The following is a 72,089-nucleotide window of genomic DNA, read 5'->3' as shown; positions in this document are numbered from 1 at the left end:
TTTCCCATCACTGTTCCCCACCCAACTTTCCACCTTTCCCCCTCTGAATCCTGCCATCAGACATTCTGCTTTTCTTTTTTCCCCCCCAAAGGGACCTTCACTGAAATTTGTGGGAGTGCCATTCAGTTCTCTGAGATGATCTAGATTCTGAGGTAAATTTGTCTCAGTGTTTCTCTGCCTTACTGATATTATTTCTTTTTTTTTTTTTTCCCTTTTCTTTGCAACATTTTTTATGGGCCCTTTGTTGTTGATGATGATGATATTTTTCATTTGACTCAATTCATTTACTGTGAATTGTTCCAGGACAAGATCAGTTTATTGTAATTTTTTAGAGCAGGAGAGAGAGATTTGCTCTGTGCACTGCCCTGGTGATCTAATTCCCTTCTCCAATCTGCAATTTATATTCGCGGGTCCCAGTCTGCTCTCACTTAAATAGTCAGCTGTCACCTGGGACACCATGCACTGAATAGGGTTGCCCTTCCCCAGCCCTCAGCCCAGGTTCTGGTTCTCAGAGACAGCACACAATGGGAATAGCCCAGCCCCTCCCTGACAGAGCTTCATGCTTCTCAGGGACAGGTCTCAGCAACCTTCTTCAGATCTTTGCTACAGTTGTTTACCTCCCGGCGGTCACTTCAGTTAAGCAATTTGCTGTGATTCCCAAAATCTGCCTAGATTGGGGAAGTGGGACAAGAGGAAGCCCGAGAAAGGAAAACCTATGTTATTCAAGAGAACAACTCCTGAAGATGGGAAAGAAGTGACTGTTGCATTTCCAGTTTACATCAGGCTTAGGGTTCAGTCTGATCATAGAGGGTGGGAGTAAGGAAACTTCCTACCCAGTTAAGGGAATTTCTTCATGAATGAGAGCAAGAGTATGTCACATTCTGGAACCAGGGGAGGCAATCCTCAATCCAGATCCATGCACACCATAAGCACTGCGAATTGTTCCAGATTGTCATTAGATTGCACTGCCAGTCTTAGCATTCTGTCTCACCTACCATTTTTTTTAATTTATTTTTTATTTATTTCCAGCATAACAGTATTCATTATTTTTGCACCACACCCCGTGCTCCATGCAATCCGTGCCCTCTATAATACCCACCGCCTGGTACCCCAACCTCCCACCCCCCGCCCCTTCAAAACCCTCAGATTGTTTTTCAGAGTCCATAGTCTCTCATGGTTCACCTCCCCTTCCAATTTCCCCAAACTCCCTTCTCCTCTCTAACTCCCCATGTCCTCCATGCTACTGAGAAGAGCTGAATGGTTCAGCTTTGGGAACCACCAGCCAGCTGCCATTTTGAACCAGAAGTCAGTGGGTAGCTTACCTTTAACTCTTTCAATTTCCAAGCAGCTGTTACCTCAAAAGGCCAAAAAAAAAAAAAAAAAAAAGTTCAATAACTAAAGCTCATGGTACTCTGTTTTTGTCCTCTACATAGTCTGAGTGAAAACTTGCCACAGAATAAAATTTAAAAAAAAAAAAAAAAAAAAGGCATCAACATATTATCTTATTTAATTTTACTCTTTAAGGTTATTTTAGTAAATCCTTTTCACAGAATCTTTCAAAGCTCAAGTCTAGTTTTCATTCAACATTTCAGCTTCTGTAGGTTGTCCTCAGCAGCGGCTCTCCATTACTCTGCTGAGTGCCCAAGGCTGGTCTGTGAGGCCCCATTTCAATAGTCCGCCCTTGAACCCACGGACAGCAGACTTTATCTTTCTCACTTGGAGGCCCAGGTGGTTTGATCTAGGCATTCAGGGCTGGGGAGGAAAGTTACCTCACCCACCCTCTCCCTTTCAGCTGTAAACTTTTGGCACCTCATGACTTTCCTCCCTTCCACCCTTCATTCCGTTTCCTAACTCCAAACCCTTCACGCATTCCAGGGGCTGACTCCTATGCTCAAGAAAATGTAAAATGCATCCCAAGAGAAGAACAAATTTAAAAAGAAACTAACAGTCTTAGGGTATATTGATATGAAGACTAACATGATGATTACGTTCAAAGGCTCTGGACTGCCAAGGTTTAAATCCCAGCTCTGCTGCTTGATATCTGTACAAACTTGGGCAAGAAAACTAACTTCTTTGTGTTTTATTTCTTCATCTATAAAATGAGATAGTAAGAGTACTTGTCTCTTTGAGTTCTTGTGAGGATTAAATGAGTTAATGTATTCAAAGTGTTTTAAGAGATAAACGTTCTGTGCCTGTTAGTTTAATATTAATTAATTAATATTAAGCAAGTGCTTTGGGACATGTTATTGTTAGGCACTCCATCCTACTATTTAGTTCTTCTCCTTTCCAGGAATCCTTGCTCAGGTTGCAACACACAAAAGGCATAGCAGGAAGCAAAGTCAGAGCCTTATTACTAGAAGGACAAGCACACCATTATCAAACGAGAGCAGGATTTCTCAGCCCAATTCAGTAGTGGGTGTGGCTCAGGCTCAGGCCTGACATGAAGCCATTCATATTCCAGAATGGCTAGTTCTCCATGGCAGTCTCTGAGCCCACTCACCCATCCCTTTACCAAGACAGAGATGCCCAACCTACCTCTCCCATCTGACACCAACTGGAAAGTAGACCTGACATGAGCAGCCTCGTGGAGAGTGGCCTGTTCTGCCTGCATGGAGGCTGCATGTGGAGGCTGCATATGGAAAATAGAGTCCATCCTGAATGGCCACACTCTGATGAATAATGTCTGCCTTCCTTCCTCATATCCTCTCCTCTGTGGAGAGGAACAAACATGATTTCACCGTACCAACAATCTTCCACAGAAGCTTCAGCATAGCTCTGCCAACGAGGCATGCTTACCCATGCAGCCCACTTGAGGAAACGGAGATGAGAACAATCTTGTCTTCAGTCAACGTCCACGCTGCCTCCACCATGTCCCACATGTGCGAGCAAAAGTGAGAACACATTAGGTCTCTGCAGTAGGTCACTAAGCCAGGTGTAGAAAATACACCTGGGAGAGCCTGGGAATCTTATTTCAGCTGCAAGGGGGAGCCTGTGTGGTGTGTCCATTAGAGCAGCTCCTTCAGATTCTTTTCACACAAGTGTACTTCTCTCTGACTTCACACTCGTGGTAAATAAAATTTGCTCACACACCTGCCAGCAAAATTCCCACAGGGCTTCTCAGATTTCACTGAGCCTTGAGTTTCCCAACTGTAAAATGGAAGTAGTAGTACTGATCTTGCAGAGTGTTGAGAGGATTAGAACTCATCTACCGAGTCTTGGGTGTTAATTAGATATTCACTTGAGAGATGATAGTCTTATATAGAAATGTGGTCTTTCCAGTACTCCTGATACTTCTGGTCTTTCCCTGACCTTCCTCCATTCTGGCGGTTAGACATAGTGGCATCGGCTGATTCAGGGGAGATGAATGGCAACAAAAGAAGAAAAAGGTTTTAATCTCCCAAAGTTTAGATATTGGGTCCAGACACGGACACAGAAGTAGGCTTCTCCCTGTCTCCTGAAATTAAGTAAAGACTTTGGGGGGAGGTGGATGGAGAAGAGAGAAGTGCTTGAAAAGCAGCCTCCTGCCTGGCTGAGGGCAGGGGGTGAGGAGGGGGAGGCGAGCTTGGCACTGACAGTCCCCCAGAGAGTTAGGGTTCCCACAAGCAAAGGAGACAGTACCTTCTTTTCCAGATAGGAGCTGAGAAAGTGCAAGTCCCCAGACACTTAGTACAGAATGGGAGCAGAGGAAATATTTACCATGTCGCCAGGAGCAGCCAAGAGCCAATGGATCTGAAGGGCCTGGTGAGAACAAGGGGCACTTGTGGGGACTTGCAATAGGAGAGCAGAGAAAAACAGAACGGCTCCGTTGATGGCACCAAAAAGAGTAATGACCCAGAACAGATGCCTTCTCTTCCATCTCTCAAAATTTCAACACCCTGTGATGCCTCATTTGAAAAACAAAGAGAAACCACTTAGTTGCATCATCTGGGTAAAGGGAAGAGATACTAAATATTAAGCTGAGATTAAGGTGCTGCTACCAGAAAGGCAGCTTACAATAGATACCAAGTTTTAGTAGAGAGAGAAAAGTCGTTGTAGGAGTTGTGTCCATGTCGTAGATCAAGTTTTATACCAATTGCACTATTGCTGTGACTACCATGGAATATAGTACAAGAAGGCACATAATTCCATGCAAATTTATATACTTGTATGTTTCTGGATCAAACTGAGAGAAAGAAAAAAGATCACAGAATCTCCTTCCCCAGTACCTACCAAAATAAACACAAATTAGAAAATAACAAAAAGCTAACAATTCACCAGGAACTACTTAATAAGAGAAAAGAGCTACAACCTTATAAAATAAACTTGGAAAGTAGCTACTAAGGAAAGGAATAGAAGATTCTGATCCACAGAAACGTAGCTAGGCACCTAATCCTCAGTTTCTCGAAGATGTCTTCCGATTTGGAGAACAGTGGGAAGAGTGAGCATGCACACATAGAAAGGACCATGGGAAAGGTCAGAAACAAATACTTGAGGTGAGAAGTCCCTACACAATATTCATCCATCCATCCATCCATCCATCCATGCAACAAATAATTGAGTGTCTACTCTGTGCCAAGCATCCTTCTTGGAATTGAAAACAGCAGGGAACAACCAGACAAATGTACCTGCCCTGCATTAGTGTTATGGAAAAATAATAATAATAGTATTAGAGAAGGGGGTAGATTGTGCCTTGTCACCTGCTGTATAAAATAGCACAATTAAGGAAGACTTCATTAAAATCCTGACCTATAAGCCAAGACTTGGATCTGAGACCGAAGCTGTGTGCCTACTTGGAGAATGTTCTAGGCAGGGGAGCCACTCCTGGAACATCTTGAGGAAGTTGTGGACTTGGCCCAGTTGAAGCTCAGGTAGGAAACCAGTGTGACTCAAGCCAACGGAGCTAAAGGATAGAGCAGTTCCAGGGGCCATCACACTAAGAGCCAAGGTTGCACTGGAGCAGTGGGTGGGATGGGAGCTTTTGGAGTGACATGCTTTGACAAAGAATGTTAAAGGAGCGTTGTGGAAGTTGCAGTGAAAAATGGGACCATGGTGAAGGACAGACGATTTGTGCAGAAAGAGCAGGGGCCGCTGGGACCAGCTTTGGGCTAAGATGGTAGAATGCATGGGAAACATATTTAAATGACAAATGGTGGCCCTGATACAGGATATTTGATGGGACCCTAGAAGACAAACCATGTTGGGCCAGCCAGCAGCTATAGCCCTATATATCCAGAGACCAGAGGAGTATTCAGGAAAGAAACATCGACTCCAATTACTTCAACTAAAATAGCAAGACAAGACCACTTGATCAAAGACTGTCTTTTCCACATTGGCTTGGAGCGAAGAGAAGGCCTGGACTGAGCTTTCCATGCAAAGCATGAGGAAAAATCAGGGAAATGGCATTTTAACTATGCAAGCATTCTAGAACACAAAAGGGAAAGGAAACACAGTCTGAAAAGAACAATAAAAAACTCAGTAGGGTGTCATTTATACAAGACTCAAAAACAAGACAACGAAGCAATATGCTGGGATGAAAAGGGAGATTGCCGGGTTAAGAAAACAATCGGGGGACCAAAGCAACATCCTTATAGATCAAATAAATAAATGCGAACCAGCAAAGAACAGACTAGGCACAAGTAAGAAAATCAAACAGTGACCAAAAAAGAAGGCTTCAGAACATCACAGTGAATGCAAAGGGAGAGGAGAACCTGAATAAATCAACGAGTGATGATGACAAGTAAGGACTTCAAAGATGACCCAGTTAAAGGTCACTTACCTTCATAAGAGCGGTCCCCCAAAAATGAAAAAGTGTTTCACAGATGTAATTTCACAAGGTTTTTTTTTTTTCTATTAGAAAAATACTAAATCTGCACACCATAAGAAATTAATACACTAGAAAAAGAAACAATTTACATGGAAACGCTGAACATGCCCTGATCAACATTAACTGTAGAGAGTGAGATCGTCCAGGCACAAAGAAGGCAGGGAGAGGTGGGATCCAACCGGCCTCAGATTTCTCCACACTGATATTTTTCCAGAAGAAACTAGAGTAATGACCAAACATCCCAAGTAAAGGAAAGTGTAACTCAAGAATATTAAAACTGAAGCCATTCTCAAACATGAAAGAATTTGGGAACTGTATGAGCCCTTTTGGGAAATACGCTGGAAGATTAACTCAGTTACAAGATGAATTTATCGAACACACACACATCTCTAGGGTGAAGTTACAGGTAAAAGAACTGGCAATGAGAACTAAATCCATTTTCACAGGGGTAAACAACAGCACAACAGCAACATTTTCTGTGGTTGAACAGAATGTGTTATCAATCATTTCAAGTTTAAAATTATAAAAGTAACAAAAGTCAGGAGGCAAAAGAAACGAGACAAAGTATCAGAGTATGAATCGCTTCATCTCTCATCATAGGAGGTTAATTAGTACTGCCTGAAAAGTGAAAAGATGTAAATTAAAGGGGGGGTGGGGTGGGGAATGACACCAACTTAATTGATGGCAGCAGGTTTTTACTGAGCCTTACTGGAAAGAGGCTGGAGGAAATCCCGTCGCTGGCAGAGGAGAAAAAACATATCTAAGTTTGAGCAATTCCTCCAGTTTCAGTTTGGTTTATCATTCTTTGGTTGCATTCAAGTGAAATTAAGTAAATGCTTTATTGGAATCAGCATGTCAAGTAGGATCTCTAGTTAGCTAGCTGTTTATCTACCTAAATAGTCTCCCATCCTTCCAACCTCTCTGTCTTTGCACAGGGATATCTGGAATGATGTACACCAAGTGCTAATGTTGGTTATTTCTTCTTGGTGGAATTTCATGGTGATTCATTCTTTCTTCTTTGTGTCTTAAAAGGTAATTCTAAATTTAATTTAATTTTTTTTTCAGTGTTCCAAAATTCATTGTTTATGCACCATACCCAGTGCAATATGTGCCCTCCATAGTACCCACACCAGGCTCACCCAAACCCCCAACACCCTCCCCTCCAAAATCCTCAGATTGTTTCTCAGAGTCCAGAGTCTCCCACAGATCGTCTCCCCCATGATTTCCCCCATCTCACTTCTCCTCTCCATCTCCCAATGTCCTCCATGTTACTCCTTATCCTCCACAGGTAAGTGACACCATATGATAATTGATTCTCTCTGCTTGACTTATTTCACTCAACATAATCTCTTCCAGTCCCCTCCATGTTGATACAAAAGTTGGGTATTCATCCTTTCTGATGGAGGCATAATACTCCACAGTATATATGGACCACATCTACTTTATCCATTCATTTGTTGAAAGGCATCTTGGTTTTTTCCACAGTTTGGCAACTGTGGCCATTGCTGCTATGAACATTGGGGTACAGATGGCCCTTCCTTTCACTACATTTGTATCTTTGGGGTAAATACCCAGTAGGGCAATTGCAGGGTCATAGGGAAGCTCTAATTTCAATTTCTTAAAGAATCTCTACACTGTTTTCCAAGGTGGCTGCACCAACTTGTATTCCCACCAACAGTGTAAGAGGATTCCCCTTTCTCCAACTCCTCTCTAACACTTGTTTCCTGTCTTGCTGATTTTGGCCATTCTAACTAGTGTAAGGTGGTATCTCAATGTGGTTTTGATTCGAATCTCCTTGATAGTTAATGGTGATGAACATTTTTTCATGTGTCTGTTAGCCATTTGTATGTCTTCTTTGGAGAATTGTCTGTCCATGTCTTCTGCCCATTTTTTGACATGATTACCTGGCTTGTGTATGTTGAGTTTGAGAAGTTCTTTATAGAACTTGGATATCAGCCCTTTGTCTGTAGTGTCATTTGCAAATATCTTCTCCCATTCCATGGTTTACCTCTAAAAGGTATTTTTAAAAAGTCGTTTTATTATGGGCATAGATCATTCAATAAGAAATGAAGTTATTAGGTTCTGAAGCTCTATGTTTACTTAAGGTTTATATTGTAGTAAATCACTTTTTGATGGTGTCCTGAAATCAAAATTAATACTCGATTGTAACTGGTTATTGTGAGCTTGCTGTGTGCCAAGTGCTCTGCAAAAGGCCTTTATAAACAAGGCATTTTCTTTAAAATGCATCCCTTCATGAGCATCTTCCCATTTTCCTTTTTTAATTTTTTATTTTTTTAATAAACATATAATGTATTTTTGTCCCCAGGGGTACAGATCTGTGAATCGCCAGGTTTACACACTTCACAGAACTCACCATAGCACACACCCTCCCCAGTGTCCATGACAGACCTCCCTCGCCCGACCCCCGACCCCCAGCAAACCTCAACTTGTTTTGTGAGATTAAGAGTCACTTATGGCTTGTCTCCCTCCCAATCCAATCTTTTTTATTTTTTTTTAAGATTTTATTTATTTATTTGACAGAAAGAAATCACAAGTAGACGGAGAGGCAGGCAGAGAGAGAGAGAGGCGAGCAGGCTCCCTGCTGAGCAGAGAGCCCGATGCGGGACTCGATCCCAGGACCCTAAGATCATGACCTGAGCCGAAGGCAGCGGCTTAACCCACTGAGCCACCCAGGTGACCCTCTCCCAATCCAATCTTGTTTCATTTATTCTTCTCCTATCCCCTTAACACCTCCCCCCCATTTTCCTTTTTTAAGAGAGAGAAAAGAGAGAAAGCAAGAGCAGGACAGAGGGAGATAGAGAGAGAAAATCTTAAGCAGTCTCAACCAACTGAGCCACCCAGGTGCCCTGAGCATGCTCCCATTTTAAAGATGAGGAAATCAAAGTGCATCCATGATGAGTGATGACATCATACACTTCTAAGCAACTGAGAGCTCCAACCCAATGCTCATTCAGCAGTTTGGACCAAAACCCCACTCTGTGCCACATGGTATTTATTCTCCATTACATCACAATTCTTAGACTTCCTCCTGAAGACAATTTTGATGAAAAATTTCCTCTTTAGATGGTTAAAGAAAAGTATATGGCAACATTTCAAACTGATTCAGAGACTCTAACTCATAAACAATCCTAAAATAGTGCTTCTCTCTGGCTTTCCTTTCTTTTCTTTGAAGATGAAATAGTTACTGATTTTGCATATACCCTGCAGATTTATTTTATTTAAAAAATAAAATATACTGAAATTGGAACAAGGGTGTTTGTTTATGATTCTTTCAGCTGCGTATTTCTCCCTTGTGTATTTTCTGGATGTGGCTGTATTGCACAATCTCTAAAAAAGTTTTTTTTGTTTTGTTTTGTTTTGTTTTTGTTTTTTGTTTTTTGTTTTGTTTTTAAAGAAAGCTTCTAAACACAAGCATGACCTTGCAGTTTGTTTCAATCAATAAATTAAATTCTGATCTGTGGTAAATTGTAAAACAAAGATGCTTAACCATATTTATATTAATGTGTATAGAATTGTGCATTATGTACCTATTGCTATGTATCAAATCAGCCCCAAAGTTAGCACCTTCAAAGAACAAAAGCATGCGGGGTCAGGAATCCGGGCATAACTTAGCTGAGTGTTTCTGGCTCCCTCTCTCTCACAAAATCAGAATCAGTGTGTTGACTGAGAGAGCCATCACCGTGCTCAAATGGGGCAGGACTGCCTGTACATTCATCCATGTGGCAGCTGACCAGTCTCAGATCTTTGCTGGCTGTGGATCAGAATCATGGATTACTTCATCACATGGACTTTCCAATAGGTCTGTTCACAACAAGGTAGATTCCCTCTCCCAGAAAGAGGGATTTCAGAGAGAGGAAGAGAGATCCGAGATGGAAACCACTGTCTTTTTTAATAACCTAATTTTGGAGGCTACATTCAAATACTTCTGCTTTATTACAGTCATTAGAAGTCAGTCACTAACTCCAGCCCTCACTCAATGTGGGGAGGGGACTCCTCAAGGGTGTGAGCAGCTGGATGTGGGGTCACTCGGGGCTGCTTAGAACAGACTGGAAAGCCGTATATCAATATGTTAGCTAGCACTGGCTGCCTCACGTAGCAGGTCGGAATTATGGGGTTTTTAAAATATTATTTTCATTGCTTCTCTGCTTCTCTAAAGTGTCCAAGGCCAAGAAGTAAAAACAGTTGGACACACAGGCTCTGTATTTCAATTCTGCTTTTGTTATTTACCACCTGGGTAAGACATAGCCTTGCTAAGCCTCAGTTTCCCCAATGCCTATTTATTATGGTTTTTATGAAGATCAAGATGATCTATATGTAGGGCGCCTGGGTGGCTCAGTGGGTTAAGCCTCTGCCTTCAGCTCAGGTCATGATCTCAGGGTCCTGGGATTGAGGCCCACATCCGGCTCTCTGCTCAGCAGGGAGACTGCTTCCTCCTCTCTCTCTGCCTGCCTCTCTGCCTACTTAGGACCTCTCTCTCTGTGTTAACTAAATACATAAAATCTTAAAAAAAAAAGATGATCTATCTATATATAAAGCACATACACAGTAGCACATTTTATGAGCTTATTCAATATGGGTGTTTATCGTTAATGAATGCCTTATTTTTGAAATACAAAAAAGAAGACGGGTCGAAGTTTTGCTAATACAAAAAAGAGTTATCCCATTTAAGTTTACACTTATATTTTCACTGGCAGGAGAGGACTAGGAACACATAACACACAGGAAAAATGAGACCGTGATATATGCAAATGCTAAATTATGTAGATCAGACCATAAATGAAGACGTTAGAAATAAAGAGAAAATGGGAGACGGAGCAATCATTGAGAAAGATGCATTTCAGGGGAGGGAGGGCAAGCTGAGGACAGGCTGAAGAGCAGTATTAGAGGATCTGAAATTCTGGTCATTCCTCCTTGCCTGAGTGCCTCCTGCAAGTCGGCCACTGAGGATGCGATATTGAGCAGGGCCAAATGTCTGCCTTCAGAAAACTCACAGTCTTGAAGGCAGGGATGTCAGTGAAGAGATCCCTTCAAGATTCTTGGTGTTTTCAGAGACAGATATAAGCATTTAATCAACAGCCATTTATTAAGCACCTACTCTGTGCCAGACATTATAGGAGATGCCAGAAACCACTGCCCTCAAAAGAGGTCAGTGCACACTACAGGAGAGGAATAATGAAACGAGTCATTTTAAGATAGTGTAACAAATGCTAAGATGAGCAAAGAGTCTTTTTTTAAAGAGATTGGTGGTTCAGTCCATTAAGTATCTGCCTTGGGCTCAGGTCATGAGATCAAGGGTCCTGAGATCAAGCCTCACATTGGGCTTCCTGCTCAGCAGGGAGTCTGCTTCTCTCTCTCTCTCTCTCCCTCTGACACTCCCCATGCTCCTTCTCTCTCTCTCAAATAAATAAAGAAAATTTAGGGTGCTATGAGAGCCCAGAGAAAAATGGTCTAAGTGAGAGACAGCAGTCTGGAAAGTTTAGACATGTTAATCAAGGCCAGGTGAGGGAAAGTTCAAAACCACAGACAGCAGGAAACAGGGTGCATGTCTAAAAATTTGCAGAGAGCAATGACTTAGCGGATGCTCTGTTTAAGGATAAGCCTTGTGTTTCCTCCAGAGGAAGCGGGGAAAAAAGGGTGAGCTCAGCACCCAGGCAGGAGGTGACCTTGACATCAGAGGTGCCATCCTCCCAATGGTGACTTCCATAAGTACCAAGGACATCTGGGCTAGAAGTCCACTGGAGTTCATTCTAAGCTCTACAGAACCAGGTGATGCTTCTGTAGACAATGAAACAACTAGTCTCGTGCATCATAGAGCAAGAGTTGGAGAGAATGAGACAGAAGAGAGAACTGTTAAAGCAATTAAAAACATACCAGGACTCAACTGGGGTCCTCAAAGAAGGTGTGCAAGAAGGAGGGGCCAATAAAAGCAGAAGAGAGCCAAAAACAGCATGGGAGAAGTCCCCACTACAGTGGGATGACCATCCAATTTCACTATTCCAGAGTAGGGTCACTTTGGTGTAATCCCTTCAACTTTTTGACCCAAATAGTATACCTGTAAAGTAAGGGTAATCACCGACCTCTATTTCACAGGACCGCTACAGAGATCAAGTGAAACTATCTTTATGAAAGAACAAGGCACTATCTAACTGTAAGTTTCCTGGACTATAATTATTAGAACAGACTGTAATTATTAGTGCCTGGATTCCAGAGTCCGAGCTTCGGTTCAAATATCAGTCTTAGAATTACTAGCTCTGTGATTTTTGGCCAGTTACTTAACTTCTCTGGGTCCCCAGTGTCTTGCCTGTAAAATGAGAAAATAATAGTAGCTACTTCATAAGGGATTTATGAGGTATAAATGATTAATTCATTTAAAATGCTGAAACAGGGGCGCCTGGGTGGCTCAGTGGGTTAAGCCGCTGACTTCAGCTCAGGTCATGATCCCAGGGTCCTGGGATCGAGCCCCGCTTCGGGCTCTCTGCTCAGCAGGGAGCCTGCTTCCTCCTCTCTCTCTGCCTGCCTCTCTGCCTGCTTGTCATCTCTCTCTGACAAATAAATAAATAAATAATCTAAAAAATAAAATAAATAAATAAATAATAAGATTTTTAAATAAATAAAATGCTGAAACAATGCAGGCATGGAATCAATTCCCAATAATTATCTGGTATTACTATTATTGGTACTAGTAGTTGTTTTGTTGTTATTGTTGAAATAGTAGCAGCAGTAACATTTCTGCACTATGACCTTGATTTTTAGAAAATGCTAGTGGGGGTAGAAGAGTATCATATGCATGTAAATTACATTTAGTTAGCACCTCAAGGTTGCTTCATGTATTTGATGTTTTTCAAATGTAATAGCAAGTTTGCGGCATTATTCTCATATTAAATATGATAAAACAGAAACTTGGAGAAGTTACATGAATTTCTCAGGATTACACACCCAGGAAAGTCTGCAAAAGGAGTTGGCCTCAAATGTCCTGATGCTAAATTCAGTATTCGTCCTGATAAGCTGAGCTGTCTGTCTGTGCTGGGGATGCTGTGCTTTAAAAAGAATAATTCTGAGACATCTAACCAGGAATTATCTTTAGGTTCAGCTAAAATCAAACTGTATGATATTAGCAAGTCTTGTTGTTCCTTTAAAATGCTTTTGTTTTCTCTGGTGTTGCCTTTTGGATTTCTCCTCCAAGAAGAAATTTTCAATTAACCATTAGCTTATGTTGCAAACATTTGTTCTTAAATGCACTCATTCATTCTTGTAGGTGATTAAGGATGATGGGTATATAAATATACAAGTACATAAATGACAAGCCAAACCATGTACATATGGTAATTTAATTTTGAGATGAGTACCATGTTTATGCACTCTATCAGGCCTCCTACTTTTGATGAATGTGCAATTTCTTACCCACCATTTTATCACTGCCAATATTTAAGTAAATATCCTAAGTGCAGTGCTAGAGAAAACCTCTATGCCATACAAATAATTTGCAGCTGGGAAAAATAAGCAGCAGGTCCTTTCTAGATTCTAAATCTGGTAAATCGTTGCTCTCGCTACATTGATGCTGCATGTTTAGCAGGTATCCAGGGACTTGAACCATACCACTGTGGGAATTAACATTGATCGTAGACAGGAGTATAGATTTAAGAGAATGGTCAACCATTTGCCTGAAAATTGGCAAGAACATTTCAGAAACTATCACAGATTATAGAATTTTAGAGTTATTTAAATAGAGAGAAGGGGACCAAACCCAGATAAGTAGGATTAGCCATAAATTTAAAAAGAGGAAATGCATTCCAGAAAGTAGGAACAAGATGAAAAATAGGATGACTCAGTGCCAGGACCTATGGGAAGTTCTGTTGCTGAAGACAAAATAACAGAGAGGAGAAAGAGGTGGGCAAAAGCCAGGTTGTAGAGGGTCTTATGTGCCACACAGCGGGGTAGGACTCTACCCTGAGGTCATGGGAGGGTTTAGGCAAAGAATGGCCTGACCAGCTGTGCACTTTAGTTAGATCCCACCAATGAAAATGTGGAGGAGCTTGAGGGATGGTGTCTTTTTCCCACAGCAGCCTGGAACTCCCAGCATTCTTTGCTCCTCATTCACTGTTAAGTGTAGTGGGGCTTCCCTCTATAGCTGGGAGGCTTAAGAGAGTGATTCCAGGAAGTCAGGAACATTCTGGTGCTGCCAAAATCAACACCTCAAATCATCTCTGACCATGAGTAAAGTTGAAATGTTAATAAGTTTCATAGGGCTCACTGCTAAGGGGTGGGAACCCTTCAGATATGATGTGAAACCAGAATTGAGAACCTGGGTGGCCATATACTCTCCTAGGGCTTTTTTGCACCTCTCAGGGTGTTGGCTTGAGCTGAGCTATTGTACAACTGTGGGTTCTGCAAACCTGAGCTCATGAGATCTTTTCCACACCTCACCCTGCAATTTCACCCCTCTGGGGTCTCTGAGTCTGAAGTTAAACCGAAAGTGCCAAAGGAACCACAAGAGACCCCTGCTGTCATCTCCTCCCCAAACTTCTCTTGCCAAAATCTACCCTCTTCTTGTATTACACATCTACTTGACAGATATTGGGTTGACTCAGGTTCCGGATGCTGTACTGAAAGAACATTGGGCTTGGAGTCCAGGCACTTGGTTTCAGTTCTGGGTTCTGCAGCTTTCTGACCATCTGACCTGTCCTTCTATTTAACATTTGAGCCTTGGCTTTCCCATCTGCAAAATAGGAAACTAGTGAGATGTTGCCTGAGGGAGCTTTAAACTCTCTAATATTCTGTGATGGTGAGAACATCCCTTTACTCCTCACTGCCCTGGATGCTGAAGAGTGATAAAATAAAACAAGCCACAACCCCCATCAACATAGTATAGCCATGGTAATCATAAGGGGCCGGTAATCAAATGATGTTGTAGGCAGGGAGTGAGTGACATGGAAAATTCTTCAGTTCTACTGTCAAGTGAGAAAAGGGTCTACAGAGAAGTACAGCATGATCTCTATTTTTGTAAAATAAATCTATAGAAAAAATATCCAAAGGACAGTCTCATGGTCATCTCTGATCATGAAATTTTCTTTGTTTTTTGTTTGTTTGTTTGTTTGTTTTGATTTTTTTTTAACAAGGAAGGTGCAGTATTTCTGGAATAATAAAATAAATCATAAAATAGTAAGAGTTATTTTCTGGTGCATGATTACAGATCATTGGCCATTCTTATGGGGAGCTAAAGAAGACTTTGCAGATGGTATGACATTTAATCTGAAATGTGTTGGTCAAATAGGAATAGCTTATTTCTTAGCAACACTTCCATCCACCAATTGTCCTATTTTTTTCTCTTGAATGCATCATATGATTTCTCATGAGTAAATATGACTTCCCCCACTAAGGCATCCACTACTTGAAGGCAAAAGGTAATTCTTCTATTTCTACTGTATCCTCTCTAAAAATAACAAGGATTTGTCCCCCAGAATATAGAGTAAATAAACTTGCACTTATGATGGGGGTTTTGCTGAAGGTAGGGGTGTGATTAACACCTAACTCTGTGGGAACGAGTGCAAAAATCTGCTGTCTCTGGTTTCTCCGTCTTCCAAATCTAAGGTCATGAGTTCACTTCCTGCATCACTTAGCTTCATTGTCGCCTTCTGAGGCTCAAACCAAACTCCCAACAAATTATGGCAGTCACAGTACCGGAGAAGCTGAACAGAGGTGGAAAGATAAACTATCAAAGCACGAGGGACAAAAGATGTGGATGGATGTTCCTATTCTGTGCAGAAGCAAGGAGTCATGAGGGGAGGGCAGAGGGATGGAAAGAACAGAGGGAGGAGAGAGGAAGGAAGAAACTTCACTTCTTGGACCTAGGCTAAAACAAAGTGAAATCAGTCTTGGGGAAATAACAGTTGTCAGCTTCACCGCTGCTCTTTAATTACCTTCTATCCATATGCCAACAATGTTCAAATGTATATCTCCAGGCTGGCCCCATCTCTCAAATTCCAGATTAGTGTATTCAACGTTGTACTTGATATGTCCACTTGGATACCTAACCAGCCTGTCCAGCTCAACATGTCCTAAACCGAGTTCCTGACCCTTCCTCCCCAAGCCTAGGCTATCTGCAGCTTCCCCATCTCAGTGGATGGCATTCTCATCCTTCTGGCTGCTAAGGCTAGAATCTAAAAATAGGAGTCATCTGTGCTGTCGCTCTTTCTCGGTCCAGAAATACTCCTGGTTCTAGCTTCAAAAAATACCAGAATCCAATAATTCCTCACCAACCCCACCACTGCAACTCTAGTCCAAACCATCATCTTTTGCCTGCATTACTGCAATAATCTCCTAGGCTTCACCCCTTCTTTTTTAACCCCTTTAGTTGATTCTAAGCACAGAAGCCAAGTATCCACTTAAAACATACATTATTTTATGCCACCCTCCTACTAAAAATATTGCCCTGGCTCCCAATTTCAATCAAATAAAAACTCAAAGTTTTTTGTACACAGTGATCTACTAGACCCAATGTGATTTGGTCTCCATTATTTCTCCTGCCTCCTCTCATTCAATTTTTGCCACATGACTTTCCTTACTACTGTTTTGACACAATTATCCACTGCTTATTATTCATCGTTGTGTGTATACATTTTATCTCACTGTTGAGAAACACAAGTAGCTAATATTTGAAATCCCATATTTGCATAACAACTAATAAATTATGTCTACATATAACATTTCACTTATTCTTATAATAATGTTGTAAACTATGTATTCCTTTCCCCATTTTATGCACAATAAATCTGACTTTAGAGAAGTTAAGCAACTTGTTGAGGGTCATGTAGCTAGTAATCAAGTGCTTGTATTCAAATATAGATCTATTTTACTTAAATGGGAAAAAGGAGGACTTAATGTTGATTGATTTCTACCAGATTAAGGTCCTTACATTAATAATCTCATTTAAATCTGCTTAATCTATCATTTTCCCTCCTTTTATTATGTTCTCCTCCATTAAATAAGGTGTCTTGTACATAGCAGATGATCATAAAATGTTGATAAGCATCATCATCACCATCATGTCCTTACAAATTTTATTTTGAGTCTTTGCTTCAGTTAGCATGGGTCATGTTCTATTTATTTCTTCATTCATGCACTGAAGAAATAGACTTATGGGCAGCAAGACTGGGTAGTTCAATTCAGTGGGCAGTAATTGCATTTCTTTTTCTTCTTTCTAAAAATTATTACCTATTTGTTCTCAATATCTGCTCTGTGCCTATTGCCAATGGAGTTCTTGGTTCCTTGAGTTCCTATTTAATTCCCTTCCCACCAGCAATACAGTTATTCAGCTTCCCAACTATGTGTTTCCAAGTGGCCTCTCAGTTCTCCTTCATAGAAGTCAGTATGATCTAACCATTCCCTAAATAGTTCACCTATATCCTTGGGTATAATCCTTTATCTTACTTTGCAGATACTGCTCAGAGCTTGGTCAGTTATCCAATCAACAAGTGTTCATTTAGTCCCTAATATAGGCCAATCCCTGATAAGATGTGAGGTTGTTTTAGTCTGTCCCTGGGTTATAAATCTTAGCTAGAAGTTACCGAAGAGATTGATTAATTTCCACTTTACAGATATATAAACTAGGTCCCAGATTTTTAAAGTCAGTTTCCAGTTTCTATACCAATTATTTTTATCCCAACAGGTTTTAAGTTTCTTAAAGATTGTGTATCTATTTTTTAAAAATACAACATTAAGCAATTTTAATGTTTCACAGTTTTGTTAATTGAAGATGCCAATTAGAGCTTCTAATTAGCATGAGGTTGTGTTACTACACTAAATTGATTTCGTTTCAGCAGAATTAGAAAACCTTGACATTTTGTTGAACCTATGATTAATAAGAAGACTAAACATAGTTTTTAATTTTCCCATTGTAGCCCCCACAATATGTGTTTCTGTGTGTGTGTGTGTGTGTGTGTGTGTGTGTGTGTGTGTGTTCCTGGGGATTCAAGAAGTATGGTTTGGGAAAACTTGATAAGATGGGAGAATAAGAATGCCAATGTCAAGACCAGAGCTCTTGGTCTTGTAGTCTACTCATATCTCTTCATACATTATTCATTCAACAACCATTCTTTGAGACAAGCTCTGTTATGGCTACTCTTATATATACTTTGAGACAAGCTCTGCTATGGCCACTCTTATCCTGTGAGCTGCAGAAGCTCCCAGAGAAGAAGAGAGCTGGGACATGTGGGCTTGTGAGAAGCAAACCATTCAAAGCTGTTGGACCAAGCATAATGAACAGAGGTTTGGAGGAGGTAAGTGAGGTATCTTGTTTTAAAAGAATATACATAGCATCTTAAGGGGTTTGAACTTTATATGTAAGAAGTAAGAGGCCAAGGAGGGCTCCAAATGAGGAAAATGACATGGTCACTTCATGGTTTTTAGAAGCAGCAATCTGGAATTTGTATTAGCATGGAGGAAAAGATCAGAGCAAGGAGACCAAATCAGAGTCTGTCACAGTAATCTAAGCAAGAATGTATGTGGGCAAAAACAGCAGGAAGAGAGAAACAAAAGAGAATCAATATGAGAAATAGTCTAGAGAAGCAGGAAGGAGGAGTTAGAAATTGCTGTCAATGTCCCATCAATCAATTTAGCAGTTATTCCCAACCTCCTTTTTAAGCTTACCATGTGCCTTCTCCCCTGAGACCCTCTCTAAGTTGATGTCAACTTATTGGACACAGTAGATACCCAACTCCAAATGAGCCAAATTTTCTTTCTTAGAAACTTTATAGTAAGTTAATGAAGCTTGATTATCTATTCACTGGAAAGTCTTGGAGATTAAGGTTGGTACCACAGAGATTCAAGGGCTAAAGGCCATGTTGGGTTGTGAACAAGTAGTCAAATGTAGTATCTTGGGTGAAGAATACAAAGGACTTATGGTGGCAGGGGGGGGGGGTAGCAATGAAGGACTATGTTATCCTAGAGATGGAGGAGGGAAAAGAAGGACGGGAGAAAAAAAGGGGGGGGGCATAGACAGAGACCTGGATAGTGCATCATAGTGTCTAAATCGTAAGAAACAAAATCATCCTTCCTCAGAAACATGACTTACTTATCCCATACAAAAATGGTGTTGAGCAGAATGTTATATTTCACTTTAGAGTGGTTCCAGGAGACAGAAGAAGAATCTGTTTAAAAAAAAAAAAAAAAAAAGACCTTAGGGAGCACTGGGACACTGCTACCATGAGACCAAATATGAAACAAAGAAATTGTGGCACCTAAGTGCTTTAGAAATGTGGCAAATCAAAGTATTTGCCTGCTTTTAAAGAAAGCAAGCTTTCCACAGGAACAGCTGGGTAACCACAGCCATTATGTTTACATCGTCATTTAGCAGGAGTAAATTGTAAAGAGTGAAACAAGGCTCATTAAAGAAACAGAGAAATGCATATGCGCTAGCCATTGTTCCAGGTGGACACAGAGTCACAGAAATTAACAAGACATTTCCCACAAGGAGAAGCGCACATTCCAGAGAATGTGACAGTATAATGCTAAGTGTTACAGCCAAATTTTGGAGAAGAAGCCTTAAGAATCAAAGTAGGGGTATTTGCATGAGCAAAGTGATATGGAGAAGTGTTTTCCAAAGAAGAGGCATTGGAGTCTTACAGGAGAAGCAGAAATTGATTGGACAACTAAGGTGGAAGCGTACACAGTGATGGAGTTATAACACATTTCTTCTCAATGGTATCTCATACATCTAGGTACTGATCTAAAACAAAACCTAGGCCTCATGAAAGTATGCTCTTTTTTTTTTTTAAATTAATGAGTTGATATTTCTCTCTCTGAATCCCAACCAAACTTTTTTTTTATTTAAATTCAATTAGCCAACGTATAGTAGTACATCATACTTTTTTTTTTTATATAATGTTCAATGAGTCACTAGTTGGATGTAACACCCAGTGAACCAATCTTAACATATCTAGTATTATACTTTCATGTTTGTGCACTTTCATGTGTGAGCTTTGAATTCCAACATACCTGCCCATAAGTTGTAATTCTGACATTTCCTAGGTGTGTCATCTTGAGCAAACTATTTTATAACCCTGTGCTTCAGTGTTCTAAAACTACCTATTTTCTTGGCTGGTTTTGAGAATTATACCATAAAAAGTATATAAAGAGCTTAATGCACTTCTGGTAATACTGAAAATACTTGAAAGAAGTTATTTAAGAACAAGCTTGTGTTTTATATCCCATTATTCCACAAAATCATCTAAAAAATGTAAATATGTTGATAAATGTGATTCATTCACTTACTACCTCTTTTTTTAAAATACTATAGGAAGTTAAGAAAAGAAAATGTTACCTATTATGTCCATTCAAACAAACCACCTACTCTTCATACCTCTTCAAAACTCCCTTCAAATTTTTAGCCTGTATACCTGCTATTTTATTTTATTTTATTTCATTTTTTGGTATTTTGTTTTGGTTTTTTGCCTGCAATTTTAAATGCCTGAAACTATACCATACGTCTAAGTATATGTTATGTGCCTCTTTGGTTAACATTAATTACAGACATTTTCTCTTTTGTTATGTTTTCCCTTTTAATTATTGCTCAAAATTCTTTAATACTGACATATCACAGTTTATTCAATTTGATCTCTATTGTTAGCTATTTAAATTATTTACAATCTTACACTGTGAAAAATAATAATGTATTGTTTTTATTTATTCCATAAACATGTACTGAGCAACAACTAAGTACAAAATAGTATACTGTCATGTGGCTTTAGGAAGTTTATTCTGGCAGAAGTTCCACTTGCAAGAAGTGTTCAGTCCAGTAGGGTCCAGCTAGGTCAGCAGAGAGATAAATACATGCAATAAGAGGAATTCCAGGGGTGTCTGGGTGGCTCAGTGGGTTAAAGCCTTTGCCTTCGGTGCGGGTCCTGGTCTCCAGGTCCTGGGATCAAGCCCTGCCTCAGACTCTCTGCTCTGCTCAGCAGTCAGCCTGCTTCCCTTCCTCTCTCTCTCTCTGCCTGCCTCTCTACCTACTTGTGATCTGTCTGTCAAATAAATAAATAAATAAATAAATCTCTTTTTTTTTAATTTTTTATTTTTTATAAACATATATTTTTATCCCCAGGGGTACAGGTCTGTGAATCACCAGGTTTACACACTTCACAGCACTCACCAAAGCACGTACCCTCCCCAATGTCCATAATCCCACCCCCTTCTCCCAACCCCCCTCCCCCCAGCAACCCTCAGTTTGTTTTGTGAGATTAAGAGTCACTTATGGTTTATCTCCCTCCCAATTCCATCTTGTTCTTTTTTAAAAAGAGGAATTCCATGGGTGCTATAAGAGATGCTAAGTTACTCTTCTAGAGCAAGGGATTCTATTTGGGATTCTAATTTAGGATTAGTTGATGTAACACCCAGGGAGATTAAGTTGTAATAGTTAGGGCAGATCATGTAAGGTCATGAACTCGGAGTCAGAAACCCTGAACTACTTTCTAGGATTGATGGGTTACCATCCATTGAGGCATCATGGGATAACAGTTAGAAGAGAGCAGATCCAACAATAAAAAGTTTGTTAAATAAATCATCGTATGTACAAATAATGGAGTACTGTGAAGCCATTATAATAAGTGGTTGAAGAAGAACTAATGGCTTGAAAGTGATTTATAATGTTGTCCACATAGAAAGGTAAGGTTATAAAGCAATACATCCAGTATGATCCCAATTTTGTGTCAGAAACAAAATGTAAAAAAAATAAAATAAATAAATAAATAAGCTGGAAATTTTTGCTCAGATTTCTTTGTGGTTATTTCAGAGTATAGGGATTATGAATGATATTATTTTCTGCTTTGAGCTTTGCTTTCTTTTTTTTTCATGTTTAAATTGAGCACTTAATATATCCCTAATAATTCAGCATTTGGATTATTTCCAATTTCCATTAGTTTAAGTAATGGTTTAATGAACATCCTTGTACATAAATATTTGTATGAGTCTCAGTCATGTAAGTGGAATTTGGGGACCAAGTGGTATGCTCACAGGATATATATTACTTTAGTATTTAAATTTTTAACTTAAAAATAAAGAAAGCATAGGCTCCAGAGTCAGTCTACATATGTTTTAAACTCCACCACTCTCTAGAATATGATCGAAAGCAAGTTACGTTAATTTTGTATGTCTTGCTCCACTCATTTTATTTATTTTTATTTTTTAAATATATTAAAGTGTATGTTTTTATTGTGGTAAAATATACATAACATAAAATTTACCATTTTGAGCATTTTGAAGTGTAAAATTAGTGGCATTAAGTATATCTGTGTTGCTGGGCAACCATAAAGTATATGTTGTGTATCCTATGATAAAATATGACTGAAAATCTTTATGCATTCAAAACTAATACTTATAATACAGTTGAGATATTTGGTTTGGGTTTTTTTTTTAATATTTAAACTTTATTTTATTTTTTCAGTGTCCAAGATTCATTGTTTATGCACCACACCCAGTACTCCATGCAATACGTGCCCTCCTTAATAACCACCACAAGGCTCACCCGACCCCCCAACCTGCACCCCTTCAAAACCCTCAGTTTGTTTCTCAGACTCCACAGTCTCTCATGGTTCATCCCCCCCTGACTTTCCCCAACTACCTTCTCCCAATGTCCTCCGTTTTATTCCTTATGCTCCACAAGTAAGTGAAACCATATGATATTTGACTCTCTCTGCTTGACTTATTTCACTCAACATAATCCCTTCCAGTCACATCCATGTTGATATAAAATTGGGTATTCATCCTTTCTGATGGAGGCATAATATTCCATTGTATATATGGACCATATCTTCTTTATCCATTCATCTGTTGAAGTGCATTTTGGTTCTTTCCTCAATTTGGCAACTGTGGCCATTGTTGCTATGAATGCTGGGGTATAGATGGCCCTTCTTTTCACTACATCTGTACCTCTGGGGTAAATACTCAGTAATTCCACTCTTTTTAAAATGAGGACATTAACTGTACTTTCCTCATGGGCTGCTCTGAAGATTGGATGCATTGACTCCTGTAAAGGCTTACAACAGAGCCCAGCCCATAGTGAGTGCTTGTTAATACATGTTAGAAACCACGAATTTTTTGTTGTTTTGGATTTTTTTAATTTTTTAATTTTTATTTTTTTATTATGTTATGTTAGTCACCATACAGTACCTCATTAGTTTTTGATGTAGTGACCCAAGATTCATCGTTTGTGTATAACATGCAATTTTTATTGTTGATAACACAATAAACATTTTCTTATTTTGTTTTCCCTGTATTGTTGTTATTTAAATGTGTTCTGCTATGACAGTATCTTACTTAATTAATTATCCTTTAATTAATCCATCCCCCAGTTCATCTTTTGCTCTCACAGTTTCTTCCTATTGCCCCTTTAGAAAACACTATTTAAGGATAAAACTCAGGTCATGGGATATGAACTTTTTCTTTCTTTTTTTTTTTTTCTGCTTTTGATATGAAAGCTTACTTGTAAATATTCTATAAACTACCCAACCACTAGTCACAATATATTTTGGCATGAAAGTCAGTTAGAATCTAGTTCTACAGTGTCAAAATCAATTTTGAAAGAACAGTGGGATCCCTCAAGGACTTCAAGCTTCCCTTTTCAAGGAAATATTACAGCTGGAGCAAGCATTTGTTCCCAACTTTTCCCTCTAGAGCCTCACAGAGATATCAGATGAAAGCACAGGAAACAGGTCTTTTTTACAAAGTGGAAGGTGCTCCCGTCAGAAGCAATTACTTATCACCTAAGAAAGCATCCCTTAATTTTTTTTTTTTTTTTTTTTTTTGGTTTTTGTAGAACATAATCTTATCACATGAAATAATCTGTTAAAGCCTTGCCTGTAGAATAAGACTCCTTTAGAATTTGGAAGCATTCTGTGTGGTAGCAGAAAAATGAGTCCTTCCCCGAATTCTTTGCATTTTCCCCCTACATATCTGTAACTGATTAAGAATAGGAATGACTCACAGCAAGGAACTGAGGACTGGAAATCAGGATAGCTGGATTTTAGAGTCCTCCCACTAATCACCTGGATGACCTTGCATTAATAGTTACAATGTAACTTCTCTGCACTTCAACTTTCTATCTGTAGAAATGAGGGATAGAATCAGCTGATGTCCAAAGTTCGGTTTGGTCCAAACATTCCAACGCACTTTTCCTTTTTTGTTGTTTCTTTTTAGACTTGGCTCAGAGTTAGGAATGCAGAAAGCAGTCATTAAATATTACAACAGAATTCCCCTTAACACTTAGAGAGGTTGAAATGCATGTGCTAACATTTTCTTCCTTAACACCAACCCATATTTATAAGGTACCTACCCAGTGTGGGTACTGTTACATGGTGAAGACATATTAGGAGCAAAATATAAACAGTCTCTGTCCTTTGAGGTTTATAGTAGATCAGATAATGACGCAAGGGATGATAATTAAGTTTGATGGGTACTGTAGCTTCAGGGCTTGTCAGCTTTGAGAGGCTGTAATTTTAAAGCTGGACCTATAGTAGAGGAGATACTGATGTATCAGTTCCCTTAGACAACCCTCCCTGGCCATTCCCAATACCCTTAGTTCAGGCTAAGGGTGTGTGTTCCTCCTTGGGGCTCCCATGGCACCCTATGCTTCCTGCGATCTTATCCATTACAACATTGTGTTGAAAATATATGCACATATGTGTCTGTCCTATCAGACTGCACCAACCTCAAGAAGAAAGGCCATTTCAATTTCATTTTGTGCCTCCATCTACAACCCCTACCTTAGCACACAATGCATATCTTGATATCTGGCTGTGGCACAGAAAATGTTTGTTGAATAGACATAAGACCTAATCTTTTTATAATTTCAGAAGAACAGTGACAGATGGTGAACTCAGGGTATAATCAGAGTTCAATCAGCCCAAGATTCAATGTCCACCTCCAGCCAACCAAGTACTGTCCTACTTAGAGAATATCCAAATACAGGCAATTCTTTGGTTACATACATTCTCATGTAGTGTTGTCTTCTATGGCCCATGTATTTTAATTTTCTCCCTTAAAAAGTCCCCATTGGAGCATGAAAGCTTAAAGAGATGATGTTGGCCAAGCCCCTTGATCTCCGCAAGAATGTGAACACATATACACACAGAATAACCTGGCATTCCTTCAGCTTTTTCTTTTCAATATTGAGATCTTGTCAACATCTGATCAACAAGTGGCCCCACTCATTTCAAGATACATGTTTCTAACAAACTCTGAAGAAGGACAAGATGAACAAACGTACTCTGACACAACTCCAAGGTATTGGGATCTCTTTGCTGGTGTCCAAAGCAAACAAGCAGTGTTCCGACCAAGTTCTGCGGTTTTGCCACCAGGCAATCTTCTTCCAACCTGATGCATTCTGCGTTTCCAGCTAGCTTCATGTCTGGGGATCTTCAGGTCTGTTTCCATCTCACACCTCTGCTTCTTCCATCACCTGGCCCTGTTCTATCTTTCCTCCTTTTACTTCTTCAGTTCTTCCTTGTTCTTGCTAAGCTGGTCTCTTTGTTCTCTCTGAAAACCCGGCTTTCTTCCACCGCCTTGCCTTTGCACAAAATGAACTCTGGCACCAATACTCCCCCACTTCCCAAGCCATCTGCACGTATTTAAATCTTTCCCATTTTCAAGGTCCAAGTCACATAGAAAATGCTCCAAAATGTCTTTTCTGAATGCTTCAGCTTAATTTAGTTTCTCCCTCCTCTGAGCTTTATATGGAACCCTCTATTTATACATATTCTTCTTATAACTTCCCGCCTGGTGTTCTGGGAGTTCACGGACTGGCCTTATCTTCCCTGCTAGCTGCAAGTTCCCCAAAGGATGATTCATTGCTATATTCCCAGCACCCAGTACATAGAAGATGCTCAGCAGACTGGAGACTGGCATAGATGGGTAGCCCTCCCCTTGGATTTCTCATTCTTCACAATAATAGATGAATCTGACATTTGCAAGGAATGAAGGGGAACAGACAGGCTTGGTTGCCATAGAACTGCCCCAGATTACATCCTTGGCTCTCTACGGTCTGCCCCAAGATAGGCTGATTCTTGGGTGGAAAATACTCAATTCCAAGGAAACAGTGTAAACAAAGGCCTAGAGAGGTGACCAAGCATTGACTGTTCTGTAAACTGTAGAGTGACTTCAATTTAGAGCCTACAATGAGAGAAGATATATAACTAGAAATGTAGAGAAATCTTCATGGTAGAGACACTCGCCCATCCTGTGAGGGGACTGGAACTTTATCATGCAACCACATGAGGAAAGTTACCAAAGGACAATATGCATGTGAGTTCCTGAAAGTTGACCCTGGATGTAGCATAAATAAAAGACTAGAAAGGGCAGGGTGACCAGCTAAGAGATGTTCATTGTGATTCATTGATTATACGATTCTTTTTGATTTACCCTGGGGTAAAAGAAGGAGAAATGGCAAATTTGTACAGTGTACAAACACCTTTTTCACAATTAAAAAAAAAAATCTGCAAAAATCAAATGAGCTATGTGTTCACCGAAGCCTTCAAACACCAAGGCAACACGCAAATGTAAGCTACTCATCCCCTCAGGCTAAGGGAAGAATACAGCTTCCAAAGAAGTACTGTTTCAAGACACATCATATTTATTCATTTTATTCACACAGTGACTTACACCTATTTTTTATGTGAAACATCCATTGTTCTCCAGAACATGAGGAGGAAAAGTGTGCTCGAGAAGCTTGCTGAGTGGAGAGAGTGGAGAAAAGTTACAGATTGTTAAATTCAAAAGAGTATTTTAAAATATTTTATTTTATTTTATTTGACAGAGAGAGAGAGATCACAAGTAGGCAGAGAGGCAGGCAGAGAGAGAGGGAAAAACTGGCTCCTCGCCAAGCAGAGAGCCCGATGCAGAGCTTGATCCCAGGACCCCAAGATCATGACCTAAGCCGAAGGCAGAGGCCTAACCCACTAAGCCACACAGGTGCCCCTCAAAAGTGTATTTTAAAGTAAAAGTCCAAAGCACTTTTTTTTTTCGGTTTAACTCTTCACACTCATGTTTCTTTTGGGTAAATTTTCATTCATTTCTCTCCTGGGATCAGTGACAAAACCCAAAGTAAATAGCTAGTATTTGCTGAAGAAGGTATTCCCCTTCATTTTGGTTCCCTTTTTCTTCTGCTTTGGATATTGTTTTCCTGTGGCTGCCATTTTAAAAGTTCTAAAAATAATATGTAAAGAGACCTGATCAGTGAAGAGAAATTCGAGGTGAACAAGGAACTCAAAATCAGTACCTTGAATTACTGCAGTTCTTCTTTCTTCACTGGGCAGAACACTTGATGATGATCCACGGAGCAGAAATTACTGTCCACTTACCTTGTCAAGCACCTTGATTGACATATCATTATCTACAGAATCAAGTCTAATTTCCTCTGCCGGACATTCAGAATCCTCATGGGTTTGATCCCAAGCAACTTTCCAGCTATATCTTTCCCTGTTTCTCCACATCCTGGTCTCCTCGACAGTCTCCAAACCACTATCTTCATCCTGTGATGATGCTGTCTTTCACCCCGTGTGTCCATCCATCAAGATCTTCAAACGCCTAATGCTACGTTGAGATGTCACTTCTTTGAGAGAGGGAATATATCTCAGTCATCTCCACTTGTCTTACAGTGATTCGCCCAGTAGCTGCACACAATAGGTCCTCGATATTGGCTTGTTTGCTGTTATGTTCCAATCCAATCCATCCACTTGTTCTTGCCTGGATCCTTTGTGACTAGGTAGAGGTTGGGCCATTGCAGAGAGGCAGGGAAAGGAACAAAGGTTTAGGTGCTATGCATTCTTTAGGCTTATTCATTCATTATCCATCATTTAGTAAGCACCTACAATGTGCCAGGAACTGTGCTGAGAGCTTCACATGTATGATCACTCTGTCATTTACATTTCAGTAAGATAGATACCATTACTAGCTTTATTAGTCCAAAAAGGGAAACCTGGGGTCAAAGAGGTGGTGCAATTTGCCAAAGATCATGAATAAATCATAGAATAAAACCTATGGTCTTTCCATTATATGTCATTGCCCTAAGACAAAGACTCTGACACAAAGGAGCTCACAGACTTGAAGGGGATTTGTGTTTTATAGTCTGTTCACTAAAATATTCATCCATTTATTCCGCAAACATCACATCAGGCATCAGGAACACAGCTATGAGGGGCAGGAAGCGATCGATGGGGAAAGAAGGAGAAACATGAAATCCAAGAAAACCCAAGAAACCAAACAATCCCTTCAATAAATAAATAAATAAATAAATAAAACAAAAGAAGCACATGTGACTTATTCACATTCTTTTTTTTTTCAAATTGTCAAATGAGGAACTCTACAAACCTGGGTGGGGTTTTCAACATGATTGGTCTAGCTGAAATAGAGGGGGAAGTGAAAGTCAGAGAAGGCAATGGAACATTGATTTGGGGTACTAAACCTATACTATCACAAATGTCCTGTTTTGTTTCTCAAACTCCTTAAGATATGTGTTCAAAAAGGAAATATCCGACAGTTTACTGGGTAGCCATGAAATTGTATTGCACAGGTCTCCTGTAGTGGAAGCACTGTTGACTGAAAGTCCCAGCTGCTGGACCTGCTACTGTGTCCATGCCAAGGATACACCTCCCACAGGCTGCCAGTGACTGAGCATGACAAGGTATCAAGTCCAGACCCATTTCTTTGGGACATGGAACTGCTCGCATGGGCAGTTTGGGCTCTGTCCAAATACTGAATCTTAGAGAAGTGCTTCCATCTCAGACTTTTTCTTTTTCTTTCTTTCTTTCTTTCTTTCTTTCTTTCTTTCTTTCTTTCCTTTATTCTGTCCTCTGCTTGAGGCTCTGATCAAGGCAAAGTCCTTTATTTATTTATTTTTTAAAATATTTTATTGATTTATTTGACAGACAGAGATCACAAGTAGACAGAGAGGCAGGCGGGCGGCGGGGGAAGCAGGCTCCTTGTTGAGCAGAGAGCCTGATGTGGGGCTCGATCCCAGGACCCTGGGATCATGACCTGAACTGAAGGCAGAGGCTTTAACCCACTGAGCAACCCAGGTGCCCCATCTCAGACTTTTTCTGCTGGTCCTTTCCTTCCTCCTCTCCTTTCACAGGTGTGAGACCAGCATCAGGGTCTAAAGGCTCTCCCTGTTTCCTCCTACTTCCTCTCTCTTTCTCTTCACAGGTGCTTCCTCCAGTGACTGTCTTGGGCACCTAACCCTGTCTTAGTGTGTGTTTCTCAGAAGACCCAAACTTCTACACTAGTCCATTCAGTGTTCCAGGTGGTCAAGTCAGAAATATTTTTAAACATAGCCCTTTAGCTAGTTTGAATTGACTGGAGAATTGGAAAGAACTGGTCATAGAAGAACAATTGTTCTCATGCTCCTTGACCGAAGAGCTTTCTAGCATCCGAGAGAACTCTCCTCTCAGACCATCATAAGTAACCATAATAATAATTACAATGAAATCATTTCATCTTTTACTCTGCAATAGCCAGGTAAATGCTATGGGTTGGTATTTAATGCTCATGTTAGAGATCAAGAGGCCCAGAATAATGGGCAGGCTTGTCTAAAGTGACAATGTCTCAGTGGATGGAAAGACATGGTGAAGATTGACTTTGCACAGCTGCTTAACTACCCTCTTCTCCATGTTGCCACATGACATACTCCTGGTTTCACACCCAACTGCAAGAAAGAATCAATTCAGAATCGATTCAATATGAAGGGGTCACTTTGGGTGACATGATCAGTCAGTTCTACCCAAAGAACTTCGTCTCTGCAAAATAAATATCAAGTCTTACAGATATTTTTTAACCACTCTTAAGTGACCAGTCAGAGTCATTCTTGGCAGCCCAGCACCAAGCAAGAATACAAACAGTGCCTTACAAGTATTGGCTGGCTATTGTTGTGTGGGCTGACTTTGGGTTTTCCCAAAAGGCATTATCCTTTTTCAAAGATGACAACTGCAGATGTCTTTGTTAAAAAGTGCTCAGTTCAGTGGCAAACTGATGACTACAGCTTGTGGCAATGGCAACTACAGATAGCATTTGTTTCACCCTTTCTTTGTTGTGGTCACTGTGCCAGAACCACCCTCAATTATTGTCCCATTTTGTAGAAGAGAAAATTTAGGCTTGGATGTATTAACCAACTTGCCCAGTATGTCATAACTAATAAGTGATAGACATCAGATTCCATTCAGATTAGACAATTACTCATCATTCTATCTCTTTCCCAGGCATACTCCAAGATTGAGCATAAAGTCCCCACTTTGGTCCAACAGTATGGGGTAAATAAGACTGAAATCATGAATAACCCAGGATAGACACTAGTTTAAAGAACTATTTCCAAGTACTTCATTCAAACTAGATTAACAAGGTGATACCTAGAAAGGGTGCTTAGACCTTTTGAGCTAGGAGCTAAGTCGAAGGAGTTTATAATTATCTCATTAAATCCTTGATAACAAAAGCTTCCAAGATACTTAGTGCATACCAAACCATATATCTTTAATATTTTCCACAGATCCCTGTTACTTTGTTGACATTCTAATAAAGGAGTTTAAAAACTCACAGGAAACTGTCCGGGAAGAGGACTGAAGGGAATGGACTACCTTGGTTTCCTGTCTTGACGATGCATACAAGTCCTTGAATGCACTACCAGCCTCACCTACCTGTCTTCTCCTTGGCTGCACTGATCAACCTACACCAAAAGCTAAAAATGGACTGTGTGATAGGCCATATTCACCTCTTATTGTGTTATCAAATTTGGGAAGCATCATCTGCGGATAGAAAGAATAGTTCTAGGACTGCCCACATGAGAATCAGAGAAATGAGGAAACCAAAAGAATAAATAGGGAGAGAGGCAAGGAGAAGGATATTCTAGTCATTATTTATCCACACATTACTTTACTCAGTCCCCACTAAATATATACTGAATGCTTATTTTAGGTCAGACACTGGATTACACAACTGGTAAACCAACCAGCCATAAGAAGGAAATAACCAAAAATAAATAAATAAATAAATAAATAAATAAATAAATAAATAAAGGTACCACAGACCCAGCCTGCCCATGTGTCTTGCCTCCTCTTTCCTTGTTCCAGCCCCAGTGGATGAATCATGACTCTTCTCAGGCAATCACAGTTACCACACTCCCTTTAGAAGCAATTGGTTTAGGGTTAGATATGTGAGACATTTCTGATCAATGGTACATCAAAAGAAGTTTGCAAGGGGCCTTCTTGGGAAGATTTCCTTCCCCAGCACAAAGGAAGTATATATAAGGAGGAGACACTTTCTGCTGCCTACTTTCTTTCATTTTGTCTGGAACAATGCCGAGAGGACATGATGCTTAAAGCAGAGGCAGTTTTTTTGCAACCATGAGGATAGTCACTGCTGAAACTCTAAGGATGCATGGAAAGACATGCAGAGCTTGGGTCTTCAATACCACATCAAAAGGTGACATGCATCAGAATCCAGCCAACATGTGATCAGTTCAGATAGGCTTAACCGTTGGTAGGATTGGTGGAGTGTCATGTTTTATTAATAATTACAATAAAGAAAGATGGAAACGTACGGCATCCATTTATCCCAGCTCTATTTTGTATGAAGCAATGGGCAAGGTACTTTTCACAACATCTTTTCTCATCAGCATAAGAAAGGCAAGCGGATAACTGCAAGGGTAAGATGAAGCAGCCACTTCCCATCTAGCCAAACCTGTTGCAATTTTTAAATCTCTAGACTCTATTCCTTCTTCTTCTGTTAAAAGCACCTCTATTTTGCAATGGGTGGTTCTTGATAAAGTATCAGCCATGCTGTCTTGGCCTTCTTTCACATATCTGATAAATAGCAAGACCTAAGAAACTACTAATATTTTCTCTATAGCACACTTGTCTTGTTCTCTTGATCCATACACACACACACACACACACACACACACACACACACAACACACATATGGACGCACACATGTATATGTATACATATGTGTGTATATGCATATGAAATATGCTCTTCTCCCAAGACTTGACCAAATTTTAGAAAGAAGAGTTTATCTTTAATATCTTTTGCAGGAAACCACTTATTCTTAAAAGATTTACCATATAAGTAAGGTTCTTCTTAGGAGACCTGCAAAGTTCCAGTGTTCCAAATTTCCCTTTTTCTCACCACAGACTAGCTTCATGTATGTAAAGAAGGTGCACTAGTCCTGGATAACAAAAAGGGAAAATATGCAGGAGAGCTCTCACCACTCACACTTGTTAGAGAGGTATTATAAACAAACACAAATTCTGAGAATAAGATTTCCTTGAACGTACCCTGTCATTGCCAGGAAAATATTACTTATCTTTAACACTGAAAAGAAAGGAAAGGAAAGGCCCTGTCTAGAAAGTTCAGGAATATTTGCCTGTTGATGTGACCTAGCACAACCCTTTAGATTCACACTGCTCGGGCCATATGGTACAGGCCTCAGCAAACTACAACCTGAGGGCGAAAGATGGCCTGTCACCTGTTTTTGTAAATAAAGTTTTATTGGAACACAGCCACACCTATTTGTTTGCATATTACCTACAGTTGTTTTCGCACCACAATGACAGAGTTGAGTCTGTGACAGGGAGCATTTCTTCCACAAAGCCTAAAATATTTACTGTCTGGCCCTTTATAGGAAAAGATCACAGGGTGCTGGTCTGACATAATAATATTAGCGATTATTATTAGTTATTGAACATCTATATTTATCACTACTTTTGGTTCTCAGGACCTGTGGAGTAGGTACCCAGTCCTATTTTTCCAAAAAGGAAGGAAAGTGAAGCTTCATGAAAATGAAGTTTTGAAGATTTTTTAAAAAAATTTAAAGAGAGAACGAGAGAGGAAATACAAGCACAGGGGAGCTGGAGAGACAGAAGCAGGCTCCCCACTGAGCACAGAGCCTAATATGGGATATGGGGCTCAATATGGGGCTCGATCCCAGGACACTAGGATCATGAACTGAGCTGAAGGTAGACACTTAATGACTGAGCCACCCAGGCACCCAAGCTTAGGAAGGTTTAGTAACTTGCTCAAAGCAGACAGAACAAGGATTCGGACATGCACATTAATTTATGAGTATTTGTTGATTGGCTACTATGTGCAGGCCATGCACAAAGTACAGGTGACACAGTGGTAAACAACACTGTATAATCTTTGTCTCGTGGAACTTATGTTGGATGGAAAGAAATTGTTGTTAAACAGATAATCATACAAATGCATATATTAAATATGATGACCATTTGTGCTAGAAAAAGCTGTGAGACAAAAGAACAGAGCACTCAAGTGAAAAAAACGTGTGGTCAAGTTTAAGTGGGAAGAGAGGGTCCCTTAGGCTGAGTTCCCAAGACAGCAAAGCCTACAGTAAATCTCACTTACTAATGCTTTATTGGGTGGGGGAATCTAGGATAGCATTACAAGGGGGAGTGAAGGAATGAGGGAAAGCACATGCAAAGTGGTGCTTTACCAAGCTGGCACCAGCCTTGCAAGAAAATATAGCTAATGGCTCAGATAGAGGAGCCATCTGGGACAACTGCAACTTGGAGAGCCCATCCAGGAGAAGGAACAGAGAGAGATTTATCTCCTGGCTCCTTCCCATCTCCTGTTTTCCCTGAGGGTGGCTGAGACAGCCTGAGGTGTTAGGAGGTCAAGATGTATGTAGGAGATTGGGTTCTCCATCAAGCTAGTTGCCACAGCAAAGAAGGTCAGATAAAGCTGAAAAAAATCTAAGAGACTCAAAAGAGTCCATCACGGATCCTCTTTGAGGAAGTGATGTTTCTACTGAAACTTGAAAAATGAAGTGAATAAATGTGAGAAATTTTAATTCAGGTTAAGGAGAAAGGAAGTGCAAGGGCCCTGAGACAGGGGAGATATTGGCATATTCGAGAAACTAAAGATGTCTTGGGACACAGGAGTTACATTTCATGGGTCCATAACCCTGCTCCTCTATTTATTAACTGTATAACCTAGGGAGGTTTCTGAATGTCTCTGAGTTTCTATTTCTTCACCTATAAAAGGAAGATGATAATTGTCCCCATCTCACAGAGTAGTTGTAGGATTAAACAGCATCATACACGTAAGCACTTAACATCATTTTTGGCTCATAAAAGGCAAAGAATAATATTGGTCATTATCTTTATTATTATTACTATCACTGTTGTTATTACTTATTCTGACCCACTGAATTAACAAAGCTGGAGAAGGGCCCTTTAATTGCGTGGTTTTAAAAAAATCCCTGTCACAACTTGCATTGCAGATCAGTCTTCTATAGAAAGATTATACTTCCACACCCTTGCCACACTCTCTACCAAGCCAGTAAATTTTCCTACTCTACTGTCAGATTTGGCTGACTGAAATTGCTTTGGCCATTGGATTGTGAACCACATCCCTACAAAGGTCTAAGGTGATGGCATACCTGAACTTGGTTTCTTGCACTCCTTTTTTCTGTCAGAATAGCACTCTGCCCATAGGGCCTGCTCCTTCTTATGCAATCACAAACAAAGAAGACCTATGGACCTGACCCCTAATCAACCCACAGCCTGGAGCACAGCAATTCCTGGGCTGTAGGCATCCATCCTGTGACATAAATGGAAAATAAATTTTTGTTGTTATAAGCCACTGAGATCTGGGGTAGGAGTTCTTTGTTATGTAGCAAAACTGATAGATACACTGCCTACTGATTCTTTTACAATAAAATTACAGAAATATAAAACACTGAGGCCCTGCTCTAGGTAGGCTCTTAAGGGAGCTTTGTTCAGGGACAGATTCCTGGCAGAGTCAGAGAATTGGTTCTACTAGCTGATGTTAAGAAATACCCAAAGCTAATATGAAGGAACTCATTCAAATCTCTCCATGCTCTGTGTAAGAAGGGCAACCGCTCCTTGGCCTTAACACACACACCCTCCTTCTGCATTTTCCATCTGGATGATTTCTGTTCCCTTCCAGGCATCTCAAGATGTGCATTTTCATTTTCCACTGAGAGCAGAGGTGTGGGGGTGGGGAGTGTTAATAAAATCCTAATTCTCAGGGTGTTTTTCTCCAGACCTCAATTGGTCCTAATGCCATAGGTGATCCCAAAACAACTCCAGTCCCTTGAAAATCCACATAGATCACCTTTGCTCCATGCTCTTCCCTAAGAACTATGTTAATAGCAACATTCATATTTATACAATTTTGACAAAATATATATTAGAAATGAGACTTTTATTTTTTTTACTCTTGCCAATACCTGCTGTCCCCTCATATAGTGGTTAAAAGGGAAAGCTCTGTCATCAAAATGCTTGCATTTAAATCTGCTTACTAGCTGAATGACCCTGGACCAGTCACCCAACCTCTCTGTGCCTACATTTTCTCATGTGTAAATGGGGGTTATAAAAGTAGTTCTATTGTAGGGTTATTCTGAGCATTATTTGAGTAAATACACATATGGCACTGAGATGAGTGCCTGGTATATAGCAAAATGCTCAAACAAATGTTAGCTTTTCTCTATTTTTATGAATGTGCTCAAGTATCTTGGTCACATGGGCAGAGGAAGAATGAGAGATTATGAATTCCAACCTCTTCTAAATGCTAGGGATGGTCTGGGTCCCAGCCATCAGCCACACCTCTTATGATGCACCACTGTTTTTGTCCTCACTACATTGTTCTGGTCTAGGCGGTGGGTGTTCTTACTGGCAGAAAATGAGCTACAGCTGAGGACTGGAATGAGACCCTGTATTGCAATGTCCAGGGAACCAGAGGAAGGAGTGCTGGGGAGGAAGAGAGAGCCTGAGGGCCTGAGGACCTGAATGCCATTCTGAGTGGGGTCAGGGTTGCACTGTGGGGTGGGAGTACTCTGGACAGGGGAATCACTGAGGACATTTCAAAGAGAAATTATTTATTTCATCATGAATTCTGTACAGGAAAAATGAAGATGGCCCATGGGTAACAGCCTCAGCCTCCCCTATGTCCTCTCAAACAATTCCACTCTGGCCCAGACTTGCATTTGTTCTTACATTAACCATTATCCCTAGAAAATAACTTAATGGGGGATTATTTATACACTTTCAATTCTGGTGCACATTTATTGAGCACCTCCTACACAAGCCAGGTAATCTGTTAATGGTTTTACATGCATTAACTCCCTTAAAACTTCCCTCAAATCCGATGAGGCCAGAATTATAAAGATCCTCATTTTGTAGGTGAGAGTCCAATCTCTGGGAGGTTAAGTAAACTGCATAGGGTCACTGGAAAAACCAGGAATCGAACTTAAGTTCAGCTGTGCTGCTCTGTACATCTGGTACCACTCTAGAGTATTTGCAGTCCAGTAAATGGTGACAATGAAGACCAAGATGTGGAGACAGTTGTGGGTTTCCAGAACGTAATGTCTCCCTATCTCCTCTCTGTCCCTTTCTGCCCCTTATTTTCTCCCTCCTGGGACCAATAGCCTACTGTCCTTTTTATCCTCCCTATCTTTATCAGAAGGTTGTAGCTATTACCAAGAAGAGTTTCCCATGATTCAGAGAGAATCTCTAAAACATCTATGACTCAGCATGCTCTGGGGGAGATGCAGTTGCTGCATACTCCAGAAGGAGTCAGGGACTGGGCTCTGAGTTCATTATCTGTCACTAGTTACATGGCCTTGGCCAAGTCACCTAACATCAGGGAGCCTTCGTGGATAAATGATACATGTCCTACAAACACACTGTATTCTTAGAAGGTGGCTGTGATGTCACTCCTTCCCACCTTTTTTTCTTATCAAATCCTCTCTCTGGAGAGATTCTGTTTCTGCTCTACTACACCAGGTGTGGTCCACAAACCAATACAACAGCACGTTCTGGAAAGCCATCTTCCCTAGACGAGGCTCATCTGGTGGCCACAGTGCTCTGTGTATGTCCCTTCTGCCTTATAGCACAGCAATACAGCATATATGTCCTCAGACATGAGTGTGTATCAGGATACAGGAAGACTGCTACCACCTGGAGGACTGGGCCCCACCTCCAGAGTTTCTGATTCAATATCCCTAACATGTTCTTGGTTGATATCAACACTGGTCTTAGGACCACTTTGAGAACCACGGGTATCATCTTAATATTTGACAAGTATTTACAAAGGCAGGCTTAAGTGCTCAGACTACATCTTGTCAATTCCCAACTCTTCTGCTTTCTGGCTGTGCAAACTTGGACAAGTCAATCTCTGTGAGCCTCAGTCTCTTCATCTGTAATGGACATGACAATGATGTACCTCATAAAGTTATTGCAAGGAAGGGTGAGCTCCTGCTGAGAGCCTTCGGCATTCTGCCTTGCACTTAATGAGTGCTCTGTTTGTGAGTTCTTAAAACTCACAAGGGTTCTTAAGCTCTTAGTGTCATTTAATTTAACCTGTATCTTCTCACTCTGCTGCATCCCTCAGCCCTCAGAAACAGTATCTACTGTCTACTGAATGTGTCTCTGTTCTGGGAGCTGCCCAGAAATGAAGGCAAGCTTCAGAGAAAACCAGTAATTAGATAATGACCATGAGCCAAACACATTGAATCCTCAGGCTGGTGGCTGAGAAAAGATCAGACTTCTCAGATTCATGCTCTAGGGAAAAAGCTCAGAACTGGTGGGGCACCTGGGTGGCTCAGTCAGTTTAGCATCTGCCTTTGGCTCAGGTCATGATCCAGGAGTCCTGGGAGCTTCTCCCTCTCTCTCTCTGCCTGCCCCTCCCCCTGCCTGTCCACATGCTCTCGCTCGCTCTCTCTCTCTCTCTCTCTCTCTCTCAAATAAATAAATAAGCTCAGAATTTGGATGCAGGCCCTACTAGGTTCTGTCTGGGTAATCTTAGATAAGTTCAATGCAATCTCTGAGACTCAGTTTCCTAATCTGCTCAGTGGGGACAATAATGTTTGCCACAAACTGAGAGAGCTGTCAGTTTGTTTTGTAGGCTGAGTCTCCTAGTTGTGAGAAACCCAGCAGCTACCTAAATATTTGTGTCCCTTACTGCTCCCAGCAATTCCAGTGCCACCATTGATAACCAGAGCCCAGCCAGCACTCCCTGCCTGCCTGGTTGTACCACCATCTGGACGCTTCCTTGGTAGACCCTCATTTCTGAGAAAGGCCAGGACATTCCTCTCAACCGGCTTTCCCTGGCCTCAGCCTACCCATGTTTCCAGGGAACACCCCTGGCCTATGTACCCAACTACAAGTCATCCCAAAAAAGTAATGTTCAGCAAAGGCTAGGAACAGTCATAGTCAGCTACGTCCCTAAAACCCTCAAGAGACAAGATTCATGATAATGTGCTCATTTTCCTTCCTCTTCTCTTTTCTCCAAGAAGTCAATTTCAGCAGTCACTGGACATGCTTTGAAAGACCTCAGAAAATCCCACAGGAAAGCACCAAAGATTGTTTTTATCATTTGTTCCATTCCTCCTGTTTGCTTAGTAATCCTGGTAAACAACTCTGTGCAAACAGAAACCTTTTTCATTCTATCGAGTTCTGGCTTGGGGCACTGTTGCCTCAATCTTAAAGTTTGGGGCTAGGTGGACAAAGCACTTTGGATTTAAACTTCCTGATAAGTGGGCACATAACAAAAATGAAAGAACACCCACTGGCCATTTATTTATTCATATGACCCCCTTGAGGGAGTTGGATAGGAGTGGCTTTCTAGGTTTCCATACGAAAGCTCTATTTTTTATTACCATTATTAATACCATCATTTTTGTCATCACCATCATCAGAGGCTTGGGCCACAAACGCGAGTTGTATTTGTAGACTGTGAGTTAGTCCAGGGGTCAGAGGTCTGAGCCCAAGTTCACCGGGTCAGTCATAGGCAAAACCCTAGAGGAAAAGAGAACCTGGCAGTGTTTGGGTATGAAAGGGGGCCGCCGAAGAGCTTGCTGACCTGGTCTGAGCCAGGTACTCTGAACCAGGTTACACCTTACAAAGACCTAGAATTTTGCCAGTTTACAGTTTTCACACTGCCCCACTGACCCTCACTGTATTACCACAGCCCGGTGACATTCAGTGACTCTGTGTGGGGCACCATCTCCACACCATGAGTTAAGAGGATAATAAATCCTTCAGCTACAGTTTCCTAGCCTTCCCTCTATGGGCTCTCTTACCTCCCAGGCCTTTTCACGCAGTCCTTGCTCTTGTTCTCCGTCTATGCTGCCTGGGCCCCTGGCTTTTCTTGCCTGTTCCCATGCCTGGTATAGATTAGCACTCTGTACAGCCTTAGTTCCAATTAGTTCTTTGTTTTGTTTGATTTCTAGCCAATGGCCAGCAGCTTCTTGGGTTTTACTCCCCATCTCTGAAATAAATAAGCCAAATGTTAATTTGCTGCTCTTCAATTATGATTAAGTGTAGAGATGGTATAACCAGAAATACTAATGTTTGTCTAGGTGTCCCCGGGGATCACAGTGATGGCACTGGGTTTGGTTTGGCTTGGTTTGGTTCATTGGGGGAGGGGATGCCCCTTCTTTGAGATCCATTATCCCACTGGATTCTCTCAAAGAATCCTGGCAAAGTGGACAGGACAGGGATTATTATCTGCATGTTGCAGATGAGGAAACCAGGCTCAGAAAGATGAAATAGGTTGCCCAAAGCCACACAGCTCATAAGCATCTCACTGGGGCTAAATCTTGACCTGACTCCCAGTTCAGCAAAGCTGTTGCGGGTGGCTCTGTCCACCATTGGCTTATCCTGTAGGGTAATAATAATACTTTATATGATATTGTTTCACAGACATTTTCTGGGTTATCCACAGTGCGTTCTAGGGTGCAGCAGTTGCATGAAACACTATAAGAAAAAAATTCTGTGTGGTTAAGCATGTCTGCAATATGTTAATTTCTATATTCTAATATAGTATATGTTAGTAATTATATATAATTACTAACATATATATATATATATATATATATATATATATATATATATATATATATATACTGTAGTCTGTTCTTGGAGATCCAGTATATTGATTAGAACATGGAAGTCCCTGAGAAGTTCTGCTCTAAAAGACTTGGACAAATTTATGACCCAGAATTGTCTGAACGTATTTGATCCTTTGGGGGCCAGAGTGGAAGCAGGGAGATCATGTCCCAGCAATGCAGGCAGGAGCTTGGGGGCATTTGGACAAAGACAGACAGCACCATGGTGGTGAGACATGGGTATATTCTGGACATATTTCAGATGCAGAGCTAACCAGATTTGCTGCTGGAGAGGATATAGGGCGTAAGCAAATAAGAGGAGGCCAGGATGGCTCTGGGATGTTAGTCCTGAGCTTCTAGAGGAGTAGAATATGACTGTTCCTTAAAGAATTTCTCCTGGATTAAGAGCTTCCCCCATCATTGCGGCTTCCTACAGCATCCGATCCCGAGGATCCAGAGATTCCAGTTTTCATTTTATCTATTGATGAGATCACTGCCAACGGCTGAGCTTATAAATTTTTTTTTCCTTACTACTGTATCTCCAGTGTCTGGCACATTGTAGTCAATAAATCTTTGCTAAATGAATGAACAGAGACTAGCATGCAGCAGTTGCTTAACAAACTGTAGCTCCTATACTATTAAGCAACCTAGTGCACAGGCTTGATGAATGCAACTAGTTGATTAGTATGCAGAGGGGTGGTTGGAGGGAGGTGGAAGACCCATGACTGCTAACTGGTTGAAGAACCCAGTTTTAATCTGAACCAGTTTAGACTTGGTAACTCTCTGTCTCTCAACTTGCATATCTATCTCTCGACTTGAGTAACTCCCTTCCACTCTCTGGGTCCAGTTCTTCTGATCCCATTGAACAAGGGGTAGGATAATAAGATTTCCATCAACCTGCACCTTGCTGCCCATGAATCTAAATGGAAACCGTGCCTGTATCCTCTGAATGTATGACACAGGACAGCCCAACAGAGACTGGGTCTGATCAAATGCACCACGATCTAGCCCAGCTTAAGTCCCAGAGGTGCACAAAAAAGAGGAATGCAGTGGTGGCTAGAGTCACCAAGAAGGCTGACTGGAGGTTCTTCTCTCTCCTTCCAAGAGTCTGAAGGAACAGATGAATATGGTGACATTTGGTGGAGAAAAAACAACAACACTAAAAAACATTCTTCTGGCTTTACTTACTCCCAGTACAGTTGACAAGACTATAAGAAGAGCTTGCCCCTTTCCTGCCCCCGAGGAGGGATCATTGAGCAAAAGTCACTTGTTCTATTTGACGTCACTTTTAACCTTGCTTTGTGCATCTGAAATAATCTTCCTTTTCTCCTCCAGTTAGGAATACACAAAAATACATTTGCTGTATGGACTTCTTTTTTTTTAAAGCCATTCTTCCTAAAACCTGGTCTTGGATCTCTGGATCTGGGTAGCTTTCCTGACCAGGGACCTCACCACAAGGCATGGACTGGGTCTCCAAAGTTTCAACAGTTCTGCCTATGATGGCTCTCTCAGGGAGAGCTCTGAGCAAATCATTTTCAGTTTCAGTTCATTTGTTTTTGTTTTCCATTTGGCTGCTCAGGGCAAACATCTACCCGGAGATCTTCTCCCCCTGGGGACCATCCATTCTGTCGTTGCTTGTCTTGGTGCAGATGTGTGCTTGCCTCTTTCATTCTCCAGAAGAGGTCACTACTCGATTAAGAAAAATGATAACCCCTTAGCCCCCCAACGCCAATCGATGCACAGTTATCAGCCGCTAATAACCAAACCCCGCAAACCCACCCAGTCCTTCCTAATATTCTCACCATTGATTCTATTATCACTGCTATCGTGAAAAATATTCACAGCACCATGTGGTGATTATCACCACCTCAGTCTCGCTTTACAAAGATCCCGGCATGACAATCATTTTATTTCTGCCTCACACTGCCCTGGCACCTGTTACTTAGCTCAGTTTATGGGTGAGGAAACTGAAGGACAAAGAGGTGAACTGACTTACATAAAGATTATCAACAGCAGGCGCACCCAGGTGGCTCAGTGGGTTGGGCCTCTGCCTTTGGCTCAGGTCATGATCTCAGGGTTGTGGGACCGAGCCCCACATTGGGCTCTCTGCTCAGCGGGGAGCCTGCTTCCCCTTCTTTCTCTGCCTACTTGTGATCTCTCTCTCTCTCTGTCAAGGAAATGGATAAAATCTTTAAAAAAAAAAAAAAGATTATCAACAGTGAAGGTGGGATGAGAACCCATGTCTTCTGCAAACAAGTTCCCATGTTGAAAGAAAAGGTAGAGTTTCACTGGCTGAACTGCCCTTCTTAGGCAGGAGTAAAAGATTGAAACATGGTAACAATTCCAGGTGAGCGATGTCATGCCATGAAGACAGAAGGCCGGGCTGGATTTGGAAGCCAGTGGCTGAGCTGGAGGGCAGCTCGACATTCTTCCTGTTTTCGGGATTCTTAAAGTAGATAATACAAGTGAAGCTACCAAGTTGAAGGCAGCAGAAGTGCCTACCCAGCCATGGTGGGATGAGGCCAAAGATCACATCAGTGCTGCATGGAGTCTTGGTCACTGAAAGAAGTTCCTGAGGTGCACAGAATGTCATTCTCGGTTCTTGGTTTCGAGTTACATATGGAGAAAAACTGGGGGTGGGGAGGGTTAGGTAGTGATTTACAGCAAGCTTGTGAGGCTCACAGCAACATGGCACTTAGAGAATGAGAACCATAGTGGTCTAGATGATTAAGAGGAGGAAATTCAACCATGATCTTGTAGGAAGAAGGAAGAATGCAGCTGAATGCCACTATCAAAGCTGCCTTCGTTGTGAATGAATTCTAAGTAACCAGAAGCAAACATCGTACAGCCTGGATCCCAAATCTGAAACACAAGATGGCAGAAGGGTCCAATGGGCCAGGCCTTGGACATTTACTCAGATCTGGCAGCCTTGGGATGTGGGGTGAGGCTAAATTCTCTGACATTTGTGGTAGGTGGAGGCCACTACTCTCCAACAAAACTACAAAAAAAGAGAGTCTGTACCAGCAATGCAGGAGGTCGGATATAGCCAGGCCCCAAAATGAAAGTCTATGAGAACCCACCACACATGGGACTGGGAAGCAGCCTTATAAATCCAGTGGTTTTTGCAAAGAAGATGTGGACCACTCTAGCATCTATGGTAAATATCAATCACATCTATAACTTAATAAGCACTTAGTATGAATTGAGCAAGGTAATGAGTGCTATATACATATGTCATCACATTTTTTATTTTTTTTAATTTTTTATTAACATATAATGTATTATTAGCCCCAGGGGTACAGATCAGGTTTACATACTTCACAGCACTCACCATAGCACATACCCTCCCCAATGTCCATAACCCCACCACCCTCTCCCTACCCCCCTGCCCCCCAGCAACTCTCAGTTTGTTTTGTGAGATTTAAGAGTCTCTTATGGTTATGTCATCACATTTAATTTCCACAACTGCCCCTGCAAGGGGTTTTATGTATCCTATTTCACAGAAAAGGGATCTGAGGCTCAGAGAGGCAAGATAACTTTTCCAGTGTTGCTCAGCTTGCGGTTAGAATTAGAACTCAGATCTAGATATCTCTGCAATGCAGCCGTTCTTTCTACCACCCGATACTATGGTCTCCTGGCAAGACCAGGTAATCCTGCATTTCCATAACAAGAGGACTTTGATAGAAGAAAGATGAAGAACACATGGTAACCACCTTGGAGGGGACATTGTTGATAAGGGTTTGGACCAAGTTGTCATCAGAAATCATCCCCCAAAATGAGAGGGAAGCAATTAGCTACTGGGATAACTCTAACAGTACATTATTTCCAGTTTTTACATTTTATCCTATGACCCAAACAACAAACAGGCAAGTGTTTGTTGAGTAGGGCACTGTGATGTTAGGTCCTAGGGAGATGGAAGGATTTCACAAAAGAATTAACTTTTGTTAGCTCACCACGGACCATTATTAGGTTTGCACAAATATAGACACGACACATTATACCTAGAAGCTGGAATGACATCTGCAAAGGCAGAGAGACAGTGAGATTAGCCCAGCCTAGAGTGGAGAGTAGATAATATGTAGTGAGAGAGAATTTAAAAGCAAGTTGAAACAGATATATGCAGGTATTTTGAATTTCCAGCTTAAGGGGCTTGATATTTACGTTGAAAGCAATGGGAATCTGAGGGAGGAATTTGAACTAGTTAGGCACCTGTCCAGCACCCACTATAGTTCTTGGAAGCTAACAGATACTTAATACATGTTTGCTAAATGAGCGAATGAATGAATACTATGTATAGAATGGGCTGGCAAGGGAAGAGAACAAATCAAGGACACTGATTAGGAGCCTATCCCACTAGCAGTCTGGATGATACAGATAGAAATAGAAAAGCCACAAAAAGCTTAGAGACAATGAAAAGGACATCATAAAAGGAAAAGAAGATTATTCTAATTCCAGCACTATTTTCTGATTGGTAGTTTGCACCCATAACAGAGGGAAACAATCTTCTACTAATCTCCAAATTCAGGACTCCATAAATCTACCAGTGGAGCTAAAGAAGTTTGTTAATGTCTCTGGAAGTCCAAAGATTGAGTCAGGAGAGGGAAAGGAGAGGAATGTTTAAAACAGAAAGTAAAAAAATGTAAAAGCTCACACATGTTAAGCTTTGGAGCCAACGTTTCATTTTTCTGCTAAATGGTTAATTGATAGTCAACTTACCTGTGGTGAATGAACAAACACAGAAGAGCCGGTCTTGTTATGTCCATTTTGCAGAGGGAAAAAGTGAGGCTCAGCCCAGTATCTCACAGCAGCTTGACTCCAAGTCATCTAAATGTAAACCCTGTTCTTTTTTTGTTTGTTGTTGTTTTCTATGACCCCCTATGGCAGAAGGAGAAAGGAGAAAACAGAAAGAGAAATAAAGAGAAAAACACAGACATAAGAAGTCCCACTGGTAGATGACTAGGGAAATATGTGGTGGGGCTTCATGAACTTATGCTCAACTTTGCTCTTTGCCATAAGTATGGACAATCACATGTTTACCTAAAAGGATGAGCAGTGAATCATAATCCATTTCGCTCCTGACAGTATCGATTTTCTTTTTAATGCAGAGAGACCGCATACATGTACTTGGCGTTTTTTTAACAAGTCTGTGTTAGGTCAGTAAATGCCTGCCTTCCCCATTTCGCTCCCTGCATCATCATTTACAAATTCCAGCAGATGCCAGGGACCTCTCCCCCGAGCCAATAAGCCCCAGAATTACATATAGTTACACCCTTCTAACCAAACAAGATCTTACCGCTGGGAACAAGTCGCTTGGTTTTAGCAATTTGGTTTCTTGACAAGAGCCCAAAAGGCTGAGATCCTGTCCCTGGAAGGATCAGAAACCTGGAAGAAGTCATAGATGGCATATTCATCGTGCTCAGCATCTTTCTTCATGACATGGGTCCTACCAAAGGGATGACAGAGATTTCATAAAAGCTTTACAAGGCACAGTGGGACACAAAGGCTCCAAGCCACAGTTGCCTTCGTAAAGATCAGCAGTTGTGCTCACCTCTCTCATAATGCTTCAACAGAAAGGTTGGCCAGATTCCTTTCTGTGTCTTAGGAAGCCCCAACAAGTTATGCCTCTTCATGATGATTCATTCAGACTCACTGTGTTCCGCTGACGAAGAAGGAACATCCAGAGTTAGCCTCCAACGTAACTAGGGACTTCTTAGAGATGGTCACCTGAAAACTGTGTTTGAGTTTTAAGCCACAACAGCTAATGACACGACACTAAAGTTTCACAAGGTGATACCGCTTCGTCTGGGCCACGTTCTGCCTTTTCTCTGGTCCCCTGCCAACACTACCACCTAGCCTTGCTCACTAAGAGAAATGGCTTCTTTGGGAAACCAGAATCCAGGGTTACTGGGATCTAAGAAAACCCCTATAGACAGGAGCTATTCCATATTACGGAGCAGCTCACAAGCATACGTGGGAGAAGGTCATGCAGGGACATTCTTCCCCTCAGCCCTGTGGGAAGCTCCAGCCCCCAGGGAGGTTGGCTTCCAGCATATTCTTCTCTTTGCCCTCTGCCCTTGTTCATGTGTGCCTAAATTATCCTTTCTTACACATGCCAAAAAGTTTAAAAAAGAATTTGGAAAGCATTGTCATCAATTATTTGGGGAACAACTGGGTAAAGCCTTTTAAGGGACAACTGGACAAAACTTATCAAATGCCTCAAAAAGTGCATCCATTTTAAACCAGAGATGCCACTACAGGTGATTTATTCTATGCCCGCAATTAGGTGTAAAACTATAGAAGTATGAGGATGGTCATCACGTGTTGTTTATAATGAGGAAACAGTAGAAACAATTTATGTGTCTACAAATAGGCTTCTTTTTTGTTAAGGTCATTATGGTAGATCATGCAAAATGGTATAAAAATCATTTAATTGATCTGGCAGGAAATTTATGATAGATTATTAAGCAGAGAAAGGAAGATCAAAAAAATAGTAGGTGGAAGCAATATTATATTTTTGTTCAAAAATAGAGCATTAAAAAATAGAATATGTTAATAGGGCCATATATTCGCAAATATACATATTACAAACATATATAATAAAAGCCTGGGGCATGGTGGTACGGTGATGGCTTGATACATAATTGCTACTATGTTGGTGGTATTGCCTTAAAATTGGGCTTTTCTAAAGTTAGGCAGGGGCTCCTGGGGGGCTCAGTCAGTTAAGCATCTGCCTTGGGCGTAGGTCATGATCTCAGGGTCCTGGGATAGAGTGCCACATCGGGCTCCCTGCTCAGCCGGGACCCTGCTTCTCCCTCTGCCTGCCACACTCCCTCTGTTTGTGCCCATGCTCTTGCTCTCTCTCTCTCTCTCTCTCTCTCTCTCTGTGCCAAATAAATAAATAGAATCTTTAAATTAAAAAAAAATAATAAAAAATAAATTTAAAAATAAGTGAAGTTAGGCAAAGGTGAAGCCCTGGAGGATAAGGGAAAAGGTCTTTTCCAAAGTGGAAAATCCCTGCTGTGGTCAGTCCCTCAAGAATAAGGGTGTGTGTCTTAGCAATTAAGCATTAAAAAAAGAGATTTCCTTCCTGGATCTTTTGTTTCCTGGTAATCTCCCTGAAAGTCTATGAGACCTGTAATCCTTTAGAGTGAACTAGTCAAGGGAGAAGATGTCAAGGTCAAAGCTGAATTCTGGGTCATTTTCTTTGTGCAATCCCTTAAGAAATTTTAAAATCTTTTTTACATTCTGATCTGTTCCAGGGAGCCAATAATAATGATAGCCATATCACTGGGGGCCAGGCACTTTGTATCCATTGTTTCTAACTCTAACCCACCCCCCACCCTCCCACCCCCGCCATTGCCTGAGAAGGAAGAGAGCATTTTCATGTTGCAGGAAGAAAGAGCCAACCATTCTGAGCATTTAGGCTAATCAGACAGTCCCTTCAGGCCTCTGCCTCAACTCTTGTTAATTCCTTAGGGCAACTTCCGAAAGTATTGATAGGCTCCCACTTTACTGTTGAGGAAGCCGACAGGAAGGTATGGAGAGATGCGTAGCCCTCCCGAGGTCACACAGATTGTTCGTGGGCTGATGGCCCTCAGATTCAGGTGGTTTGTCCCTAGAAATTCTAGCTACTAACACCTACTCCCAAATGGTGGAAACACGGGAAGGGGGCTTATCCATGGTAGGGCCAAAGGGTTAAATCGGGAAGCAAATAACACTGGAGGCCAGAGCGACAGTGGCAGAAGGATTAAAAAGAACCCCACCCCCACCCCAAGGGAAAGTCAAATCTCCCACAGACAGAGGGAGGCTGGTGTGGCTGGTCTGTCTCTCAAGAGCCTGCCACCCCCAGGCTCTTTGTCCAAAGCAAACTTTGGGCTACTTGTTCTCCATTTTATTGAGAGAGGCTGCATTCTTGAGTGGCATCAAGAAGAAACTCAGATCTCCCTGTAAGATGTGTTTTTCGGTCATTTGATATACGTTGCGGACAGAGGCCTAGACTGTGGTACTAGGTTACAAGGCTAAGGTACTTCCGGCCTCTGTGAACCAGGCTTCACAGAAACAGAGAGACACGCTCTGGGATCTATCTGTTGGAGAGAGGAGGGCTATGCCAGGCAAACTTGGTCACAGGCTGGCAGGCATCACTCTTAGCTCTCATGCTCTCAGGCTCTCCAGGGGGCTCCATGAAGTGGGAAGCTCTTGGCCTTACCCTTGGAATAGGCAAAGACCCTGGGAGCAAAAGTCTCTAAGAGGAATCCCCTGAGACCTAAGGCCGACATTCCTTGTGGTCCTCATCCGCTATCTCTCTCTTCTCTCTCTCATCTCTGCCTATCAAAACAGTGATGATGGCCAAGGTGCCTGAAGGGGATCCAAAGAGCCTGAACTCAGAGGTTGCCTCCAGACCCAATATAATAAAGTCCTCCCCCTCGCTTTATGCTTCCCGTCTTCTAGAAGCTCTTTCAGCTGGATCTCTACACCCAAACATACACACACATGCCCCACATGCACATACTCATGCACGTGCCTAGATCCTCCTGAAGCAAATATTATTTTTAAATATTTGAGGGCAGTGACCCACGGGTCTATTGAACTGGAATTACTGCTGCAACAATATCCCTTTCAAGCCAAGCTCAGATTCGAGTCAATACCTCCAGCCCAGATTCTCTGTCCCTGAGTGAGAAGTCCACTTGGATTATGTCAGAGTGAGCCCAGCACGCAACTGATCCATAATCGTGCTTGCTAAGAGCATTTAGCCTTTAGGCTCCTGCCCCTCTGATGTCTGCCTTAGACTTGTGTCAGGGGCTAATGGCAGAAACAGAGACAGTGCCATTCAGCTTAATTGGGCAATCATTAGGACTTCCTCCAATAAACAAAGGAAGCCGGGAGCTACAGCCGACCTCCCTGGGGCTGTCTAGGGGTCTCCTGCCCAGGAACTTCCTTACACATGATCAGTTCATCTGCAGTTGCCTAACTTTCCAGCCTGATCTAATTAGTAAACACCTTCAAAGGGATCAAGTTGACTTTTGAGACAAAGTCTGCCCCACATGGCAAAGGTGGGCAAATAAATATTTAAAGGGCACATCTGTGTAGGTGGAGCGGGGAGGGGCAAACAGATTAGACACAGATATGAGTTAACTCTGGGAGCTGTGTTGTGTAATTGTCCTTGCCCTCACCCCTTTGCTGGCCAAACTTGCCCCCTTCTCCACGGCTCCTGTGGAATCTGGCTCCCTAGACACTCAGCTACCCAGGTCCCAAAAAGCACCACTGTGAGACCTGAGCATACCTCCGGTCATTCACTACCACGATTGTTTCGGATGCTAGTACTGACAGGGACCTGTTGAAGGGCCTAGAACAGAACGGTGCTATGCAGGAACTGGCTGCTAGCAGCTAGCATACAAGTGACTGCTTGGTCCTTGGCTGTTTTTATTTTTATTTTTATTTCATTTTCTAATCCAGCAAAGATTGAAATGAAAGTCTGACCCTCCATTGATGACATTCGAGCAACACCAGAGGTTACCAACTGTCCATCCACCAAAGACCCACCCTGTCTATAGCATTCCTTGACTCTGTGCTTTTGCTGTGGTTCAGCCAATTATCACATAGATCCACCACCACACAGTGCAAAAACAGCTCACCAGAACTCCCGGGTCACACAGTGGCTTCAAAAGAATCAAAGCTCATGGTGCGCAAATGAGCCATGATCACTTCACCTCCACCGATAACACTCTGGAAGAACCTGTGACAGGAATATTTTCATCACTGGAGTTAAAGCCAGGAGCCATATTTGGAACTAGAGTTTGGTTCTCTGAAGTGGATCAGTACGTGAACTGAACAATAGACACTCCAATCTGTTCTATTTCGTGTTTGTTGTTTATTGGTTTGGTTTTGGTTTTTCTGCCAAACCAGGTATATATTGATCCTTCATTCCACAAAAATTATAAAACACTTGAAGGCAAGATCCTTGTCTGTTTTCTCCCCATTATATTCACAGTGCAGGGCTGAGTGTTGGAGCCATATTCATTCATTCATTCATTCATGAATGCAGTCACTCATTCCTAATTGTCAGATATAAGGGATATAGCTGTAAGGAAAACCGAAAAGATACCTGTTGTCATGAAGCTTACATGTCACTCGAGAGAGACAATCCATCAATAAATAAGCATGCTGATAAAAGAAGAAAGGAAGACAAAAAAGAGAAGGTGAAAGGAAAGAGAAGATAATTATCAGAGAGTCATGAATGTCATGCATAGAACTGAAATTAGAAGATATGGTGGAGAGAATCAGTGCCCATGAGTTGGCCCCTCAATATGCTCAAAGGAGGTGACCTGAGATCTGAATGACAAAAAGGAGGAAGCCATAGAAGTTCAAGGGAAAGTGATTTCAGCTAGAGGAACTGCAAAAACCCTGAGATGGGAATAAGTTTTAGGGGTTCATAGAACTGAGAAAAGCCAGTATGGTTTGAGCAGGTCAGTGAGGGGAAGTTACACAAGATGATGTCATAGAGAGGGCAGGAGCCAGGTGACACAGGGTTTTGTAAGCTGAGATTGGACTCATTCATCAAGTATTTGTTCAATGAATAAATGCACAGGCCTTTGGAATACTATGGGAATGTAAGTACCAAATGCCTCTTAGGAATTTACAGTTGTACCAAAAGGATGAAAGAAATCCACATCCATTCATTCAAGAAATATTTACAGAGGCTCTAGCCGTACCAGGCACTGTGGTAGATAGAGGCGGTACCAGGATGAATGAGCCACACTCCTTACTTTCCGCCAGCTTTCAGTGTTAAAGAGAGAAACAAGACCACATTACCAGAGCAGTAAATCCCTTCATTTGAGGAAACACTATGTGAGCACATGGAAACCTTCAGTCTCAGCCTGGAAAAAGTCAAGGAGAAGATAAGACAGCCAAGATGAAGAGTCCAGAGTTGGGTTGGTCACTGGAGGCTGGAAAGGTCAGGTAAACTTCCCATAAAGAAAACCAGCCTCCACTTGGCACTTCAGGAATGAGTGGAATGTAGAGGAAAGAGGGGGAGGTTCCAGATTGAAAAACAAGTAGATACAGGTTTGAACCAAAGGTCAAAACTTGAATGAGCATTCAAATCTCCCACAGTGTTTGTCCCTCTTAACCAACACCTTCCCTGCACCCACATGCCTATCCTCCATGCTTATCCTCCCCCTGTGCCAAAACACAACTGAAACGATCTGCTAACCATTCCCCAAATTGCTGAGCATCCCAGTCACTCTGAACTGAAAGTCTGATCCTCATTCTAAGAACACCATCTACGGTTTTCTGATGATTGACTCTTCCATGGATAGGGAACTCCTAACTTCTCCATGTGTTCTATTCTAGACCCCAAAGAACCTCCTCCTTAAACAAGTCTGCTTCCTTGATGCAGCTATTATTTGACCTTAATTTTAATTTCAGAAGTATTTTGGTCAATTGTTACTAGGTATGAATCAATATTAAAACCCCAGGAGCATATAAAAATAAGCATTAACTTCTCACTCATGAATATATGGGCTGGCTGGAAAAGCTCTGTTGCTTGCTTGGGGGTCAGGGTGCTGCTCCATGAGTGTCTCACTCTCCTCTGGGACCAGTGGGCCAGCTGGGACACACTGTTGTTATGGTGATGGCAGAAGTATAGGAGAGGGAATCTGCCACAGCACTAAGTAACTTCTGCCTACATTTCATTGGCCAAAGCAAGTCACATGCCCAAGCCCAAGGTCAAAGAGAGTCTCAAGAGAAGAGTATAAAGTCTTCTTACCATAAGGACGTGGCAAGAAGAGATGCAATGGGATAATTACAACCAATTATTCAACTGACCACAGAAGTTATAAAGAATTTATCCCACTTCTCCCACTAATGTTAAATCTCAAAATGTAGAGCTTATGTTCCTATAAACACCCTTACTTTCCAGATTAAGCTTCCCTAACTTCTTAACCAATAGGTCCTAAGAACCCTTATCCTCACCATACCCCTAACACATTCTAGTTTGTTAACATTTCTAGCTAATATTTTTGGCAGACACGATCTCGGTACCGTCTTCCAGTGTGGATTTGCCAGTGCAGGATGGTGCATGCATCTGTTAGGATTTGATGTCTAATAAAACACTCTAAAATTTAGCTCCTAATTCTTTGAGTCAGCGAGACAGTTATTCTGTGATGCAAACTGGTGATGGACACCACCAAAAAGAGTAGAAGCGAAGTTTCAGATAAGCCCTAATAATGCTCCTAAGAGTAATGGAGACCATGTGCCCTCATGGACATTAATAAAATTAGTATATTAGCTCATGAGAAGAGTTTACGCTGGATCCAGACTAGCTGGGCATGGTGGCGCCCCTCTAGGCTTTCTCAAGTGTCTGCTCTCAGCTGGCAGATGAGCTAGAGGTTGTTTGGTCTAGGATGGCCGTGGTTATGATACCTGGGGTCTCCCTGCACATCGTCTACTTCCTCCAGCAGGCTAATCAGGACCTATTTGCATGTCTGTGTCAAGAGTTCCAGAATGGGGCCTGCATGATTGAGGAGTAGGTTCAAAATGACACAACATCACTTCTGCCACATTCTTTTGGCCAAAGCCAATCACAGGGTCAACTCAAAATCAAGAAGCAGGGAAACAGACTCTAGTCTCACATGGAAAAAGCTTCAAAGTGCTTTGGGCATGTTTGCAATCACGCTGACAGAGGTATTCTGTACCCTCTGTCCATGAATGCAGTGCATGTAAGTCAGGCTTGCCTTGGGTCCTAGCCTCTGCCACACCGTTGACTTGCAGAGTTAGAAGGCTGTTAACAATTTCAGATACTGAGTCATGAACCATTATCTAGCAAATTCATACTATGTCTGTATTTATGCTGTTGATCTGAACTAAAATACCCCACGTATTCCACTTCAATTCCATTTCAATTCCATTGCTTCAGCCACCTTTGATCCTTCCATATCCCTCCTTGCAACAATTCTTTGTATATCTCGTAAAAGAAGTTGCCAAATTCTGAATAAGATCTTCATGTATCTCCTTGCCATATCTGGTGTAAGTAGGTGGTTGTTATCAGGTCAGTTGTAACAACCGTTTAAGGACAACAATGATCACATTGGCCAACACTGCAAGATATTCTATGGCAGGATCATAATACGGGGCACACAGCTGTCCTCTGCCTAACATATGAAGTCACACAAGAGTGAATCAATACTCAATATAACACAAATCCAATGAAGTAAATCAATGACTCTTCAACTCTTTTTTTCAGTACAGCCTTTTTTTTTTTTTTAAACATGAAATACCACGTAAAAACCCAACACAAGAGCCAGATACACATGGGACTACTTTGGCCAGAAGAAGGGATGTTCCTGGAGCCCTTCGTATCCAGCTTCTCCCACCCCAATCTCCCTTAAGATGTCTGAGGCCTCACTGGATGCTATGGAACAAAATTTGAAAATCACTGAATGAAACCTGTGCTTTTCAAACTTGGTTTTACATAGTGACCCAGGACACACACATACACACATACACACACACACACTCACACACACACAGAGGTAACTGAAACAATTTTCTCCCTGAATGCAATATACTCTATGTTTTGTATTCTACCCATAGATGGAACAGAACACAAGCTAGGAATATTGATCACGAGCTAGGAAGTTGTTTTTACAACCCACTAAATAGGGCATGGCCCATAGTTAGAAACCACGGGACAAGATAACCCATAAAGCCTGAAGAAGTCTTTCAGTGTTGAAACTCTACTGACCTACTGTTCAATAGATTCTGTACCCTCAGTGCTCACTGTTTGTTCTCAAGGCCAAGGAGAAACTGGTGGTGGACACCACGAAAAAGAGTAGAAGTAAAGTTTCAGATAAGCCCTAATAATGCTCCCAAGAGTAATGGAGACCATGTGCCCTCATGGACACAAATGAAATTAGTATATTAGCTCATAAGAAGAGTTTACGCTGGAGCCAGACTAGCTAAGTTAATTTCCCAGTTGTGCCAGTGGTAGCCTGGGTTACCTGGGCTTATTACTTATTCTATCTACACCTCAATAAGGACTTCTTCTGATTTGTAGGTCTAATAATTAGTATCTACCCTGTAGGGTTGTTAATAGCACTAAACAAGATCATGTCTAGTGCACTTAGCAGAGCCAGAAACATAGTACGTGCCCAGAGTTCCCTAATATTAATAAGGGAGTAGATGGGGTAGGTGGCTTCCCCCCCCCCAAAAAAAGTGGGTTCAATAATCAAGACAAACAATGGACTGGTCTCTCCTCCCATCCCCCTCTCATTGTAATAGTCAAAGGGATCTGAGTTCAAATTCCTGTTCTCTCACGTAACAGCTGGGGTCTTAACGATGGTCTTGGATGACTCACGCTTTCTGAGGCTCAGATCCTGCACTGCGAAATGGGAAAAACGAAACCTCTCTGAGACAGTTGCTCTGAGGACCGTTGAAAGACTGAAAGTGAGACACCCAGCCCAGGGCCTGCTCTGTATTAAGTCCTCCACAAAAAGGAAAGGGACACACAGAAGGAGCCAGAGTCAGAGATGGGGAGAGGAACAACTTCACTTCACACTATCTGTCCAAAAAGAGAAAAAAATGCTTTGAAAAACAACTGTTCATATTTTGAAAGTAATTGAAGAGCATTCAAGTTGTGAAAGAAACAGCCAACCACAGCCAAATCCCATTGGCTGTCTTAGCTGTGATTTAGTGCTCTTAGATGCAGAGTCCTACTAAGAAGTTCCAGCAACATGAAATCATTACATTCACCATTTGGGGTGTGTGTGTGTGTGTGTGTGTGTGTGCGTGTGCACGCACATGTGCACATGCGGAAGTCTCGCATCTGTTTGAGTCAGCAAACACAATTGTCTTCCGGGTGTCATGAAATGTTTTGAGGTTCATTGATAATTCAGGCATGTCCCTCCGAACAGAAAACCTATAATCAATCAATACCTCAACCTTGCTCCCCTTTTTTTTTTTTAGCACTGACTGTGTATCAGGGGCTTTAGACTGTGTCAGGTGTTTTAGACACATCACTTTGCCTAATTCCCAGAACAACCTGATTCAACGGGCTTTGTTATTCCCATTTCACACTTGAAAATGCTAAGGCCATGAAACTGGTAAGAAGCAGAGAAAGAATATGAACCCAAATCTCTCCAAGTATTAAAGCCTTACTACTGTGCATCAGCCCTTAGATTAATAGATGCAGGTATAAAAAGTGCCAGATAGAACATAGATTACCAACTGGATGGCACCTCTGTGTACATACCCCAAAGTATAGGGTAGTGGTTAATAACACAGGCCTGGCCTCAAAATTCTTGTTCTTGACTGAGTAATCCTCAAGGTCAAAAGAGAGAATTAGATAGATACATCAGATATACAGATAGATATAATATAAATTTTCTATAAATGCACGTGCATGTGCACACACACACACACACACACACACAGACACTCAGTGCTGAAAAGTACCTTAAAGGACATTCCAGTCATTACTATGAAGATGAGAAAGCCAACATGGGGTAGAGGTTAGTGCACTGGGGGTTTCATGGCCGGGGTCCCACGGGGGAGGAGAGACAGTCACCCTTAGAACCAGGAGCATCAGACACCCCAGCCCTGGGCTCTTTCCAACACCACACCCCAGTCCGCCTCTCTCAACAAATGTGACCAAGTTTTCAAATGGTTACTCCCCGAATCGAAGGAAATGGCTGTCCCAGATAAGGCAGATTATTACAGAAGAAGAATGTCCACCTCGTCCTGAGATTTTCCCCTTCTCTGTTCATTCTTGGAGGTCACAAGAAGGGCAGGGGTATGCTAGCATGACGTGACTCCTGGATCTTCATTCCCAAGAATGCAGGAAGGTTTAAATAAATCAGACTGCAGGCAAGAATTCAGACAGGCTCCCCCACATGTTCGGTGCTTTTCTTCCCCTGGTGGATACCATCAGCTGTCCTGTTGCTAAGAGACCAGAGTGGGTGGGAAAGGCCAATAGTCATATTTTTCAAACTTATCTACAAAACCGGTTGTGCCTCTGCTCCCTCCAGGGGTTCGGCTTTCTCAAGAACAGGATATTACAACCAGGCAGATGGAGAGAGTGAGAGTACATTTTTTCGAGAAATGAACTGAGCTTTTCCTGGACATTCAGTGTCACCAGCAGAGTCCTGGGAGCTGCCAATTATGGGTCTGAGGCAATGTTTGGGAAAGAGCCTCTGAGTACACATGACTCAACAAAATGTTCTGATTTACATTCCTATCTGTTGGGAAGTTGCACTTATCAGCACCAACAAGTGCTGAGAGTCGGTAGGAGTGCCGGGCTGAGTTGGTCATTGGAAAATTAAAAAGGAATAAAAAATATATATATAAGCAGGGGTTGTGGGGAGGTGAGTATTTGAATCACTCCGGGACTTTCCTTTTCGGTTGCATTCCAATCGGACAGACCTAAACCTGGCAGAGTCATTCCATTGCTCAATGTCAAAAACATTTGCCTGGAATGCAGGACATGTGAACTTGGACACCCCCTGCAGCTTCCCTGTGTGGCCCAGCATGTTGCATCCACTATAAACACACTCGTCATGAGAGAAGAAGCAGAGCCCAGGCCAGGGTGGGCAGGAAGGCGGCACAATTTCACGTAACGGGAAGCAGGGATACGAAGGGTGCGCTCTGGGCAGCATTCCTCCCTCAAGGTCTTTGTGCTGGCTCACAATACACTCGGATGCGCCAAGCAGAGCTGGAAAATGAGCCCTTGGGAACAGGCTGGTGGATTTTTTTTGTCTGCAGAAGAAAGCAAGAATGTGAAGTAACTTCCTCCTTTTCTGAAAAGGAAAAACAAAAACAAAAACAAACAAAACAAAACAAAAAACAAACAAACAAAAAAAACACCAAACCTGCTCTAATCACATATTCCCAAAGAACTCTAAGAGAGATAAACATGGACATCTGATTCCCTATTCTGCCCAGGGACTCCTCCTACCTTGATTTAGTTAAGGTAGGAATCACTGTCACTCTAGTATAAATGAGGTTATAACTCAGCAAACCAGAAAGCCCACGTAGACCTTGCATCATGTTCCAGAACTCAGTGTCCTGGTCAGCAAAGAACTAATGGCTGGCAGAGCATTCTGGGCAACAATATACAAATCACATTACCCCCTCTCCACCTCCAAATTTAGGATGAAAGAAAGGAAGACATCACCGGTGATGGGCCTTTCTGCTGTGGAGAATAATGGAGTTGAGTGCAGGATGCTGTGTGTGAGATCAGGGTTACACAGGTTCTAGAAAATAAAAACACTTAAGCTAAATCAAATGTTTATTGTAAACAAAAAAACTTGATGTCTTCATCCCATTTAGTTTTCATAAAAACCAATGAAGTGTCTGCAGTCCCTTTTCAGATTTACTGTTCTGTAGGATATACTAGCCTTGAAAGTCCCAACAGTGTCGAAGGGGAAAACTTGCTGCTAAAAGCGATGATTACTCAGGCCAGCTGTCACAGATGATGCAATCTTTCACACAGGACAGCAATTAGCTGAAATAATCCCAAACCACTGTTGCCCTTAATTCCTGATTGCCCATCTGGGTTTGCAGTTTTGTCTACCAAACAGACACTTAAAGTGGCAAGGGAAAGGACTATTCAAAGAAGATTCTAGAATGAGTTTAAGTGTGCCTTTTTGGAAGACTGACAGGTAGGTAAGGGACCACTCAGCCAACGTGAATGAGACCAAAGGCAGGGTGCCCAGAATTGAGCTTATTGCCCTTTAATCTCTGGAGCTCAGCAGGAGGTAGTGGAAGTAGAAGTTGAGGGCAAGAACACTGCTATAAGGGTAAATTCCATTATTGTTTTGATTGTGGACTGTCTGTGTGTCACAGACATTTTATTTATGGAGGCATCAGAATGCATTAGTCTGGACATCAGCCACCTTGTTCCTCTCCAACTGTCTGATAAAACTCACTGTCTCCCTCATGGCACAAAAGGGCTGAGGCAAGTGATAGCATTTGGAGCCATGGTTATGACTTCAAACATGATTCATCAAAAAACAGGGTTTGATCGTATCAAGATATCATCTGTAGGTAAAACGATGAATCCCATTCATGTCTGGATTTGTACTTGGAGAAGGTGGTGAAAGAGTGGGTCGAAATCTCTCTCGCAGAACGTGAAGAATAATGCCATCCTCACAGTAGATGCCCCTTAAATAGAAAGATGCTTTGTCATGGGTTGAAGAAAGTAACAACCACTTCCAAGTTAAACTTTAACTTTAACATTGTTTACTGGGCCTTAAGGAAAATCGCCAAAAAGAAAATTGTCAGCAGTTCATTCCTGGCATGCAACGCAGTGCAAAGTAGTAGCTGTTGAATAAATCTTTGTTGAGTAAATCAGGGGCTCAAGGGAATTCAACTCGGATAGAGTGAGAGTAGATCCTTCTCTAGTGGTATTTGGGATTTCGTCCATGGAGGGCAACATGTGCCAGTCTGGAGCATGACTTTCAACCCCCACAAACTTGCCTCCCTTGTCCTGTATCGCCTTTGTTGTTCAACACTGTTTCCCCTCCATGAAATACCTTTCCACCACATTTGCCTGGCACTATCCTTGTTTGAAACTCTTCCCAAACATCTACTCTGCTGAAACTCTGTCCCTTCTGCAGCTCTACAGATAGCTGGTCACGTCCTCCTTTATGTCCAGCCTAGCAAATATCATCACTTGAAAACAATTTGACTGATGAGCAAATGAACAAGTGGATGGTCAGTAGAATATAAACGCTGGGAGTAAATCAGTGTATAGCAGTGAGATGCCTACTAAGTAGAAGGCATGGTACTCCTGGCTTTAGTTAGAATCACACTGCACAACACATGGGTTGTGGCAGGGGAGTGGGGAAGAAACTATAAAGTGAAAACCCACGTATGTTGTATGGTACCGCAACATTCCCAAGAGTGTTTGGATTGACTCCAACTGAGAACATTCTATAAAACTGAGAAGCCAAAAGGAGCATGGAGGCGAACATTACCCCTTAAATAGGAACCATCTCAAAGTGTGGGATCCAACACCGTCTCTGCAGGACTTCCACCCACTCTCAAAAGAGAAAAGAAAGCAGAAGCAACTGCCTTCCTCCTCTGGGGTTGGCATATGTTTTAAAATAATGTTGATCATTTTCACAAGTCCTTTGACTCATGCCCTTTGTCATCAAGACACTTATTTCCGCCTGGGTCTGTCCCGTTTCCTCTTGGAAGAGGAAGGATCGTTTGAGCCAAAGGGGCCAAGTTTGTCAGGAGATAGGTTGTCCTCCAAAGCAGCAGCCCAAGGACTACAGGGACACTTTGGCCATGTGAGACTCTAGAATGTCAAGAGGCTTCCCAGCCATTTTCAACCTGAGTAAAGCATCTAGGTTCCCCAGTGTTCACCCTGGGCAGAAAAGCTATGGAGAAATAACAAATACACCCATCCTTCTGCTCTCTTTTGCCCACATTTTATTTTTCTCCTGAAAGTTTACTGACCGTTCAAGTCACAAACATTCGTAGCATTGGCAAGGAAGCCTATGTCTGAGTGTTATAAATCCCTAATAAAACGTCTAGGAAGGTGCACACAGAGGACACTTTTCACTGCAGTTATCTCTGGATATGTGAATGGGCTGGCGGGGCAATTAAAAGGAATTTTTACTATTTTCTCCATAAGCTTCTGAATAATTTGTTTTTTTTTTTTTTCACCAAAAACACATATTGATTATAAAATTTTAAAAAAAGAAAAGAAAAGAAAAGGAATTTGTCAAAATGAGGATAAAGGATGAGTTGGGGCCAGGTTGGCCTCAAGAGTTCTCTTGCTCCCCGGCAGCACGGAATATCGGTGCTGTGTGATCTCCTCACTCCGATCACGGAACCTCTCGGTACTCAGACTCTTCCATCCTCCAACACTTAGACAATGAGTCAGGAGGGCATGGAGGGCTCCCAGGGAAGAGAAGACGCTAACTAAAACTTGTCCCAGAACTGACTGAGCCTTTCATTCACATGATCTCATTTTGATACTCTTTAAAATTCCACCAAAAAAATAACCACTGGGTACATTCTGAGGATGAGAAAATGAAGAACAGAGAGGTTAGTCATGCTCAGGGCCGCACAGCCAGTAAGTGACAAAGCAGGAATCAGAACCCAAATCTGCCAGGGACCCAAGCTCCTGCTTTTAAAGGTGTGTCCCACACTCCATTCCAATGACCGCTGTCTTCTAGGAGCTCTGCCAATGACAGCCTCACCAGACCAGTCCCAGCCTCTCTGCTTACCCACTCTTGCATCAGGAGAAGTTGCTCTTTCCAGATGAGTTGGAAAGGAAAATGCAAACCTCATGCATTTTGCTCCCCCTAGGCTCACCAGTGTGTAGTAGGTGTGATCAGCAACTTCTCTCTACCAAATTATAAGGCTTATTCTTAGACTTCCTCATAGTTAATGGTATGATTTGAATGCTCAGGCTTCTCATCCACCTGTTGGCTCCATAATAAGTTCACTCAACTCCAAAAACAAAAAAAGAGAGAGAGCAACAAAGCACAAGAAAAGGAGAGAAGAGACATGACCAGTATGAAAATGTCTGGGGATTTTAGTCAAAGTGGGTCCAGAATGAGTCAGCAGGGAGATGTGGATGGCAGGAGGACAGACTCAAACTTCAGCACCCTTGAAAGGGTTGAGGTGCTGAGAATGGGGAAAGTCATTGCCATCTTTCATGTAGGAACAGGGCCAGTTTCTTGGTCTTCCTGGGGTTCAGCTTCCTCATCTGTAGAGCCTAGATCATGATAGAGAACATGCACGACAATCGGTTAGCTGAGTACCTAACAGACAGTCAACATTCCAAAAACAAAACCAGTCTCATCATTTCCTCAACAATATAAGAGGAGGTGCTATTTGTTATTTTACAAATTATGAAACTAAGGTGACAAAGCTCTCGAGTGGCAGAAAATAGACTAACACCAGGTCTGCCTGATTCTGAAGGCCATTTTCATAACCACTAAGCTATACTTCCTCCCTCTATAGAAAATTTAGAACAAGAAGAAAATCCCCCATAACCTCATGACCCAGAGATAAGCACTTTTACCCTCTTAAATACTTTCAGATTTTCTTTCATACAGAGATGAATACTATTGTTCAAAATTGGGGTTCATGCTTTACATTCTACATTTGCCTTTTGCATATTTGTCAAGGCACCATAACCATCTTCCCAGGTCAATGAGCGTTTGTTCGTCTATCCATTCTCGATGGCTACTTAGTATTTATTCATTTGGACTATGAACATGTTGTATCCTTGTCACTTAATCCCCTATCTCTGAATATTTAAGTGGTTACATTAAAATGTTTTTAATTTTTTTTAAAGACTCGTTTATTTAATTTATTTATTTTTATTTATTTTTAAGACTTTATTTATTTATTTGACAGACAGAGACACAAGCAGTCAGAGACGCAGGCAGAGACACAGGCAGAGAGAGAGAGGAAGGGAAGCAGGCTTCCTGCCGAGCAGAGAGCCCGACGCGGGGCCGGATCCCAGGACCCCAGGACAATGACCTGAGCCGAAGGCAGAGGCTCTAACCCACTGAGCCACCCAGGTGCCCCAAGACGTGTTTATTTTTAGAAAGAGAAAGAGAGTACAAGCAGGGAGAGGAGCAGAAGAAGAAGGAAAGAGAATCTCAAGCAGACTCCCGGAGAAGTGCGGATGCAGGGCTTGATCCTGGGACCCTGAGATCATAACCTGAGCCAAAAAAGAAGAGTCAGATGCTTCACTGATGGAGCCACTGTGCCCCCCTAATTTGTTTTATTATTGAGGTGTAGTTGACACGCAGTGTTATATTAGGTGAAGTTGTGCAGCAGGTGATTGGACAATTCCATACATTCCGTAGTGCTCACCACAAGCGTAGTCACCACCTGTCACCATCCAACGTCCTTACAATATTATTGACTTATTTCCTATGCCGTACTTACTTACTGGATAACTGAAGTTTGAACCTCTTAATCCTTTTCCGCAAATGTCTCACAACTGTGAGCAACACTGCAGTAAGTATCCTCGCTTGCTGTGTCTTCATCTTAGCTATTACTTAAGGAGGTGCAGAAGCACTGGGCTTATCCTAGAGAAGTGAGGCTCCAGAGGCAGGAATAGGGGCAGGACAGTTGCCCTAATGGCTGGGTAGGAGCCTGTGGCACAGGGACTGGATCTTCTCCAATGGTCCTGAGCAAATACCCACTCCGCTGAAGGATAGACCAGCTGTCAAAGGACCTATTAATTGCCCTTCCTCAAGAAATGGTGTGTTCCCCACCATGTGGGAAGCTCAACATGGGGACCTACTAAAAACCAGGTGCTTTATAAACATCACCTTGTTTAATTCACAGAACATTATCATAAGGGATGGGGCACAGCTGATAAGTTCTGGGAATTCAGACCCAGATCTTTCTGATACCAAATCCCTTACATCCAGGTACCGTGATGAAAAGCATGAGTTTTAAAGGAAACCAGACTTGGGCTCACTTGTTGGCTGGGTGACCTTGGGCTAATGACTCAACTTCTCTGAACCACAGGCCTCTCATCCATTGCGGCAGGATAATAACTGCATTGGCTTCTGAGAACGCTCGTGAATACTGAAGGGCCTGACGCATGTAAAACGCTCAGCACACATGAAACTCAGTCAATGTGGAGCATCTGCTGGAAGAAGGTCTGGAAGAAAAACATCAAGGTTTTCAGACTTCCTTTGGTGATGCATTAGTTTTTCTCTAAAACAAGCCCACCTGGAATCATCCACGAAGACCTTTGAGCCCTCCAGCACCCAGAGACGAAGTCTGGATCACAGACTCACACACTAGGTTCGTCCATTCATCCATCGCTGGGCCCTCGACCAGCTGCCATGGCTAGCAGGATTGAGCAAGACTGGTGATGCCCAGCCTAGCGGAGCTTCCAGCTTCTGGGAGCAGACAGACGAACACATGATAATTCCGGATGGAAAGTCCACTCTAGAGGAGAAAAGCCAAAACGTGATGGGCAGAACTACTTGAAGGTTAAGCCGAGGGCGTGAGAGGTCATGGTGAGGCTAAGAAGCTCAGCAGGAGCCCCTATAAGAGCAATCCTATAAGAAGGAACATTTGTACTTAATGCTGAGGGCAATGGTGCAGGGTTTAAGCCAAGGAAGAGCCTGGAATTCAGAGAGCTCATTGGGCACATGAATGGATTAAGGGGGGCAAGCCTGGAGGCAGCGGCTTCTGGGAGGCAAGAGAACATCAGCGCAGCAGGAGAGCTGCCGTCCTCGGGAGCCACACCTGCCAAGTGCACCCACACTAAAAGCAACCCCAGGGCACCTGCATGAACAGGATTTTTCTTTCTGGATTCTGTATGGAACTTGACGTGGTAGCTCCCACGGGGATATTAAAAAGTCAAGCCAAGAAGGATTCTGGAGTCAAGATCCTTTCTCCTTCTTCTTTGGTTCCACATGTTCAAATCATAGCAATTCAGAAGACTCTGGGTAAGCAGAGCAGGATTTTTCGAGTTTCTGGCTCCAAAGTTATCCCTCCACAGAGCTTCAGCCTCAAGCCAGTTCAGGGGACGGATAGAGAGGGAGAGCAAGGAGGAAGAGGGAACCAGTTCTTAATAATGACGGGTCGGCTCCGCATAATAACAGCTTCTGGTTTACAGGACACTTTCACAGACATTATCTCATTTGATTCTCACAGTGAATGGGGAGTGGAGGGAGGCGGACACGAGGCAATTAGCATCAGCCCCCACCCTTTCAAATAGGAATGCTTGTGGCTCAGAGAAGTTAAGTGATTTGCCCAAGATTACAAAATCCTTGAGTGGTTTTATGACTCTCACTTCAGTGCCTCAGCTCCCTCCCTTAGAGCTAATTTTTTGGGAGTGAGAGTGGTTCTTTCTGCCTTAGAAGGATGGCATATGTGTACCCTTAACTCCTACCAACAGGGACGTCATGGCTAAAAGAGGATCGCTGGGTATTGATGGCGCCCCAAACAGGACAGTGCTGAATGCTGTGGGCAGGGGATATTGGTAAAAGGAAAACGTACTCTGAGTACATGCCCAGGCTGGGAGCGAGCTGGATGTGCCGGAGGCAGGAAAATGCTGGTGCATGTCTGTGCCCCAGGGAACTGTTGGAATGAGAACCGGGGGAAAGAACAGAAGAGTAGGAACTCCACACAAGAGTCCAGGGCTGCTGGGACGGCTGAGTCCTTCAGCAGAGTCCGGAACCCCATCTAGATGTCAGGAAATGAGAAAATTCCACAAACACCCCCACCAACTCTGAGTAGGGGCGTTCAGTTACAGGGTCCTTGATCTGGTGCCTGTTCAAGTCACCACAGAGTCAGTATGAAGAAAGACCTGAACTCTGTGTTGGGACAGACAACCCAGTGAAATCCATAAAGCAGAAACCAGTTCTTGTGGCCTTGTGGTATGGGGTCTGGCAGCTGACCAGGAAGCTGTGAATGGTTCCTGTTTCCAGAGCAGTTGAGCTGGGTCCCTCCCACCCCAGAGAACCACAGAAAGGAATTTTGCAAGGATGATCTATAACTGCCAACCAGGAAGGAAAGAGGGAGCAGTTTCCCAGGATCCTGCTAGAGACCCACATCAAAACGGCTCTGTCATCTCCATCCTGAAGTGAGGAAAATCAGGGCATCTGAACCTCAAACCACAGGCACTTTTGGCACTTCCTGCATACCCACGGTACCCCAAATCCTATGCAAAGAGCTTTATGCCTGACCCCATTCAATCCTCACAACAACCCTGCATTATGTTGAGGAATCTGAAGCCCAGGGTGGATAAGCGCTCCGTTCAAGGTCACATCGCAAGTGAACTGCAGAACAGATTTGCTTGGAGGTCTGGAAGCTCAGCATTCAAGTTCTTTCCACTCCGCCACAAAGCCTTGTGAGTTTGAGTGCTTGAAATAGCATGGAAGGGATATGAGAGGAAGGGGGCATGGAGTGGGATGGAAATTGTGTTTAAGCCACCACCCTGACTCACTCCCTTAATAAGCATCTAATGACAGCTGAAGTGTCTGCCTTGGGGGGAGTGGGGGGTTTCTAGAATGGTACTTTAAAGAAAAATCCAGACTGGCAGTGACTGAGGCATGAATCAGCAATGGCAACTTCCAGGTCAAAGAGGAAGGCTTAATGAGTAGCAGCCCCAAATGCAAAAGGAACAGTTTAGTGTTAGCTGACAAATCTGAGACCCAAAGGAACAATGTCTTGCTTTCTGCTTCCATCTTCAGCCTTATTTCAAACTGCTCCCTAAGATGCAAACTACTGGAGCCTTGCCCTCTGCCAGGTCGCGGATACAAGGATGCCCATCTGGCCTCAGATCTTTCCTCCTGAAGTGGTCTCCATGAGAAATGCTGTCTTCTTGCTCCCTTCTCTGCCCCGCTGACTCTGACTGGTTGAACCCAGCTTCCTCTTCTTCCATGGGATCTGTCTGGCCTAGTCTGTTCACTCATGAAGTCGTTGAATCCTCATTAAACAACATTTATTAAGCACCACAATTCCTAAGCACCGTGGAAGATACTGGGATGCACTGCCCTCACTGCCTAATTGGAAAGGGGAGAACATGGTGATAGAGTATAATAGGAGTAACAATAAGAGCTTGGAGGATGCTTCAATGTTACAGAAATGCTTAACTCTTCTGGGCTCCGGAGCCGTTGGGGAGACGTCCGGATGAGGCAGCTTCTGGACGTGTTTTGAATGATGGGTGAGATGAACGGAAAGCTGTGTACTCGGAATCAAGAGACCTCGGTTCCAGGCCTCACTCTGCCTCTGTGCTGACCTCAAAGGAGGCATCTCCCCTCTTTGGACTTCATGAGGGGGTAGCCTGGCACAGGGGCCAACATCTCTTGTGCCTGAGTTCTGTTCCTCATATTCATTGACCCTTAATTATTGCTCATCCGGCATCCTGTATCTCCAGGTCTTTACTTCCTCATACGTAAACTGGAGACGCTAATAACCAAACTTTGGGACCCTGAAAGATTCAACAGGAGAATGTATAGGAAAGTGCTTTTGAAATTGGATATGCAGAGCTCTGAGAAGGGAGGTGTGGCTGTAAGTCAGGTCTCCATGGGATCATACTTCCCTCTGCCTTCTTCTGGGGATCTAGCACAAGGATCAGCACCCATAACAGCTTCATAAAACATGCTGAACTGAGCTTTATTTTATACACACACACATATACTCGTCTTCTCTAGATCTCAGAGTATTTTCCTCCTTCATCGCCATCAAAGCACTGAACTCCTCTGCCCAGCCGTACCCAAACAAGTGCCCACTCGCACAAGAAGACACGAATTCACCTCTTCCTTCTCTGTTCCTTATCACGATTCAGCTACCTATCTGCCATATCTGAACACCATTTCCGGGTCCTGCCTTCCAAGTGTTCCCTGTGGCGTCTTAGACCTCCCATTCTTGCTGGAGTATGTGGTTGGTGAAACTGCCATGGTGACCGTGACCACTTACTCAAAGCCTTCTCCATGGCCTGGCTCTGTGACTCTTCCCACTGATCCTCATAACACCTCTGTGTGATGGGAATTATTATTTCCACTGTGCTAGTAGCTGTCATGAAATAAATTCCTATTTTGTGCCAAGCACTGTACCAAGTGTCTTGTAAGTCTAAACTCATCAAACTGTATACTTTAAATATATGATCTTCATTCTATGACAGTTGCACATAGATAAAGTTGGTTTATTTGGTTGTTGGTTTTTGTTTTTGTTTTTGTTTTAAAGAAAACCCTGAATTTCGAGTATAGAGATGCACGTGTCAACAACATAGGAAGCTTCTCTGTCTTGTGTAAAGTGGGCTCTAAGACGGCACATTTGCCCGGTAACAGTAATCCTAGAAAAAGTCATATTTGGGCATCTGCTGGGACCTCCCCAGAGGTAGTTGATGTAGAAGAAAAAAAAAAAGACTGGTTAAGAGAGAAAGACGGAGAGGAGGAAGGAAGAAAGGAAGGGGGGGTGGGAGGAAAGGAAATTATTTTTTTAAAACAAAAATATTTTATTTATTTACCTTAGAAAGAGTGTGTGTGAGCAAGGGCAGGTCCGGAAGGAGAGAGATAGAATCTCAAGCAGACTCCTTGCTGAGTAAGGAGCCTACCACAGGGGCTCAATCTCAGGACCCAGAGATCATGACCTGAGCTGAGATCAAGAGTCAGATTATTTAACTGACTGAGCCACCCAGACACCCCAGACCTGATTTCTAACTCAGGTCTCCACATGGAAATGCTCCTTGTGTTGACTGGGCAGGAACTAAGTTCTCATTGTAGGAGGCAGTAGGGCATAATAAAATGGCAAGAGTTTGCAATCCAGACACACCTGGATTGGTTTTCCCACCTTGTCATTGAAAAATGCACAAAGCAGAAATGCACAATGATGCATTTTCACACGCCAAAGCCCCTCTCCCAAGTGACCTGTATCCAGATCAGGAATCAGAACATTGTCAGAACCCCAGAAATGTCCTCTTGCTTCCTTCCAGTCAGTATGTCCACCAAACAAACCTTGATGGGCCTTCTACTTCCTTCGCTCATTCGCTATGTGACTTTCAGCACATTTTCTCGTTTATAAAGTGGAGCTAGTAATGCTAATTTAATGAGTTTTATTTCTTAAAGAAGAAAGTGAAATAACATGTTTAAAACACCTAGCACAAGGCCTAACATGTCAGAGATGTTTCATTCCTGGGATTTCCCTTCCCAAGAGGAAACTTGGAAGAGCCAGACCCCGAGGGGCAGGAGGCACAGAATGGGGGATGTAACAGGCACATCCCCTGAGTGAGTCACTTGGCCTTCCCGGGCCTCTTGTCTCCTGTCCTGTAAAGTGAAGGCTTGTAAATGCTGGGCTCAACATCACGCCCCTCTCGAGCACCTTGCCCAGGATACAAATAAGCAAAAACATAGCTTTTGTTCCCTAAGAGCCCAGAATCCCAAACTCTCCAGTTCTAATCAGATGTGAGTCGGAATTTCAGCTTCTGTGCAATGGTATGAATACCTACAAATACACAATTGGAGAGACCAGAGCCACCGTCATCAGACTGCTCATCGTGAGCACCAGAAGGCTTCTACAAAGGAAATGTCCCCCCGCTTCCCCTCCTGAATGGACGTCACTAAGAGTTAGGCCCCAGAAATGTGGATGTTGCTGCTAATGCCACAGGTGATTTGGGTACAGGTGGGAACTACTAGTGAAGGAGTCAGACCGAAGTGGTGCTAAGACTAGGACACACTGTAGATTAACCCTCCCTTGTTTGGATAAATCTCCAAGACCATTTTGTGTCTTCGTCATTTGCCTTTTCCCCCTGACATATGCCCCAAACATACTCTCATTCATTAAGAGCAGCCAGTTATTTGAGCTCTAATCAAGCAACTCATTTCTTCTTTCAAACCAGGGTCTGAGTTCTCCATTCCTAATGAAGCTGAGATAATGAGAATGAGTTACCTGTTTCTGAGCAGCACCTGATTATGAAGTGACACGCCAGTCCCAACACCTCCTTTGCGCAAACAACCTCCCAGCACCAAGGACGAGCTGTCCTGTCAACCAGTAGGCTGCTCGCCCTGAGAACTCTCTACACTCATTGTCGTAAGTGCTAATGTTAAGTGATGGGTATCACTGAGGGTGCCCGTAGCAGTCTTTCCAAAGAATAGGGCTTTGTGGGGGGCTCAGTCGGTTAAGCCTTCAATTCATGATTTTGGTGCAGGTTATGATTTCGAGGTTGGGAGATTGAGCCCCGTGTCAGCCTCCACACTGGGCGTGGAGTCTGCTTAAGATTCTCTTTCTCCCTCAAAAAAAAAAAGAGAGAGAAAAAAAGAAAAAAAGTATAAATTCAAAAAAAATAAATAATAGACCTCTATATCTAATTGCCAGCCCTGATCTGTACCAAGTAAGGAATAATTATTAATAAGCTAACAGGAGCGATGACACTAGCCAACCTTTTCAAGGCGTTGATCGTATGCCCAGATACACCCTGGGCACTTTGCAGATGTTATTTCACTTAATCCCCATCACAAATGGAGCTATTGATCTCAATTCTTCATCCCTCTTTTTGGCCGTATCCTTGCCCACTGCCATGAGACCGTAATTCTCCCTAGGAGTAGAGTGTGTATCTCTACCCTTTTTCCCTCAGACAAACCTAGGCGAAATCAGTGAACCCTCAGGTATCTGAACAGGAAAACGTGGCTGTGATTTGAAGTCACGAAGTATGGAAGATGATTTGTTATGCAGCAACAGCTGACCAAACCCGTCCTCTAGTACAGACATTGGCAAACACATAAAATAAGTTTTATTGGAACTCAACAACACCCACCCATTTCTGTATCATCATCTGTGGCAACGGGCATGGTACCAGGCAGATGGTCGAAATAAGGACCATCTGATCTGCAAAACCTAAACTATTTACCACCTGGCTTTACAGAGAATGTTGGCTGACTCCTGCCCTCGAACAGGGTTTCTCAGACGTTAACCAGCATCACGATCTCCTGGCAGGTTTAGTAAAACACAGAATACTGGGTCCCAGCTTCAGAATTCTGACTGTATAGGTCCACAATGGAGTTCAAGATTTTGCCTTGGTCTCCCGACCCTCCCCACTCACCCCAGACATCCCAGATGTCTGTTCCTTTGCCAAGACTGTCTGGGTCCCAGATATTTCCCGGGCCTATTCCTTTGCTTTCTTCAGACCCCTGCTCATGTGTCCCTGCGTCAGGGGAGCCTTCCCTGTCCATCCTTGAACTAAAAGCCAGTTTCCCCAGCCTTTTCAATCTTTATCCCTTGACCCAGCACCCCTCCTTTCTATAGCATCTGCTATCTGCTTATGCATCTCTGTCCAATTATCTGTCTCTGGGCACTGAATGGGAAACTCCCTGAGGGTAAGTATTTGACTTCAGCCCGGGGCCCTGTCTCCAGCACATAAGACAGACCCACGGCAGGGGTCCATCAGTAGTTTTGAATGATTGAGTAAATGAACAGCCAGCCCTTATTTAAAGTGGGACCTTCTAGTTCCCATAACAAGTATCCTCTCTTATTCCCTGCCCCCACTTCCCTTCAAGAGGACTCCGCAAGAAGCCTAGAAGAAGCAAAGGAAGGTCTGTCAGCGGGTGCCCTGCCCCCTTGGCGCCCTCACCCTCCGCCACCCGCCAGACCGCCTGGGCTGTAGCTGGACCCCCGCAGTGACTCTGCGGCCTCTGCAGACCGTGGGGCCCAGGACAGCTCCGCCAGGGAGTCTGCAGGAGCCCCTAGGGACACATGCTTCAGGACTCACACTGCCAGGACACATGTGGCTCCCCTGCCTGGACCGCTTCTTCACATCTGCCCCTGTGTACTTTGGCTTCCAAAGCCTGTGTTTACAAATGTGGGTCGAGGAAGGACAGGAACTGCAACCACACGCGAGTCACAGAAGCCGGCCCGTGCCTCCTGTTCTGGTTTTTCCTTGTAAGTAGCTAGTGTGGAGAGACGGCAAGTCATCCGCTGGACTCGGAGGCCACACAGACCCCATTCGTGTCCAGCTGGAACTCTGGGCAAACTGCACGGCCTCTGTGAGCCTCAATTATCTCATGTAAAGGAAGATGATAATACAAATCTGTTATCAGAATTAGAGCCGATATGCAAAGTCCCTTAAGAATTTGATAATATTATTTCTATTTCTGCGGGATGCTCCACTATGTCTATTTCAGGCCCTGAGACCCAGACTCACCCTCAGTGCCATTCTCTTCCTGAGATAAGAGACCATCATCTTGACATTCTATCTCTTCACATACCACAGGACCCCCTCCTTCTCCCTCTCCCTGTGCAGGTCTCCCCAGGAGAACTGGTCATTCCAAGCATAGACTTGGGCGTTGTCAGCCTGGGATTTTAACCATGTCTCCATCCCTTCTAGCTGAGTGATCTTGACCAAGTTACTCTGTAGCCATGTGACTCAGTTTCCCAATCTGTGAAATGGGAATGACAGTGGTAGCTGTGGAGCGAACACTGCTGGCCGCTGGCTTGAAAGCCTCTTCCCCCGCCTCCCCACTGGCCCCTCCCCTGCAGAAGGCCGGAAGCCCATCTCAGAGTCCCCAGCCCTCCTCCTGCTAGGGCTGAGGGTAACTCACTCTGACCCAAGAGATCCAAGTGGAAGCTTGCCAGGAAGTGCTGACCAAGCTTGAAGATTAAATGATAATATCCGTGTGAAAAGCATAGGAGAAAGCCTGGCAAATCACACAGAAATGCCTATGGAAGGACCACGGAAAGGTAGACACTTCCTGAGTCAGGATTCAGCTGGAGGCAGGAGGTGAGGTCCGGGATGGCAGAAGATTTGGGGTAGTGGGTGGTGCTAGAGGAGAGGATGGAGTCTGAGTAGGGGGGGATGCGGGTGTAGAGAGGACACAGGTTGGGGCCACAGAAAGGAGCGCACGTTCAGACTCCCTTGAGCGCTGAGCCTGGACATCCCTAGCCCAGGCTTCAGAACGGGCTCAGGAGAAGCCTGTCTCAGGAGGGAAGCCCATTAAAGCGTCAGTCACAGGGATCCCCCATTCATCGCTGGACTGGGAAGAGCTTATGAATTGGTCTCCACATCCACGGGTTTTATAGAGAGAGCATTCCAGTCCCTGTGAGTGTGAACGGTGTCTTTCATCTCGCGCTGCCTGGTGGCCTGCCGGCCAGACTGGGCAAAGCTCTGCGGGAAGCCCCAGGGCACAGAGCTGCAAACGGCAAGGTCCCCTGGGCTGCTCTGGAAGAGCGCTAATAACCACAACACTGCTCTGGAGCAAAAGAACAGCCGGGTCTGACACCGCCTCAGGTACCCTGTCCCCAGCTGGAGAGTTGCAGTGCTGTGCCCCCACCCGCCGATGGACGCCACGGACAGCAAGTGGCAGGAGGAGAACTTCCTGCGAAAGGACCAATTTGGCCGATTTGGCTGATGGCTCCTCATTTTCCTGAATCTGAGGGGGCCTTCCCACCTCCACAGCTAGACCCCCACAGGGAGGAGTTACTGGTATTGGGGGAGAAGCTAGTGAACACACCATGGGCACCAAGTCCCCTGACAGCGTGACTCTCAGGTGCCCCACTGGGGGGGTCACTGGTTACTGCCGAGGGCGTGTCTGGAGGCTGACGCTGAGCAGGGGCGGTGCTACCCCAGCCTGGAGACTTTTCAAATATGTAAAAGGTTATATTATGCTGGGCACTCAGTAGCCCTTTGAAAACATGTTTCAAATACCTTCTGTGTCTAGTTTCTTGCAGCCTGAACCTAGAACACCACCATGGGAGTATTCTTTCCCAAAATGCAAACCAGAGTGTCAATTTCAGAATCTTTGGTGGCTCTGCATGAAGGATGCGATTAGCGCTTAGCCTGGCAGATGCTCCTGCTGTTTACCTCGCCTTCATTTCTCTTTCTACGCTGGACATTCAAAACTAATTTATATCCCGTCCCCCAACACACGGTGACTC

At 42.7% G+C, this 72,089-nt stretch overlaps 1 long non-coding RNA gene across 1 annotated transcript; it reads right to left on the bottom strand.

Annotated features, from left to right (window-relative positions):
• Positions 1–26,788: 26,788 nt before the first annotated feature.
• Positions 26,789–62,654, bottom strand: LOC116575571. The gene is made up of 8 exons (XR_004279840.1): positions 62,439–62,654; positions 56,893–56,971; positions 55,455–56,474; positions 45,274–45,384; positions 45,019–45,168; positions 44,442–44,600; positions 38,919–39,106; positions 26,789–27,565 (listed from the first exon to the last, which is right to left on the bottom strand). It is a non-coding gene; the product is annotated as an uncharacterized LOC116575571 (long non-coding RNA).
• Between the last annotated feature and the right edge of the window lie 9,435 nt (positions 62,655–72,089).

This window comes from Mustela erminea, chromosome 16, assembly GCF_009829155.1.
Source record: "Mustela erminea isolate mMusErm1 chromosome 16, mMusErm1.Pri, whole genome shotgun sequence".
In the NCBI taxonomy this organism is placed as follows: domain Eukaryota; kingdom Metazoa; phylum Chordata; class Mammalia; order Carnivora; family Mustelidae; genus Mustela; species Mustela erminea.
The sequence above is the reverse complement of the archived record's forward strand: the minus strand, read 5'-3'. Positions and strand labels throughout refer to the sequence as shown.